This window comes from Agelaius phoeniceus, chromosome 5, assembly GCF_051311805.1.
Source record: "Agelaius phoeniceus isolate bAgePho1 chromosome 5, bAgePho1.hap1, whole genome shotgun sequence".
Lineage (NCBI taxonomy): Eukaryota > Metazoa > Chordata > Aves > Passeriformes > Icteridae > Agelaius > Agelaius phoeniceus.
In genome coordinates this window covers 24848121-24912264 of record NC_135269.1, presented here as the reverse complement: position 1 = coordinate 24912264, position 64144 = coordinate 24848121, and the positions used below count along the sequence as shown (strand labels likewise).

General features: G+C 48.6%; 5 protein-coding genes across 5 annotated transcripts in view; 3 read left to right on the top strand and 2 right to left on the bottom strand.

The window, feature by feature from the left end:
- PMM1 (phosphomannomutase 1) overlaps window positions 1-9727 on the top strand; it is a 9753-nt gene extending 26 nt beyond the window's left edge. Inside the window, exons 1-8 of the mRNA XM_054631369.2 lie at window positions 1-152; window positions 248-365; window positions 1271-1347; window positions 1515-1606; window positions 3777-3876; window positions 4677-4752; window positions 7485-7600; window positions 8358-9727. The exon at window positions 1-152 is cut by the window's left edge and continues 26 nt beyond it. Of these exons, the coding sequence (XP_054487344.2) occupies window positions 84-152; window positions 248-365; window positions 1271-1347; window positions 1515-1606; window positions 3777-3876; window positions 4677-4752; window positions 7485-7600; window positions 8358-8480 (771 nt within the window). The 5' untranslated portion in view covers window positions 1-83 and the 3' untranslated portion in view covers window positions 8481-9727. The remainder of the gene's footprint in view (window positions 153-247; window positions 366-1270; window positions 1348-1514; window positions 1607-3776; window positions 3877-4676; window positions 4753-7484; window positions 7601-8357) is intronic.
- Window positions 9728-11631: 1904 nt separating this feature from the next.
- CSDC2 (cold shock domain containing C2) lies at window positions 11632-20771 on the bottom strand. Its single transcript, XM_054631827.2, has 4 exons — window positions 20561-20771; window positions 14128-14393; window positions 13768-13890; window positions 11632-13499 (listed from the first exon to the last, which is right to left on the bottom strand). Exons 2-4 carry the CDS (start codon window positions 14301-14303, stop codon window positions 13337-13339), a joined length of 462 nt encoding a protein of 153 aa, XP_054487802.1. The 5' UTR covers window positions 14304-14393; window positions 20561-20771; the 3' UTR covers window positions 11632-13336.
- A 5488-nt stretch (window positions 20772-26259) lies between these two features.
- On the top strand, window positions 26260-32852 carry POLR3H (RNA polymerase III subunit H). Its single transcript, XM_054631967.2, has 6 exons — window positions 26260-26597; window positions 27863-27959; window positions 29545-29631; window positions 30606-30669; window positions 31284-31491; window positions 31976-32852. Exons 1-6 carry the CDS (start codon window positions 26487-26489, stop codon window positions 32027-32029), a joined length of 621 nt encoding a protein of 206 aa, XP_054487942.1. The 5' UTR covers window positions 26260-26486; the 3' UTR covers window positions 32030-32852.
- A 1136-nt stretch (window positions 32853-33988) lies between these two features.
- Window positions 33989-56179, bottom strand: ACO2 (aconitase 2). Its single transcript, XM_054631696.2, has 18 exons — window positions 56060-56179; window positions 50284-50426; window positions 48971-49229; window positions 46728-46820; window positions 44639-44797; window positions 44301-44451; window positions 42988-43092; window positions 42643-42734; window positions 42255-42360; window positions 41008-41165; window positions 39882-39955; window positions 39087-39198; window positions 38788-38910; window positions 38430-38585; window positions 36285-36476; window positions 35325-35457; window positions 34893-35014; window positions 33989-34487 (listed from the first exon to the last, which is right to left on the bottom strand). The coding sequence occupies exons 1-18, from the start codon at window positions 56093-56095 to the stop codon at window positions 34344-34346; spliced, it is 2358 nt and encodes a 785-aa protein (XP_054487671.1). The 5' UTR covers window positions 56096-56179; the 3' UTR covers window positions 33989-34343.
- A 73-nt stretch (window positions 56180-56252) lies between these two features.
- On the top strand, window positions 56253-62946 carry PHF5A (PHD finger protein 5A). The gene is made up of 4 exons (XM_054631387.2): window positions 56253-56490; window positions 57639-57662; window positions 59082-59248; window positions 62257-62946. Exons 1-4 carry the CDS (start codon window positions 56439-56441, stop codon window positions 62344-62346), a joined length of 333 nt encoding a protein of 110 aa, XP_054487362.1. The 5' UTR covers window positions 56253-56438; the 3' UTR covers window positions 62347-62946.
- Window positions 62947-64144: the final 1198 nt, after the last annotated feature.

Genomic DNA, 64144 nt, shown 5'->3' with positions numbered 1-64144 from the left:
CCCGCCCGTGCGGCCCCGGAGGGCGGGCGGCCGCCATCAGCTCCGCGGTCCCGCCCCCCGCCATCCCGCAGAGCCCGGCCGGGATGGCGGCGGCGCGGGGCCGGGTGCTCTGTCTCTTCGACGTGGACGGGACCCTGACGCCGGCCCGGCAGGTAGCGAGGCGCGGGGGCTCGGGGCTCTGGGGGGCTGGCCGGCGAGGCGGAGCTCGTCCCGCCGGCTGCGGCCTCACCCGCTGCTTCCCCGCCAGAAAATCGAGCCGGAGGTGGACGCGTTCCTGCGGGAGCTGCGGGAGAGGGTGCACATCGGCGTGGTGGGAGGCTCCGACTATGCCAAGATAGCCGAGCAGCTGGGGGAAGGGGACGAAGGTGAGCGCGGCGGACGAGGTCTCCCAGGGGGCACCTGTGCCCTAAATGCAGCCCCAAGGCTGCCTTTGGAGTGGCCGGCCGTGCCCAGGCGGGAGCTGCTGCCTGGCTCCCTCTGCCCGAGTGGATGCTCCGATCCATGCTGCCGGCTCCAATCCAGGGCTGCCGGCTCGATTTGTACGAGCTACCTCAGAGCTCTGACAGCTTCACGCCCTGCTGGCAATTTTCGCCTCCCTGCTGCTCCATGGTAGGGTCCCCTCAGGCTCCTCCTCAGGTTCCCCTCAGGGTCCCCCTTATGCTCCTCACGTTCCGATGGGGGCATGGGGTAGAGTAAGGAGTGGGAGGGCAAGGGGGCAGCGCCTGCCTCCTCCACCGTGTTCTCCTTCTCCGGCATGGATGACAAGCGCCACTGGGCTCCAAGCTCTGCCTCCCACTCCGTTAGTGCAGGGAGGCCGAGAAATTCCCGGCTGAGGCTGATTGCTGAGTCGCCAGTGCTGTGTGTCTGGGTAGCAGGGGGGGCTGGAGTTAGATAACCAGTAACCACATCACCCCAGCAGCCTGGCAGTGGGGAGGGCACAGCAGAGAGCAGAGTAGCACGTATGTAGTTGAAAGCCAAACATTTGTGAGCCTTTATCTTCGTCCTGCAACTGATTCAGCCCGTGACCTCAGTCAGGTCGTTTCCCCCTGCATGCGTCACCTCCCCACCCGTGAGCAGAAGATAATCTCCTCATCCACTCTGCGGAAAGCAAAGAGCGTAGGATGGCCAGTGACCCTTTGCAGAGCACAGGAGCTGTGGAAAGCACAGTACTAAGGAAGCAAGAAGATGGCTCACTCAGTCCTGATCCCAGTCCTTTTTGCCCCTTTGCCCCAGGATAGTAATGTTTCCTCTTTTTTTCCTCCCCTCTCAGTCATTGATAAATTTGACTACGTCTTCGCAGAGAACGGCACAGTGCAATACAAGAATGGGCAGCTGGTCTCCAAGCAGGTGAGTCCAGCTCCCTTTGCAGCCATGGCTCCCCTGCCCTGTGCACCATGGGGAGCAGCACCTGCCCGGCCCAGGCAGATGGGCAGCCTCTTCTCCCCAGTTGCTGCCTCTTCCATGTGGGCTTCATGGGAAGTCAAGCATGGTCACTTGCCCTTCTCTTTCTGCAGGCCATTCAGGACCACTTGGGGGAGGAGCTGCTGCAGGATCTGATCAACTTCTGTCTCAACTACATGGCACTGCTGAAGCTGCCCAAGAAACGGTAACAGCTCAAGTGTACACGAGTGGAAGTCATGATACTGATTTCTATGGAGCTGAGCTCCAGATCTCTCCTAAACAGAGCTGATCTACAGAGCTTGTCTTGCTCCAGGTTTTATCTTAGCGTCCAGAGGCATTGTGTAGGATCACTGTCCCCCTGAGCTGGGCACCTTGGGCAAATAATGGAGGAAGTGTGTTTGTTCTGAAGAGTCTGCACTATGTTTTAGCATAGTGCCTGCTCTTTTGCCCCTTGGATTTTCCTCCCTGGGAAGCAGGGTGCAGCCACTGTGTGTATCTCATTTAGGACAATGGTACCAGCTTGTTACTGGTCAGAACATCAGGCATCACTGGTAGTATATGTTTCCAACCAGGCAAACAATGGATCTTAAGATGGGAAGTCCAGCCCCTGAGCACACGTTTTCACACTGTTTCTAACCCAGTGTTGCTGGCTGACCCTGCTCTGCTCTCTACCCTGTGTTGCTCACTGCTCTTCCCCTTAAGACCCAGCAGCCAGAGGGTGAACTGGGTTGGTACACCTCTGCTGAAGGAAAACCAGGTCACTACCAGGACAAGAAAGGGCTGTCTTCCATTGGATCAGCTCGCTCTGTTAGCACAGAAAGAGAGAGAGAGAGAATTGATGGCATGAAGGTGGAAGGGGGAGCAGGAGTTAAACCAGCCTGGTTGCAGGGTCAAACCTCACCTCAGACCACAGTTTCAAGTACACGTGAGCCACCCAGGGCTGTTGAGAACAGCAGCTCTGCCCTCCCCTTGCCATTTTTTTCCTGCTCTCCCCCTGTGTTTGTACAGTGAACACAAGCAGGTGAAATTATTCTGGTAGAAGTTGCTAAACTGTGATCCAGATAGTTGTTTATTATGAGTCACCACGTGGCAGTACAAGGACCAGTGAGGGGGGTCAGGACTGCTGGCAGAACAAGGCCCCCGAAAAGCACAGGCTGGGACCCAGAGCCTCAAGGCTGTTTGGTTGCCTCATTGCTGTCTGGTTACCCAACAGCCTTGGTGGAGTTTCAGCTCCCAAGTAGAGCTCTGTGGATTTAGCTTTATGGGATTTCTAGCAAAGCAAGGACTTTAACCCACATCTCCTGAGTCCTGGCCTGGGGTGTGAGCCACCAAACCCTCAGTGCCACAGAGATGCTGCTCCTGGGCTGTAGGCATGGCTGCCTGTGTGTCCATGCCATGATATTCCTCACTGTGTCAGGAAATGGGAGGGGGAGAGCTTTCCCTCCAGACTCAGGGTGGTAAGCACTTTATCACAGAGAAACAGCAGGCAGGACTGGGAGGGACAATAAGCTCAAGGGTCCTCAGCTGGACAGGGGAGGGGATCTCCTCTCCAGCACAAGAATTTCACACTGACAGGGCTGCCATCCCCTGTTGCTTCTGCCCCACCAGTGCTGGCACAGCTGACCCTTTGATAAGCAGAAGTAGCTGGGTTTTTACCAGAGATGAAAGAAGGGAGCAGTTTTCTGCCAGCTCAGTGCTTTCAACCACCCCACTGAGGAAGCGGCCAAGAAGTGACCCCAGCACAAGGTGAGGGTGGCAAGCAGGAACTGGATCCTGTCTGTGCAGGCTTAGATAAGAGCTGCAGTCAAAGGTGCAGGGGTCAAGAGGGAGATACAAAGACTCTGATTTGTCCCTTGAGGAGGCACTGATTGCTCCTCTGCCTGCTGCCGGACATCAACAGCGAGTTACACTGACCTGGGCCATCCCAGTGCCCCAAGGTACTGCCAGCTTCACCCAGCTCACACGGCATTTCCTAAGAGCCTCTTAGGGGTAGAGGTGCCACAGCCTCATCAGGCAGCTGGTCCAGGCCAGTCAATAGCTGTCCTTGCAGTTATCACAACATTAGAAAATGTTATCTGTCATCTCCCCTAAGCTCATTGCTTCCAACCTATCCCCAGGGCATGGAGAGACTGTTTATTTCTCTTCTCTCACAGTCTCTTTTTATAACAACTTTGAGCTCCCTTAAGCTCCCTTTGAGCTACCTTAAGCAGCTGTTGGTGCCTGATCCGTGCCTGTTGTGAAGCACTGAGGAGTGGGCATGGCTTCTCTCCTCCTGCATGTTCTTGCAGAGCCTCACTAAGCAGCCATTCTCCTGGAAAGGGGAATGTTGTTTTTCTCCCCTGCCCCAGTGACCTTGTGCCCTTGCCCACCCGCAGAGGAACCTTCATTGAGTTTCGCAATGGGATGTTGAACATCTCCCCCATCGGTCGCAGCTGCACCCCGGAGGAGCGAATCGAGTTCTCCGAGCTGGACAAGGTACAAGGGCCACCCCTGGGCCCAGCCTCCCCTTGGCTGGTTTGGCACCACCCCAGATCTCAGGTCTTACGTGCTCCCCCCCTTCCCAAGGAGAAGGGAGGTTCAGCTTCAAGCTGTGCATATGCAACAAGGGGGAGACAGGACTGGGAGACAGGAAACCCAAGGGAAGACACAGATGGATGGAAGAAACTTGATTTTATTAGGGACCACCAATGCAAGGGGGTGGCCAGCAGGATTCCCTGTGCTGTGGGAGAGCCCCAGGGAACAAGGCAGTTATTTAACAGCATGTTTCCTCATTTACAGTACCCAGAGATGGCCCAGCAGCTGTATTCTCTCTCCCACTTCCCAGCCCAAAAGAGCTGGAACTAATGGGCTTTCCAAACTGGGAGGGCCATGGCAGATCTGCTGGACTGATCTCTCTAGAAGTTTTGGCTCATGCTCATACCAGTTTCTGCCTGGGGAGGCTTTCTTGGGGTTGAGGGATCAGCTGGTCTTGGCAAGACTTTTTAAGCAAAGCTGGAGGGTTTGGGTTATGAACTGGGCTGTGGGAAACTGAAGCAGTTGCATTTTATTGCCCGGGAAGATCTGGGATGCGCTCCTCCCGGTGGAGTGAGCTGGTGGCCTGCTTGGACACTGGGCAGGACTGGTGGAAGCTGGCTAAATGGCATGGCAGTGGGGCCCAGTGCAGGTGGGGAGGGAGCAGAATTGCCCAGCAGACAGGTTATGGTGGTTTCTGGGAGACTGTCAACATGTAATTATTCAAACCCTCTTCTCTTCCCTTTCGTCCTTATCCTCCACAGAAGGAGCGGATTCGGGAGAAGTTCGTGGCAGCCCTGCAGAGGGAATTTGCTGGCAAAGGCCTGCGCTTCTCTCGAGGTGAGCAGGGAGGGCTTCCTTGGCTTTGCCTTTATCATGTTTCCCATAAAATTCTGTGAAAGGGAGCAGGAATCCCAACTGTTCTCTCTGAGTGTCTGGAAACCCTGGGAAGAGCAGAAGGAGATTTTAGTCCTGGAGAGCTGCCACAGGGGAGTCACGTTTGCATCCATGACGTCTGCATCTATGCAGAGAGAAAGCTATGCTGCAGGCTTCCCTCCCTGGGAATTAGCCAGACAGACAGGTTTCCATCCTGTGGCATTATCCCTGCCTTAATGTCAGCCAGTGGAGCCCACTGCTGCCCAGGGGATCTGTTCTGGCTCAAGCATCAGCAGCGGGGCAGCCAGCAGAGCCCCAGGCACATGCACTCTTCTCTAGAAATGGAACAGGAGACTAATGCAAGTGTTGGCTCTGGGGTTTTTTGGGACAGTTAGCTGCAAGGGAAACATCTTTCTTCCTGGAGGGAGAGCTGACAAGGAGTAAGGAGATTGCAGCTCCCTACCATGGGCTTTTGTAGGGCCGCTTCTTGGGCTGCTTCTGACAGCCAGCTTACCAAAGGTGCAGAGCTGAAGGAGGGGCTTGAGCAATCCTGGGTGTCTGGCCAGGATAAGGAGAAAAATGAGGGTGTGTAAGTTGTGGGGGTGCTGCTGGAAGAGGATTCTCTGCAGGGGTGTGAGATAGGAAGGTTCCATGTGGCACCCAGCCAAAGGGCAAGGGGAGGTGAGGCTGAGGCAGTGGGTGACACTCCAGGCCCTCTGATCCTCCAAGAGCTTTTCTCTGAGAGCTTTCACTTGCCTTCAGCACCCTGCCAGGGGCATCCTGTGCTGCCCACAGCACTGGCACACACCATTTGTCAGAGCAGAGAAAGACAAGGTCCCTGCTGCTGTGTGCCCTCAGGCACAGGGTGTGAGGTGGACAATGGGCCTTTCTCCTTGGGCTTTGGGAAGCTGCCACAAAGAGCCCAGGCCTGTTGTACAAAAACACGAAGGGGAGCTGTGGGGCCCCTGCTCCTCCACAAAGAAAATGTGGGGTGTCTCAGGTCAGGCATCTGAAAAAAGGGCATGCAGAAATGTAGCTGTTCTGCAGGCTGGCTCCATGTGCCTTCTGGCTGTGGAGGATTCAAGGCCCAAGTGGGAGGTGTCCCTGCAGCCCCCCAGGCCCCTGCTCTCCCTAGGGGAACCAACCAGTGCTGGCTGGTTCACACCACCTCTTCACTCTTTGATTTCTTACCTGCTCCAGCTGGCATCAGGAGCCCCTTCCTGCTGCCCAGCTCTGTTTAGAGGACTAGAAAGCAGCGAAAGGCAGTGGTTTTTACAGGTAAATGGCTCTGGATGCAAAAAAAGAGGATGTCACCAAGTTTAGCTTGTGCTCTGATGCTGGATCCTGCTGCAAGCCTCCCCTGAGCTCATAGGGCACTTGCTCCCATCCTTATCACACTGCCCTGTCCAGTTTCTCTGCTGCAAGGTGGTTGTATAGGCTCCATCCCCATCTTCTCAGGCTCCAAGGAGGCTTGGTTCAGGATCCCCAAACCAACAGGGACACTCCAAACAGCCAGGAAGGGGAGGTGCATGGCATCAGGGCTTGCATGTTTGAGCAACCTGGGGTGTCAGTGCCTCTTCTTCAGCAGGAACTGACCCTGTGATTATCTGTCCTCACCCTGTTCCTTAGAGAGGTAGGATTATCATTTAAGAAGGAGGGTGTGAAACTCCAGGATTTCTCATGGATACTCCAGCAGGTTGCCTGGAGAAGACAAGCTGACTGGAAGGAGGTCACACACTCCAGCTCAAATGCCTGTTCCTCTGGCTCTGAGTGAGACCTAAGCATGCATGTGCCCTAAGTTGCAGGTTTTATTTTGGGAAGAGCTTGTCTCCTGTCTTGCTGCTGGGACAAGGGGCTCTCTGCAGCCTGTGGACACAGTGGGGAACTTGAGAGGATGGGGAAGGTGCTGCCTCCAAGCATCCCTAAAAAGCAGCAAAGTGCTGGGGTAAACTCTGCTTGATCTAAGAGCAAGGGCTGGGAAGTTTGTTAACCCTTGGTGGCTGTGGGTGTCCACATATATGTTCTCTGGGAAAGCTCCCTTGCCACTCTGTGTTGGTCACATGTGACTTGGTGCCTCTCCAGATGCTGGCACCCCTCACTAAGCTCTTGTGTCAAGAGGTCACAGGTCAGGGTCGTGCCCTGAGTATGTCAATGGGTAGGTGGTACCTCCATGGTGGTACCTCCACAGCAAGGTCCTTGGTCAGTGAGCAGAGACAGCCTGCAGGAGACCCCAGTCCCTGCACAGTTAAGGAGCATCAGAAGAGTGGTTTTAGAAGGGCCAGTGATGTCTAGCAGGAGCCTAGGAGAGAGTTTGGTGCCAATCTCCAAGGTCATTGTCCCCTGTTAGGACACAGAATGTGCTGGTGCTATCTGCAAGGCATGAGCCAAAATCTTCCCCCCACCCCCCCCAAAGATGCCTCTCTTGGGAAGAACCCTCTGGTTCCTGCTTGCCTGCAGGGAAGCAGTGCTAATGTCACCCCAGCCATGCTGATGTCCCTGCAGCCTGTTGTCATAGGAACAGCCTCTGCCACTGTCCCAGCCGTGTGCCAAGAGGAACACCAAGGCAGAGCTGCTGTTTGGGGTGGGGGCTCCCCCCAGACATTCTGCCCCTTCCCATCATCCTGCCCATCCCCGGGTGGGGGGACACTCTGCCAGCTCCCAGCCATGTTGCCTGATGCCCTCCCTTCCCCTGGCAGGTGGCATGATCAGCTTTGATGTGTTCCCAGAGGGCTGGGACAAACGCTACTGCCTCAATGTGCTCGATGATGAGAGATTTGACACCATCCACTTCTTTGGGAACGAGACAACCCCTGTGAGTATGCCCCACTCGCTCCACACATGGCTGCTTTCTCTCCTGCTGCTCCATCATGGGTCCTGTGGGTCCCATGGTCCCACTGGTGACAACACAGACCATTAGTGGTGTGAGGGGGGAAGATGCTGCCCTGTGCTGTGGGGTGCTCTCATGATGGCTCTGCTGGCTCATGGGGAAATCACTTGGATTCACTGTGCTGGGAATCAATTCCACCTCAGCATTGCTTTCCTTGCCCCAGCACCCTAGGGAGAGCAGCAGCCACTGCTGTGGCCTGCATGACCCAGAACACAAGCTCCCAGCACTTAGGAGAGGACTCCTCAACAGTAGGAACAGCTTCACCTTCCCTTCAGAGCAGTGGAGGATGATGCTTCCTAACTGCTGTAGATCAGCTTGGTCATCCACTCGGCTCTTCCCAGATGCTGGCAGCCTCTGCTCCCCAGATGTGCCCATCCTACCTAGCCCCTCCACAGGCAGGGCAGGGGTTAACTCAGGCTCCTGGACCTTCCCCATCTTTTCTATGCTCCTCCCCTGGCACTGAAGAGGGAGGCAGGAGGGAGGGAGCAGAGCTCCCAGCCCAGCCTCTTCTGCCCCCCTGGGTCAGCAAAGCCCTGCCTGCCCCTGCCCACCAAGCCCCTTCCTGCCCAGCCTCTGGCTCCCAGCCCAGCTTCCCAGGGGACAGAGCAAAATGTGGATTCATGGATGAGGTTGTTCTGGCCAGACCCTGCTAATGCTGTCCCTATTTTCTATTCCCCTGCAGGGAGGGAACGATTATGAAATCTATGACGATCCCCGCACTGTAGGACACAGTGTCCAGTCCCCCCAGGACACGGTGCAGCGATGCCGCGAAATCTTCTTTCCAGAAAGAGCCAATGAGTGCTGACTGCCCGCTCCCTGCAGCCCTGCCCCAGTCCCACCCTCTTCCCCCACCAGGAAAAGCACCTTCATTTGAGGAATCTGCTCAGGGTAGACCAAACAACCACTTGGCAGAGCTGGTCAGGATGTAGCACGTGAGTGTGGGTGGGTGGCAGGAGGGGCCTTGGCTGAGCAGCCCCTCAGCGTTCCCCGTGTGTGGCTGGGGGTCATGGCACCAGGCCCTCCTCGCCTCCAGAGAAACTCCTCTCTTGACAGTTCAGCTGTGCTGGGCGGTGATGCAGATGCTTTTGTGGTCAGAAAGCATTTGAAAGGGCCAAAGAGTGAGTGTGTGTCTGTCCTGCACTCCCTCTCCTCTTCCCTCCTTTTCAACTCACTTTCTTGTAACATTTGTGCATGAGGGAACACGTGGCTCACCTTTCTGTCCCCCTTGGACCTTGGCCAGAGAGGCTGGGGCTGCTGAGGCTCAAGGCATTCACCAGAACTGCTCTGAGGCAGGAAGCCAGGAAGGCTGTTTGCTCCAAGCCTGTGGTAGGAAGGAGTAGCTGGGATCCCAGCTTGTTGTACTGTTGGGCTTTCTGATGGACAGGTCACCGTGTCCTTCCCCTCAATGCCACAGTGTGCCAGTCCCTCCCTGGAGATGACCTGGGAATGATGGCTTTAACATGGCTGGGCTGCTGCTCTGAGCTTTGCTCGGGTGCATAAAGACACCAATTCTTCTCTTTAGCTTACAGAAAACACCCAGGGGTTATTATCTATATTATTCTATATTTTCAAGTCAGACCTTGTCTGGCACAGCTGGAGGATCCTGGCACTTCATGCTATGGAACAGTTTGGGGTAGAAGGATTTCCAGTGGTCTTCCCACTCCTGTATCCATTGGGCATCACAGAATCACAGAATTGTTAAGTTGCAAGGGACCTCTGGAAATCATAGTCCAACCCTCCTGCCAAGGCAGGGTCACCTTGAGGAGGTGACAGGAATGTGTCCAGGTGGGTTTTGAATGTCTCCAGAAGGGGAGACTCCCCAGTCTCCCTGGGCAGCCTGTTCCAGTGCTCTGCCACCCTCAGTGTAAAGAAGTTCTTCCTCATGTTGAAGTGGAGCCTCATGTTTTAGTTTATGGCCATTGCTCATCATCCTCTTGGTGAGCACCACCAAAGAGAATCTGGCACCATGCTCTTGGCATCTGCCTTTGAGAGGTTTATATGCATTAATGAGATCCTCTCTCAGTCCTCTCTTCCCTGGACTAAACAGGCCCAGCTCCCACAGTCTCTTCTCATAAGAGAGATGTGTCCTTATAAAACCTTACCCAGGTCATTCATAGCAGACCAAGTCCCCTTCCCTCCCCAGTTCTCAGCTTTCCATCCTGCTGCCAGAGGCATTTCCAGCAGGGCCCAGCACCAGCCATACCTGGTTCACAGAGCTGCTGGAGGTCCCTGCTCAGCAGTGCCCTCCAAGCTTGCTCTTCCCCCATCTCATCCCACAGACACAGTTTACAGGCTCACCTTTAGGGAGACAGGATGTCCAGTGCAATTGTCCTATGTCCTCTTCCTCTCCCTGCATCTTTGTGGGTTGCAAACCCACATCTTTCCTTCAGCCTTTGACCTTCTCCCTCACGTTGTCCTTTTATTCCTGGCAGTTGCATTGTGGTGTGTGGCCACAATGGTGACACTTGTCACAACTTGGTGCTCAAAAGGAGCTCAGGGATCCCCTCCAGGGAGATGTCCTGCTTGGAGCTCCCCAAGGTACACAGATCTGGTGTTTGTGGACCTGGAGAATGTTGGAGGTTTCTGCAAACCCTCCCCCATTGTTTCCCAGGAGCCTTTCTTACCCCATCCCTGCTGGTTATGGTACTGCCCCCTCTCTTGGTCTGTTTTCTCCCCCTTTTCTTCTGTTCCCAGTTCCCTCATCATGGCTCTCCATTTTGCACTGGCAGCTGGACTGCAGAGAGGAGTTTCTCAGCTGGCTACTGCCACCTACCAAAGGCACCACCATCCTCCTCAGGAGAGAGACACTGGTGCTTCTAGACCAGGGCAGGGCTGGGTCCCTACATTGCCATGGGCAGAGTCTCTGGTGGCCCTTGGCACTGCTGCCTGGCCACAGGAGCAGGGATACTGCATGACCAGTGCTGGTGGGGTGCTGTCTCCTCCACCTGACTGCACCTCCTAACTACAACACATCAGATCTCTGATGCAGCACATTTGCATGAGCACAGCGGTCTGCCAGCATCCAGAAATCCCCAGCAAATCCACAAACTCCTCTTTCTACCCAGGGAAGATTTCTGTGTGGGAGAAGAGGATCTGTTGGAGAAGCTTGTATGCAGGATACCCTTTTCACAGGTCATCTGTTCTGGCCCTCCACTGCAACCTTCATGGAGGAATTGTGTTTTGTGATTCCTTCCTCTCTGTTTCACTGTGGATCAGGTTATGTGTGAGTCTTGGGGAGTTTATTTTTCCTGTGAGTCTATTGATAGCCAGCAGGACCTGTAGTGAGCTTAGTGATGAGTGAAGAGTGGGGTCTGGCCCTGACAGCGTGGGACACTCTGGTGGCCTTGGGGGCTGAGGTGACTTGCACCTTAGAAGTGAAAGGCATTTCATGCCTGTCCCTGAGGCCCCTTTGCCATGGTGCTCCTCTCCTGCTGGGTGCCCACAGCCTCAGTGGGGGTTTCTCCCCATGGATGTGAGCAAGCAGACATGGCAGGCCCCACGCCTGGGACTGTCTTGGTGTGTGGATCCATATCAGTGTGAGATGGGCAGCTCCTGTCTGGCTGATGACAACTGTTAAATGAGAAATATATTTAAATACATAGATATCTATATTAAAAAATTAAAATCAACCCTATTAAAGCCACAACACTCAGCAGCTGGAGGCAGTGTGTGCTTTGTGCTGGGCTGTGCTGGGTGAAGGGCAGCCACACAACACGCAAGACACACTTCAAAGTCCCCACTGCAATGGGGGCCAGCCCCACTCCTGGTCACCCCTCAGGTGAGCAGCAGCCTCCTGTCCCAGGCCCACAGTGTGGAGCATCTCCAGCCCCCTCGGGGACACACTGTGGGGGAGTCCTTTCTGATGTCTGGATCAATTCCTGGGTGCTCCAGGTACTTTACCTGGGAGAGTCACTGTGACACATGCACACAGCACAAAGAGCCAGGATGGGCAGGGCTCATGGGAAAGTCACTTTTAATGGTTTATTGCCAATGTTACAAAGGTTGACACATGGTCAGACAGGCGGGAACCACACCAGAGTTGTAAAAACACCAACAAGTCTAGGGTTTTAGTTTATTTCAAAAAAAAAAATCCAACAGTTTGCCTTGGCCAAGCTGACTGCATGTCCTGGGGATGCCTGGAGCCTGAGCCACAGTTGCCACAGCCCCTTGGAGAGCCAGGCTTTGGGTTGGCAGTGAGATGGGCCGGAGGATCCTGGGGCAATCCCCGCACCAGCATGGTCCTCCTGAATCCACAGGGCCCGGCTGTCCTGCGTGGCACCAGCCTTGCTCTGCTCCTCTCCCCACTTCGCCCTGTTGGCAACAGCAGCAGCAAGAAAGGTAGCAAACACCCCTCTCCATCCATGCTGAGCACCAGCAGTGCCAGCAGCTCCTGCTGACATGGTGCTCTGGGAGCTGCCTATCCCCTCCTGCCCTGCTTGGGAGAACCTGCACCTGCTGGGACCCCACTGTTCCCAGCCCTGCTGTGAACCCCTTAAGATGCTGGTAATTCCTGGAGCATCAGCACTGTTTCCCTGGGGTGAGCTCAAGACCAGCCCAGTGCACGTTGTCCCTGTCCCAGTGCCCTCTGCCCTGTCACTCCCTGGGGCTGTGGGAGCCCACCTGGCCAGGGTATGGCAGAAAAGACCAAAACCAAAGTTTGTGCTTTGTATACAAGACCCTGCCTACACCGAGGGGCTGGGGAGGAGGTGGCTGTGCTCGCCCCATGGCCGAGGCTGCTCAGACCCCTCAGCCCCTCACCGCCCCAGCAAGCTACAGACATGCACACACACACACACGCATGGGAAGGGGGTCCCCAGGGGGCTGGGGGGCAAGAGAAGGGGGAGAAAGTGTCTGTCTCCCCAAAACCATGTCAGCACTGAGCCAAGAAAAGTGCATTACTGCTCAGCAGCAGCAGGGAGCACAGAGGTGCCAAGTGCCCCTGCCCTGTGCCCAGGTGCAGCCCCCCAGGCATGGCACCGAGCGCCCTGGGTGCCCTGCCAGCAGCTGTCTGCCTCTTAAAACCAAATTTTTACTTTCTGTAAACCAGTCTCCTCCCTGTGGCACCGCTAACCTGAGATCTTGTGATGGAGGGATGTGGCTCAGGTGGGTGCTGTGAGCTGCCAGCAATGGGGATGGGTCTCAGCCACCCAGGCCCCGCACAGTGATATGCCACCCCACAGCACCCTGTTTTGTCCCTGCTCCAGGGCATCTCCCACTGCTGCTGTCCCACTGTGGACTGAGTGGGGTGCCCATCTTGCCAGAGTGGAGTTCAGGAGGGTGAGCTGAGCCACCCAGCCTCTCCCCACCCCTTTCTGCTCTCAGCACCTGCTTCAGCCCAGTAGAGCTGGAGGGCTGGGGCTGGGACTGGCTCCTCTATTCCCCATGGCCTCAGGAGCAAGGAATGGAACATGGGGCTCGGTGCTGCCCCCGGAGCTGGGGGACAGTCAGGGAGGGCTCTGCTTCCCCTGTCCCCCTCGACAGACACTTACAAACACACACAGAGAAAGGAAACTGTAACCTTATAAAAGACACTGAACGCAAACGCCTGCACGTTTGGGGGCAGCCCCGGCCCCGCCACCGCCTCGGCTCCCCCCACGCCCCTTGGGAGCGGCTGGGCAGGCTCGCTCCATGGGGCTGAGCGGCTGGCGGCCCCCCGGGCGCCTAGGAGCCGATGATCTGGCCAGACCATGTCTCGTGCTTCGTGTGGGGCGCCAGGTTGGTGAGGACCACCTCCACTGCCTGGAACTTCTGGTTCTTGGGAGGGATGGGGCACACCTTGTACGTCACCTCGTCCCCCTCCACTGGGACGTACTCTCCCTCGATGCTGCAGGAGAGGAAAGGAGAGGTGGTGGTGGTGGTGCCCCAGCCAAGAGAGGAACTCCTGCCCCAGACCACCCAGAATGAAGGAATGCAACTGACCCACCAGTTGTGCCTTGGAAAAGAAAACCCATTGATGATGGAGGGTACAGGACAAGCAGAGACCCATGTCCACCCCATGGAGACATCCACACCCCAGCCCACAAGTCTCCAGCTCCATGCTGATGGCATGGCTTCCCTGGGGTCTTCCAGCACCGCACAGCCATGGGACTTACTCAGACACATGCACGAAAATGTCCTCAGTGCCATTCTCTGGGGTGATAAACCCGTGGCCCTGGGAGCGAGAGAACTGCTTGCAGACACCCTTGAAGATGGGGCCAGCAGAGGCACGCGCCGTGCTGCAGGAGGAAAGGGAAGATTTTTCACTGGTGGCCCTTGCCCAGGTGGAGAACGGGGAGAGATTTGTGCTATGAACATGACAGTTCCAGGCCGAGTGCATGGCACCCACCCACAGCACTCTGGGCAGGGCTGTGCAGCAATGTTGGGCACCAGGTGACAAAGTGCTCCAGGTGCAGAGGGTCCTGCAGGCACTGCAGGTGACCAACTGGACAGTCCCAAACCCGCCAGGTACTTACGCCGAGTAGGTCCTGGTCCTCTTGGTGGGGAGGGGGCTGGGCAGGTCCCGTAGCAGGAGGTTGCCCCGCTCCCAGATGCGGCTGCCCTCCCTCTGGAAGGGGAAGGTGGGCCACACCGGCGACTTGGGGGAGTGCAGGGGTGGCACTGCCGGCGGGGCGCTGGGCTCCGATGACATGGCGGGGTCGCTGGGCTCCTCCGTCTTGGGATCGGACAGGTGGGCAGCAGGAGAAAGGATGCCCAGGCGTGTGGGCCTACTGCTGGTGACCTGGGGAGCAAAAGGGGCTGAGGGTTACAGGGCCTTCTGTGAAGTTTTTGGCACAATTTGCTGTCAGGAATTGTTCCTCAGCTCCCAGGCATTTGTGGGAGCAGGGAGCTCCCACATGCTGCCAGCCCTCAGCGTTGGACACCAACCTCCAGCACTGGGAATTGCCCCAGGAAGCCTGTCCCAGCTTGGAGTCACCTGGGATGTTCCAGAAAATCAATCCCAAGGGAAGAACCTGGTTTGTTCAACCTTTCAATTGACAGGATAATCCCACATATTTGAGATGAAGTCACTAATAAGCACACCCTGGTAAAAGGAGCAGTGGAGCCTGAGCTGCCACAGGCAGGGACCATTTTGGGAAGGAACCCCATGCAGTGCCAGCATGCCTGGGCCTCCAGTCCCAGGCTCTGAGAACGTCCCCCATCCTGAGATTGCTGATTAAAAAAGTGAAGAAAAGAGGCTGAGACAATAGGTCAGTATGTCAAGGTCAGGGTTCTGAGGTCTTCTCAGCACAGGAGGTTGCTTTCAGCCCCACAGGATTTAGGGGACAACCCCAATCCCAGCCAGCAGCTGCTGCCCATCCAGACACATTCCTACAGAAAGAAGGAACACCAGGAGACTGTGGTGAGGCTGCCAGCAGCCCTCATGCCCCTCAGGCACCCCAGCCCAGCCACTACACAAGCACAACCTCCTGCTGCTGCCATCATCAGGCTCCAGTTTCTGAAGGCATCATGCCATTTGCAAGGAGTTAAAACCCTAAGGGGCAGAAACCCTGCAGACAGAGCAATCACAATTGTGGGCACTCTTGTCCTTACTGAAGCACCCCAGCATGAAATTGGAGGGGCTGTGCATTTTTCAGTCTCCCAGATGCTCTGATGTGTGATCAGCACTGCAGCTGCTTGCTGAGAAAAGCCTTGCTCCGTTGATTTTCATTCCAATCAGTTGCTGCATCTGACGCTGGCGCCTCTGTCCCAGGGTGCCCCACGCCAGGGGTTGCTTGAGGGCACCTCTCTTTGGGTGCACTGGGTGGGGGCTCACCCATTTCCACTGCTCCTCAGGAGTTTCCATCACTTGGAGCTGAGGACCCCAATATCCCATGGATCCCATCCTCTTCCCCAGCACCCCTATCAGCCCTTTTCCACCCCACTGGGGCATGCAGCTTCTTTTAGGACAACACCTGCACACACCAGGAAACACAGAGAATATTTAATTTCTTTTCTGACTCACTGTGGCCTTTTGAGACACAAAGGCCCTGGGGGGATGCACAAAAGGGGGTCACCTCCACTCTGAAATTAGCAGGCACCAAGGACATGGGAAAAGATTTCTAGAGCAGCCCAAGTGTCAAGGAGGGACCAGGCAATTCCTGTTCCACTCACCCACCTCCACCTTCTTCCTCTGCCAGGGGCGGTGCCTGCCAGTGGGCCCCCACGGCTGCCAGTCCAGCTTGGATTGCCCCCATTTGGGCAGCCCTCAGCCAGCCTCCTGACAGCTACCCCCTCTCAGCCCTGCAGAGCTTCACCCCCTGGCCCAGGCAGTAAAGACCACACCAGAGTCCTACTCCAAGGCAGAAGCCACCACGTTCCTCCTGCCCTCTGAGACAACTTCCAGTTATGGCTGCAAACCCCTCCAAACTGTCTTTCCCTTTGCTGGCTCCCCACCCACCCCCACACCAAACCCTTCCTGTGCTTCGGTAGCTCCTCTCCTCCATGCAGTAACTGGCGCATGCACATCTGCCTTTGCTTCCATCCCACCCTACACAGGGGCTGCTCAGCTCCTGCTTCCATGCCCAGGTTCAGCATCTACTTCCACCAAACCCTGGCTCAGCATCTCCTTGTTCCATTCTCAGGCTCAGGCTCACATCTCCTTCCTCCATGCCTAAGGAGCCCAGCAAGGCTCAGGGAGCACCCAAGTGAGACACCCTAAAGCCAGGCCAAACCCCAAACTGCTTCACAGCTCCCATCTGTGCCCCCATTTGACCACCCTGCCTGTGCTGGTGAGCAGCCTGGCCACTTTAGAGCACTTTAGAAGTGATGTGATTCCCATGCATTTCTGCAGGGTTTGTCACCTTCCCAGGAGGTGTCAGGATTAGAGGAGTGGGATGATTTGAGGGAAATAGCCCTCAGTTCTCTGCCACACCATGAAGCTGTACTCTGAAAATGGCCTCACCAGGGTGGTGCACCTCCTCTGTATGGCTTTCTCTGACACAGGAGGCCTTTCTGTTCCCCCATCAGTTTAGGGACAATGGAGGGTATTTAACCTGAATAAGGATGCTTGGAGCAAACTATTAGTATGCTGAGGGAGTTGGTTGGCATCCACAAGGGGCTGGAAAGATGGAAGTTTCCCAGAGGCAAAATTAAAATAAGAGGCAAGGAGGGGGAGCTTGCAGGGACAAAATGGTGTGCTCTGATGAAGTGGCAACCAAGAAGGGGTTTACTCCAGGTTCACCTGTGGGACCAGCCCAGGCCCAGGTGCCCTGGAAGGCTCCCTGTTTTGGGGGACGAGTGGTGAAGAACAGGAGCACTGCTGAGGAGGCAGACAGTCTGCTCCTGAGAGCTGAGGGCAGCAGCTCAGGGTGCCCTCCTGGGCTGCTCTTTGCCCCCAGGAGCTGAGCTTGCTCCTAGTGGGAGAGCAAGCAAGGTGCAATCCCCCACAGGCACTCTGAGGGCTCTCTGGATGGCCCAGGGGGATGTTGGGTGGCAGCTCACTGGGATAAACATGGGCACGGGCCACAGCAAGGCTGTAGGATCCCCATCCTTAGTGGATGCACTGCCTGGACATGTCACAGAGCTGCCTGCTCTATCTCCTGCTTGGAACAGGGGCTGGAGCAGAGATCCCTGTCCTGGAGCCGGGCTGAGGCTGTCTCACTCAGCCAGCAGCACTCAGCCCCTCTTCAGCACCAGGATCAAGCATCCCAGATTAGTTGGTCAGCCTTGGTGCCCAGCAGCTGAATTCCTGGCTTTGGTGGTGCTGGTGAAGCTGAGGCTGCGTAGGAGCTTGGCACATGGGGGTCTCCAGGGCTGTATCCTACGTTCCACTTCATTTAAATCCCTGCTGCAAACAAAGGGACCGAGGAAATTAAACTCAGGACAAAAGCAAGCCTGCTTGCTGAAAGAAGAGTGGGGACACGAGCATATCCTCACCAGTGTCTCCTCCCCTCCCAGCCCAGACACAGACCAGGGAAAACCTCTGCTGTCCTCCTTCCCTCCCTGCTCTGCACCCCACCATCCTCTCCCCAACCATTTCTTCACAATGCAGCCCCAGGAGGGGACAAGGAGGGAGTACCTCGGCACAAGAGGCATTTTCACCCTCTCCTCAATCTCCTGTGGTCACAGTAATCTCTGCTGAGGATGAGAGCATCTCTCCCCACCTCAGGTCTCTCCCGGCCTGGCTGACACCACCCCACGACACTCTGTCCACCCCACGCACGTATACAGTGCAGGGACGGAATCCGGGTCACTTGAGGAAGCAAGCGGAGAGACTGCAGCAGCCCGGCTCTGCCGCGGGGCACGGGAAGCCTTTCCAGAGTAACCACCCTCCCCTGCCACTGCTGGACTCCACCTCGCTCCTCCCTGTCTCCTCCTGGTGGCTTTGCTCCGAGGGTCTCCCGGGGTGACAGTCCTCCGAGCCAAGGAGGAAAGTGGCTGCAAGCCCAGGGCTTCCTGAAAGGATGCTCTTTATAAAAAACATCACCTTCCCTGTCCACCTCCTCTCCTCCCCCCCAAAAAACCCATCTCAAAGACAAACCCCAGAGCCCTCTGGTGACAGGGTCTTCTTTGGCAGCAGAAGGCAGCTTTGCTTTTATATTTTTGGGAGGGCAGACTCCTGAGCAAGCGGAGCTGACAGTCAGGAGCCCCTTGCAGGCGGAGGCAGGAAACCCAGGCCAATTAAGGCAGACAGGCAGTAGACACATCAGCTTTTATCTCGAGATCCAAGTACCCCATTCATCAGCAGCGACTGAAGGGTCTTCGGTTTATCAAATAAAATCACTGTCTCTCTCCCCTTCTTTAAAGCCAAACACATTGTCTTGGGTGCTGGCTGTGACCTTGTTTAACTAAACAGCCTTTCAAGGCCCGCTAGAAGGGGGGAAAGAGCCTTTTGAAGAGGCAGCAGCCTCTGTCTGCCACTCCCCGTTCATTAGTGGCAGCGAAAAAAGCCCCCTTACGCTGCCTCGCCCGGGCGGGGGAATACATATTTAATTAGCTTCATCGCCCTGGTGAGCCAGCCCTCCCGGGCGGCGTTTCTTTGTGCTCCTTCCCGTCCGCTGGCACCCCCGGCATGCCCGGGATGATGGACTGGCGGATGGGTGGCCGCTTGCCTGGCGGCCCTCACGCTCCGGCTCTGGACGTGACCCTTCGGCGGCCACACCGTCGCCTGTATGGGTAGCTCCTTTTCACGGCGCCGCTTCTCTTTGTGAATCCCCAGCTCGGATGCTGCCTGCATCTTTGTGAATCCCCAGCTCGGATGCTGCCGGTCACCACACTCGGCTCTCCCCGAGTGCCACTGCTCCCCCTGCCCCAGCCAAGGAGCTGCAGGTTATTTTCCCTCTGCTGCCTTTTGCAGCAATCTCCTGCACGGGCTCTCCCATGCCACTCTCCATCACGTTTTCTCCATCCCTTGCGACTGCCAGTGGCCTCAGTTCAGGAGTCAGGTTTACTACCCCTCTAAACCCCCCCCCCCCCCCCAAGTAGAAAAAAGCTCTCTGTATGTCAAAGAGACACCCCATCTCCACAGCCAGCTGCCAGCAGCCATCTCCTCACCCCATGGAGCACAGAAAGCAATGCTCTGGCCCGCTGCCATTCTCAGGGAGGCTGATGCCCCCCCAGACAGACTCAGCTTGTCTAGACACAGGCTGAAACTGAGAAGAGCTACACCCCTCCAGACGCATGAACACGTCCCCAGAGCTCAATGCAAGAACAAAAATCCTATTTTTCCACTGCTGGTCATATTCACCTGCCGAGGGACGCAACAACAACACGGTGGCCAGCAGAGATCCCAGGGGGGCTGCCATGAAGGGCAGGAACCAGCTGAGGAACCACGATGGCTCCAGGCAGGGTTTCTGTGAGCAGGGCCACTGCAACACTGGCTGGGCCATGTTTCTCCATCCTTCCTTCCTCGGAGAAGGCTCACAGCCTTGGTGTCTGGCAGATTTTTATAAATGCTGTCTCTGTCTGATGCTAATGAAAACCTCTCAGCTCCCCCCTTCCCGTTTTTGGTCACCAGATCATGTTAAGAGTTAAATACCAAGCAAAGCCATTTTCTCACCTACCCTGCCTATTACAAACCCCTTTGAAGAGACAAATTACTGTAGGAAAAATAAAATTAGGCGGTTTTTGGGCAATGCACACTGACAGCATCCCCTCCCCAGCTAAGCCAATCACACTCCCAACTCCAGAGATCTTTGCTGAGATAGTCTCGCCTACGATACAGCCTGCTTAGCGCTAAAATATGAATGTCACCTTTATGGATTGATTATGAAAAGCTCCCTTAGTCAGTGCTGGGCTGCCCAGTTCTCAGAGAGGCCATGAGGGAAAGCAAGCAGGCTGACAAACGCAAAGGAGAAGCAAAGGGAGAAACCATCATGGAGGCTTGATTTACCTTTAAAGCATGTATGCATAACCATCATTCCCCAATACCAAATTTTTGAGATTTATATACATTCTTGTGATGGTTTTTATTTTTTTAATTAGCATAGTATCTGTTCAAAGACATGGCACAGACATCTTCGTCTGTGTCCTTCCTTCCTCCTTTGTGGATCTAACTTGCCATCGGGCAGGAATAGTGCAGCCAGTCCAAAGAAATTCCAGTTCCAGCCCCCATCACTATCAGCCTACTTTAATAAGTCAGATTTTTCACAAATTGCCTCCCGCTCACCCGGCAATCCGAGAGCCGGATCCCAGCTGAGCTCAGCCCTCCGTGGCAAAACCCTGGATTATTTGCCCCCAAGCCAAAGCAGACGTGCAACATTGCCGCCGCCACCCCAGGGGAGTTATTGTTCCTGAGGCTGGTGGGGAATAACCAAACCGGAGGAGGGAAGTCACGCTTCATCCTCGCACCTCTCCACCGTCAAAAGGAAAGAGCAGGTTTCAAAGAAAAAGGTGGTCCGTGAAGTTTAATCTCCAGCTACAATAGCCCTGGCGCGCTGCATGGCCATTGTGCCTGCCCTTACCCACCTCCTTAGCAGCGACGGGCTCCCTGGAGCTGCGCTCTGCAGAGCATCGGGGCTCGGAGGGGCCGGACGCTGCTCCGCTACCGTGCGAGGAGCAGCGGTGTCGCCTGCAGCCCGGCTCCGGGGGCTGTCTCGGCTGCCTGCCTGCCGGCTGATGGATCTGCGCTGTCTGATGTGGGGATGGATGATGTGCGCCTCGAACACACACGCATCCGCACGCCTTCCCCTGACGTCAGGGCCGGGCCAGGGGGAGCGGGCAGGTGGGAGGGATCAGCCCGGTCAATTCTGAGCTAGCTGGGCTTAAAGGAGAAAGTCTGTGTGGGGGGCCGGAGGTGACGAGGGTCGGCCCCGGGGGGCTGCATCGCTCCGGTTGCGCAAAGTGACGCACGCCGGTGGCACAGCCGGATGCAGTGGGGCAGCCCCACGGGCTGTAGGGACAGCAGGATGGGGTGTGCGCTGCAGGCAGGGATGCAGACAATGTCCCTCACAATGGGTGAAACCTCTCCCCTGTCACCCCAATCCCACTCGTGCCCTGGAGCCGCTCTTCCCGCCTGCCCAAGCACCCCTGGGTACTACAGTAGGAGAGAACAGGAGGCACATGCCACAAACCGCTCTTACTGCCCCATTCCCTCCGGGCTCACAGTCAGCCATCACAAACCCACGTGCTTTCCAAGGGTCTCGTTTCTATCAGTGCACTGTGCCAAAAGATCTTTCCTTTCTGTTCTCCCCCGTGCTTGTGTGACCGTGCTTAGGGGAGCCACCTCTGCGGGCAGAGACCATGCCCTGAATTGGCCTGAGAGTTTCTCTAGTCGGGGTGTAGGGCAGTGGGACGAGGGCAGAATCGTTTGCTGAGTCCAAGGGCGAGGAGTAATGGGGTTTAAATTACAAAGAGCAAGATTGATGTTAGACATTAGAAAACACTTTCTAACAGAACAGACAGTTAATTACTCAAGTAGATTGCCTGGCCAAGCACCAGGGTCTCCATCACTGCAGGCTGCTAAGAACAGGCTGGGCAGGCATAACTCAGGGGCGATTTAGATGATATCAGCCTCATTTTGGAGTAGAAAGGTAGTCGATATCAGCACTTTACCAAGCAAGTCCCTGTGATCCTGGAATAAAATTTACAACAACCTGGAACAACCATGGTGCAGTGTCAGTGCTGCAGGGAGCTGTTATGGGCATCCTGTGACGTGGGGTGGTTGTGGGTTGCTTTTGTTTCCTTAAACTCTTTCCTTGATACATTCTAAGTAGCTGAACATGGTGATGAACAACATCACCATGAACAACACTGACAGCCAAACTTGTGTTCCACAAACACCCTCAGGGCTGCAGGGCAGCACACAAATTGTGTGGGAACCACGAGGCATGGCACAGAGTCAGGAGTGAGGGTTACAACTGCTCCACCTGGTTGTATCCATCCATCCATCCATCCATCCATCCATCCATCCATCCATCCATCCATCCATCCATCCATCCCCGTACTGGGTGTTGATATGGGGCTGTCCCAAGGGCTTTTACAGAGGGATGAGATCACAAAGCACTTGTCTCTCTCCTGTCAATGAATTATAATGCAGAAAAAAGCTCCACAGGCAGAAGAGAACAGCCCATGGCAAGGGCACCAAGAAGCACTGAAACTCCAAGTGCCAGTGAGTTCTGCCATTGCCCATCACGCTGTTTGTGGCTTTTCAAGGAGTATTCCAGGACAGAACAGGAGCTCCATTCATGCCCTACAGACACCACAAGTCTTATCTCTCCAGTCTACTCTTCAGAACTTTGCAAAAGAAGGGGAGGAGGCTCCAGCCAGCTCTCAGTCTTCACTCTGAGTTTATCCTGAGATGGCTTCTCCTTTCTTGGGGGACAGCTTTGGCTCTCCCACATAAAGGCTCTTGATGGAAAATGCACAGGAACTTGAAGTATGTTTGGCTGGAAGGTGACTCTGGGCATGTGCTGCAGCGGAGGAGGCAGAGAGTCTATAGCAGGCATGCTTTAAAAATGATAAAAGGAGAAGAGGGGAAGCTTTGATCAAACAGAGAGTGGGAGTGGGGGTGCCAGAGATGCCTGCAGAGATGGAAGCACAGGCAGGAGCGGGGAGGACTTTTTATGTGAGAAGATACATAATTCCTTTGGAGTCAATCAAAGGAGGGCCAGAACTGTTGAGATGCAAATTACCACTCACCTCCCCTAGCATTCCTGAGCCAGTTTTCTCCAAGAGCCATGGGCATGTGGGGACAGAGGAAATCTTAAACCAAGTAATTTGGGGCCCCTTTCATTTTCCTCAAAGGTTCCAATCCTTCAGGTAACTTCAAATATTATTTTCCAGTTTTCCTGTACAATCAAGAGAATGATAAATGTCTGGTATTTTCTCTGAGGGACAGAAAAACTCTTCTGCAACCCCTGGATTCCAGCAGCTAAAGCTTAAAAAAAACCCAACCAACCCAGCAACTGAGAATCATGCTCTGAAATACTGGAAAAGCTCCAGTACTGCTGAGAGAGACTCTAGAGACTTTATGGTTATGTGTAAAAAAGTATGTACAGGCACTGTGGATTTCTGGGTATTCACCATGTCAGTGTTGCTGGGAGGAGACAACTCAGCAAAACCAAGATGTTTTCACATCATCTCAACAGCAAGACACTTCAGCAGCAGCAATAAATATAGTGCAACTCTGAGCACTACCATTAGCTGAGGCAACACCCATATTCTACAGAGCATAATTTGGCTTTTGTTTATATTTTTACATTGAAGACAGATATTTATGAAATATGGAATTCCTCCAGGGAGAAAACCTAGGTGGGAACAGAGCAACATCAGTCATGCATAGACAGCCCAGGCATGCACCACTTGGGATTGGGGAGGAGCTACCTGTAGAAAGTGAGACTGGAAACAATTTCCCACAGCCCGGGATATTACTGGTGGAGGCTAAAACACTGACAGCCAGACTCAGCTCTGGGGTGACTGTAGCCTGGTACCAGAGGCAGAGAAGCTCATCCGACACTACCCTCACCAGCTTTCTCTGCACACATTTCAATTCAGTTTCCCCAGCATGAAATCGAAGTACCTGCAAGTTTCAGCAAAACACACAGCTGCAGAGAGAAGAGGAATCTTATTGTCCTTACTGAGGAATGGCCCACAGCATTCAATCCTTGCTGGCAATCACAGAGCTGAAACAGGAGAGAGTTTCTGCGCATCTTGCTTGGTCTGCACTTTACAGCACACGAAAGACCTCACTCATAGGACCCAAGACAGTGTGAAGCAAGGCCCTGTAGATCTCACACAGCTGGTTTTGGGAGCTGTGGATAAGGCTGAAGGAAGATGTGTCTGCTTTGTATTGGGCACCCAAAAGCCCCCGATGGGGCATGGGTATTGAAAGTGTGGAAAATGTTAGCTCAAGAATGGGCTAGAAATGGAAGTATGATATGACTCTGTCCAAATTCACTTCTTTCCATTTCCCATGTTCTCCCAGGTATTTCAGTCTACTATTCCCTGAGCACATGCCCCTATTTAACCCTACAGTTCTTATATATAAGCACCCAGAGTGATTACCTTGCCAAAACCACCAGTGCCTAAATTCTCTTTGCTTGTGTGATACCAAAGCTATTTCTTCCCCTGCCATGAGGACAGGGTTGAGAACAATTCGGTCTCCTGAAGCAGCTACAGACACCTGCAAAAGCTGCACTTGATAAAGGTCAAACTTTGCACTGCCAGACCTGCATGAGGCCAGGACAGAGCAGCAAGGGATGTGGCATGTGTGCCAGCAAAGCTGTGCAGTGCCGAGATTAGCACAGCCCTGAGTGGAGTGCAGGAGAAAGGAGCCTTTGTAAGACTCCCTGAAGTAGGACAAGAGCAGCAAGAAACGCTGGGGATTTGGGTTGAGGTGTTCTGATAGAGTGTGTCTGCTGTGCTGGCAGCAGAGCTCCTTGCTGAGACAGTAGATGCTGCTGCAAGGAAAATGCTGCTCTTCCCAGGTGACAGGGGAAATCTTGTTTCTGGGACCCTATTTAATACTAACATGCCAAACATGGGCAAACCAGCCACGTTAATTTAAAACAAAAACAACAACAACCCCACAACCTAATAGACCCTGATGAAACAGAGAATTGAGAAGAAAACAACACCTCCTTGTCCAAGACAGGTACCTTCTTAATGAGGCCTAACCAGGGTATTTCCAACCTTGTTTCCCCCTCCCTTTCCCAGACAGTTCAGCATTTAATGATTTCTTACCTAAACTGCTCGTTACTGTCCCACCACACGCTGCTGGGGAGCGTGGGGGATGACACACTTAGCCTTAGCATCAAAGCCATGATGCTGACAGTGCAGTTTTCACTGTCAGCCAGGGATGTTTGGTTTTCCTGGCAGATCTTTTTTTAAGCACACTTCAAACAACCTCCTTTCATTTCCCTGACAAACCTCAGATGTTAGCACACCCCCTTGTTTTTATGCCATCCCTCATGCTGCTTCTCCCTCACACTGATTCCCTCACTGCAGAACGCACCGAGGCCTCAAAAATTATCCAAGGGGGGTTGGTTTCTATTTTGGCAATTAACACTCAAATTATTCCAGCTCTGTATGGTGGCAGTTTGTCCCTGAAAAGAACCTTGACCTAAGCACTGGGCAGACACAGTGAGGGACTTCCAGGTGCAAAGAGGATTATAAACCCACTCAGGTTTGCTGGAGATGTGGGCAAACAGCTGAAGAATTGGCAGAGACTTTCATCTTTGGGCTCCTGAGCACAAGAGAGACATGGAGCTCCTGCAGCAGGTCCAGCAGAGGGCAACAAGGATAATCAGGGGACTGGAGTTCGGCTCTTTTGAGGAAAGGCTGAAGGAGCTGGGCCTGTTCAGGCTCGGGAACACTGAGAGGGGACCTCATCAATGTGTATCAGTACAGGAAGGGTGCCAGGAGGCTGGAGCCAGGCTCTTCCCAGTGGTGCCAAGCAATAGGACAACAGGCAATGGGGCAGAAACTGGTGCACAGGAAGTTCCACCTGACCATGAAGAACTTTTTTTACTGTGCAGGTGCCCGGCCACTGGAACAGATTGGAACAGATTGCCCAGAGAGGCTGTGGAGTCCTCCTCACTGCAGAGGGAACACAGGAATTCTCTGGATGCAATTCCTGTGCCATGTGCTTTGGGATAACCACGATACCAAAATGGCTGGAAAGCAAACTTTCTAACACAATCTGAAGCATTAGAAAGCAGGCATTCTTTATCTACGTAGGATACACAGAAGACTATCTCTGAAAATTTCTATTCTCTGTTATTTATCAACCCTGCTTGAGCAGGGAGGTTGGACCAAATACCCCACCGTACTCCCTTCCTATCTGACCTGTTCCGCGCTGTTGTGATCTTTGCTGCCCTATACGGATTAAAGTTTACGAAAATGATAAATTAAATCGGAATAACTGCAGTCGGGAATTGTTCTAGCTGTGGCACGGGGGAAAGTGCCCGGAGGTGGAGGGGAGGGAACTACACAGCATCCCTACAAAGGACGCCCGGGCACTGAGCCCCTCTCCACTTTTATATCAGCCAAAACCGGTCCCCGGGCCTCCCCGGATCCTGCCCCGCTCCGGGGTCAGCAGGGGCCGAGCCCGGCCCGGCCCCGCCCTGCCTGAGGACGGACAAAATGGCGGCGGCGGGGCCCCGCCCCGTGTCAATCAGGGCGCGCGACCCGCCCGCCGAGCGCGATTGGTTGCCGCGGCGCCGGAAGTGGCGCGAGGCCGGGGCGCGCGGTGCGGCTCCGCGTGCGGCGGGCGGGTGAGGGGCGCTCCCGGCACCTCGCGGCGCATCCCGGGCGCTCCCGGGCCTGTTTCCTTCGGGACAGCCGGGACACCGCCCCAACGGGCTCCGAGCCACACGTTCGGCTGCCTTCCTAGCCCATTGCTCCAAGCCCTCCCATTCCCGAGGCTGTTGGCGTCTCCTCGCCCCCCGGCACCATGTTTGTCCTGGTGGAGATGACTGACACTGTGAGAATTCCTCCCTGGCAGTTTGAAAGGAAACTGAACGAGTCCATTGCTGAGGAGCTAAACAAGAAATTGGCCAATAAGGTAAAGCGTGGGTCACGTATAGGTTGATGAAGGCATCCCAACATCCCCGAGCGTTCCTTCCTTGTGTTTGTGCCTACTGAGGTGCGTGGGTGAGGTGTCAGATGGGTTTAGATGTGAAGGCCATCCCCTACCTCTGTAAACAAAGAGACAGCCACGTATCATCTCAAAGAGGACATTTTTCTAATGGCTGATGTTGTAATGGGAAGATACTGAAACACCAGATGGGGCAGAGGAGCATGGAAGAGAAGTGAGAGCAGCTGCTGCTTTGTGTTAAAAGGAGCAATCCAAAATGCGGTCTGAAAAACAAATGAAAAATAATCCATGCAGTGGGGAATTTAAAGACAAAAACCCTATGTAAACACATGTAGAACAGTAATACTGGAAAAGGAATGAAGCTGTTAATAGCTGATTTGGTCCGTGCTTAGTAATTGGAATACCTGGTGGCATTAAGAAAGTGGTCTTTGGTGCAGGATATAAAAAGTGTTTTCTGGTGGACCTGGAGGTCAGAGTTTCCCTGTGCAGCCCCATGACTGTGATTAGTGTATGGCTGTCAACATGGGGAAGGTGCAAAACTCAAAATGCAGCTGTAAATGTGAAAGGAGCTCAAAAGAGCAAGCTGAAGGGGTCGAGGGTTGTGAATAGCAGATTATACAGGCAGGTTATGAAGAGCAAAAGTCTTCCTTCTTCCACTGATGACTGGTAGATGCCTCAAATTTTGTAGGCAGTGAAGCTGTCTCAGAAGTAGCAGAGAAAACAAGAGTTTGCCTCGTGTCTCCCCAGAGCTAATATAATATAATACAAAGTGTTATAATATTATTATACTGATATAGTATAATATAATATAATTAATATAATATAATATAATGGCAAGCCTAGAGGCTTCTGAGAGTGTAACTCTAGCAAAAAACTTGTGTAGCGTTGGGACAAGCTGTGAGGCTGGTGAATGATGGGCAGCTGTTTACTGTCTTGGCAGCTCAGGTTCTCTCACCACTGACAATTTCCCCAAGGGTTTCTCTTTGTAGCAGTGGTCTTTCCAGTTCTTTCCAGTGACAGTGAAAATGTGCTCCCACAACATCTGGATTGGGGTTCCTCTATGCTGCTGGTGGTGTTGGAGGCAGTGTTCCAAAACAGACTCCATCCCATCTTGCCACCCTTCTGTTTCTGCCTTTTGAAAAGGTGTGCATAACATATAAATTCCATAGTTTGCTTGATTTTACCTGGTGGGTTGCTTGATTTACTGCTCTTGATTTTTTTTCTTTTGTTAGGTTGTGTACAATGTTGGGCTCTGCATCTGTCTTTATGATATCACAAAGCTGGAGGATTCATACATATTTCCTGGGGATGGTGCATCACATACCAAAGGTAAGTGCTTTTCCTCAGTTATATTGTGTTGTAGAAGGTTAATTAATGATCTGGAAATGTAAGCTGAGTTACTTTGTTAGGGACAGTAGCCTTAACTGTGTTCCTGTCAGGAGGGCAAGAAGAACATGGTGAAAGTCTCTTATTTTCTTTTGGGTACAAATACAGCTTTAAATAGCCAGTCCTTCTTACCTTCTGCAGCAGCTCATCTCTGTTCTACAGTTAGAGCCATTAGAGTGTGGGGTAAGGGAAGGGTTAATTTAGTTGAAAATTTTTGAAAGTCTGCCCACAGAAAATAAGTTGTAATAATTGGTCTGCATTTCTCTGATATTTTTTCTTTTTGAAGCTTACTTTCCCTAGCTAGGATATGAAACCTGTTTCTACATATAGCATTTACACAGCATTTTATGCTCTTGTACTAGCTGGAAGTTTTATGACACTTTTGTTGAAACTTAGACAGATCTGGTTCATCACACATTTCTAGTGATTTTTTTTTTAATAAGAAATGACTAATTTCTCTACTTTGACTCTTGGCAAATCTGAGTAAAAACTGGAAGTAAGTGCATAAAAGTAAATTTCATTTTTTAAAGTTAAAATAAAGGTTTAAACTGGTAAGAGATGCATTTTTCTAGTTTCAGTTTACAATGTGTAATCCTAGGTTGAGCACATGAAATATCTCCTGTTAGAAGGGAACTGCACTGGCTATATGTGCCTTCCCTTGTCTAAATTTTAACTCCAGTGGAACTCATTTCCTGCAAATAAAAGCTTCTCTAATACTGAAGGAGGATGTCAGGCTTTCCTGCTTGCTTTAATCTCCATCCAGCTCCTCAACTTAGAATTACTCCTTGAACTGAAAGAAGAGAACTTTTCTCTCTGAGCTCAGGAGAAAAGTCTGCTTTCAGAATCTGGGGTAGCACTTAAATAAATTCTGCTGTGTCTGGTAATAACTCCTTTATAATGCACTGCCTAGCTTTATGTAAAAGAGGAGCACTGAGGAGGTACAGCTGCAATGATGTTAAATTTGTCAGAAGCATCCTTTGGCTGATTGTCTTGGTGTAGCATTCTTGTAATAACAAATGCTATGTACTTAGTTAGAAACATTTTATGTAGCTTGGAGGAAAAGTCCAGTTATGTTAGAGAACCTTGTTTAATCTGATAATACTTGATTTAGAAGATTTCATTTAATGAAAATACAGCATTGCAGACAAAGATAAAAGGCAGAAGTATTACAAGAAATTATAAGTTCAGCTGATACTCTTGACTATGAGCATTGTGCTTCCATCATAACTTAATCAGAGGCCATGCTCCATGTTTATCACTTTCTTTCTGTGAACTTCTTGCAAAACTGGGGAGCTGGGAACAGGACACTGCTGATCAGCTGCTGCCAGAATTTGTACAATCCAGTTAGGAATCAGAACTCTTATTCCCATTTTTCTATCTAATCAGTGCCTGTAAAGAAGTTGTAAAAGAAACTGGGTGTTTTAGAGGGCATATAGGATGTGGGATTTTGTTTTAATGGCTGCCTCCCTGTGGGAGGACTGTAGTTTACTAACATGGACATAACATTAATGATGTGTTTTCTTTTAAGTGCATTTCCGCTACGTGGTTTTCCATCCCTTCCTGGATGAGATTCTGATTGGACAGATTAAAAGCTGCAGTCAGGATGGCGTCCACGGTAAGCTGCAACTTCTGACATTAGGGACACATGAGCTGCAGAGTCCTTGGGGCTGTTGAGACACTGATTTTGGCTGGAGTAATGCTCTCTGTGGGCTGGTTAATGGCTATTACTGGCCTCTAGTGCTGCCCTGATCTGAGGGTGATTGGTAGTTTGAGCCTGGCAGCTTCTCCTGACCTTAATGGTTTTGTCCACACTCCCTTTTGCCCAAGAATAATAGGCAAACCCATCTGGAGCGTGGACTGGTTTCTTTCTTTGCTTCAGTTAACAGAATTTGTTTTTTTCAAAGTGGAACTATTGGCTTGTGTTGGCCTGATGTATTTTTCTTACAGTGCTGTGCAAATTTGTGTTCATTTCCTGTACCTGAAAACGTGTCAGGGAAATGTCTTTGTGAGCACACAGTGCTGCCAGAGTCATGGAATATATAATTGATGAGTTGCTTTCCTTTCCTCTCGGAGTCTTCCATACAAGGGAGCTCTGCTGCTCAGTTGTTAAATTAGGACAATAAGGTTACCTTGGCTGCTTTTGTCGCTGAATTTGGGCATGGTCCATTCCCTGATAAAATTCAACATAATGAAATCTTAAGAGGGATGTGCGGGCTGTTCTAACTTTGTATCAGTCTTTATTTAAAATACTACATCTGTGATTTCTAAGCTCTTTTTTGTCACCGACCTCTATAGCATCTGACTCATTTCTTGGAACGCTTTCATTTCCATTCCTGCTCCAAACAACCTTTTCCTTTCCCAGCAGGCACGAAGACTGTGCCCTCTGTTGCTGTATGTACTTTCAGCTGGGTGGTTGCTTTGCGGCCAACTGAAATTGAGCATTGTGGCTCAGAGAATAATTCCTGCATAATCTCACCGTCCTTCCTGAGAGAGGAAGGAAAATGAGCCTAGAAATGCATTTTAGGAATTGCTGTGGAACGTCATTTGCAAAGAATTGTTTCAGTCTTAACCAAATTATTTTCTCCACAGTTTCTCTTGGATTCTTTGATGATATTGTCATCCCACCAGAATCCCTGCAGCAGCCAGCTAAGTTGTATCCTTTGATCACCTTTGATAACTTCACTACTTCATTTCAAAAGATTGTGCAGTGCTGGCCCAACAGGCATTCACCACTGCAACAATGAAGGTGCTCAGCAGCAGAAGCTAAGCCCTTCTGTCGGGCAAGGCCCACAGACTGTTATCACAGCTAGACAGGCCCTCACGCTCATTAGGTTTTGCAGGATCATTGTGCCTGCTGATGGAAATGAATGGCAGTGTCCCCTGCCCAGTTGTAATCCCTGCCTTCAGTCTTGGCTGCTGCTGAAGATAGAGTGCAGGTTTTACCACATCATGTAATGTCTACATACGTGTGTATCTAATGTACACCAGTGTGGTAGGCGAGGTTGTCTTGGGTCTGAGGAGTTTTGCTTGTCTGGGGGTCTTTTCTGCTGCTAGGTGTTTTTGGGGAATGTGTAGACAAGCAGCATACAGCTTGATGCAGGAAAATCAGAAAGATGGGGGTCCTGGGCTGTGCAGACAATGACCTGGGACGGCACATTGCGGTTTGGAAAATAACTGTGAAAAGGCTTTGAATGGAGCCTATTCTCAGAACTGCCAGAAAGTGATCTGTCAGGCAGAATGCTGTTCCCCTCCTTAATCCTTGGCCAGTGATGAAGCAGAGCAGGTGTGGGTGTGGGAATATGAGACAGAAGAAGGGGCCCATGACCTTTACATGGACATTGGGGAAGAGATCCGCTTCCGAGTCGTGGATGAGACGTTTGTTGATACGTCACCGACCGGTCCAAGCTCTGCTGAGGCTTCCACTTCAAATGCTGCAGAAGAAGTCCAGAAGAAAGAGGCACCCTACACTCTTGTGGTAACTATGTGCATTAGTTCTTACAGCTTTGTGAGTGTTGTGGTTTATTCAGTGTCTAAAATAGCTCCCCTTTCCCAAGGAACTGATTGCTTTAAGCTGACCATGAAGCAGAGTCACCAAATGGAAGGAGTGGAAAAGGGGGAAATGAGGTTGTTCTTGTGGGTGCTCTGTTTTCTGAGTGTTTTCACTGGAACACTTTGTGATTGTTGGTGGTTCTCCCCGAGAGGCTGATTTAAAGCAAACTGTGTGTGCATGAAGAGCACAGAGCTGGGAGCAACACATCAAGGTCTATGTGGCAACTGAATAGTCTTTCCTTGCAGTGTTCTGGCATAAAACCTGAGTACAGTGCATGAGGAAGGTGGATCTGAACCAGTGGCAGCTGTGTTCTGTAACCTAGACAGGAAAGATGATGTATTTTTAGGCATTTTCCTCTGTTCTCTATGCAGTTTACAATTGCATGCTCTGCTCTCCTCTCTGTGAACAGGGATCAATCAGCGAGCCAGGCCTGGGCCTCCTGTCGTGGTGGACAAACAGTTAGCTGCCAGCGGAGCCTGCTCCACAGAAAGTCTTTCCGGTGGATGTTTGGGGGACAATGGGACCCTGCTGGTGCTCATTGCTCCTCTGAAGCTGAATAAGAAATTAGATCTGCCATTCTGTTTTCCCTTCAGCTTCCAAACTGCCAGAGACAGACAGTTGCTTTCAAGAAGCGTCTTCACTGATGTGCAGAAGTGAATTTACAAGCACAAAAAGCCTTGAGCACAGCAGCTACGAACTCAGCTGGAGCTTTGGTCTCTTGCCTCAGAGGGAAAATTGTGGAGGTCTTTGCTTGCCTGAATCAAGTAAAGAGTTGACTTTAGTGAGTAAAGGCAGAAGAGAATACCTATCGAGAAGTATCACTCCTTAGGCTGAGAGCTGGATCTCAGAGGAGTAGAAACCTGCTCTTCTCTTGACAGGAAATGAAGAAGATATGGCAAAAGGCTTGAGTTAGTAGAGGTGTGGTACTCTGGAGACCTGGAAAATGCTGTTGCTGAGAGAGCAGGGGAGAGGTGTTGGTGATGTTCTGCTAATGGGAACTTCAGCCATGGACCGAGTCAGCCAGAGGGAATAGGAATAAGTTTACCCAAAAGTAACTCAGGCTTAGTGAAGATGACCACTGTGGAAAACTACAGGCTGCTTATTGTGCTGAAGGGAATGACTTTTTTGAGTGGGCTCTATTTATGCAGAATGAACAAAACTTTGCAGGAGCTTGACTGAAAATATGAAATTAAGAGCTGAAATGGACCAAGGCTGCTTTGAGCAACAAGCTAAATCCTTGTTTGTGGGGGTTTTGATACCGTAAGTGGAATAAATAGTAAAAACCACACAGCCTGCCTTCCTGTACAATTTGTGGGGAAACTATTAGCTTCCTGCCTGGCAGGAAGAAAACACTTGCCTCCTGCAGTTTAGCTACTTGGATTTCAAGGCAGACAGAGTTGAGACCAACGCTTTGCTCTATGCTAACAGCCAATGACAAACAATTGCCATCACCCTGCCTGACAGCAGTACAAGGAAAGGAGGGAACAAAACAGTGAGTAAAATCCATGCAGGGCCCATTGCCAAGAGAGTGATGTTGCACATAATTACAAGGCCAGCCACGTTTGGCACGAAGGAGCTGTAATTCCCTGGGATAGTGGGTCTGCTTAACCTCCAACTGTGAAAACAAAGCCTGAGTCATCAGCGCCCTCCCTGCAGCATCGTTAGAACCCCTTAATTCTCAACTGTTATTCCTGGTGCAATGCCCTAATTAAAAGGGAGCCTAGAATTCTTTAGGTTCACATAGTAACTGAGGTCCATCTGTGCACACAATAAGCTTACTGAATGCCACCTACAGAGCAGCAGTGCTCACACATGCAGCCATCTAGCTGTGATGGAAATAACTGTTTGCAGAAACCCCCCAGCTGTTTGTGTAGGTGGAAATTTGGGTGAAACAAGTGAGGAGCTTCCACACAGGCTGTTCTGGGGTAGTGCCAGGGCAAGGGGAAGAAGTCCAGCTACTCCAGGTAGTGGTTTTGCTCAGCTCCTTTTGGACAGGGTCAGGGCTCCTAGGAGTAAATGAAGTGGTAGTGATGTGGTTTTGCATGCTGTTCTCATGAGAGACTCCTCAACATCCATCTCCTGCGGTAAGTTGTGCTTTAGGAAACTAAGTGTGCAGTGCTGGGAAATCAGATACAGCAGGTGTTCTTTGCAAGTTTGTCATTGCTGCAATAGTGGCAGTGTTGCCCTAGAAAGGAATGTAGGGGGGAGGGTGGTCATAATCACAAGTGTAGCCTGCAGTAGGTTAATGTCAAGAGCTAAACAGTCCAGGACAGCTGTGAGGGCTTTTTTTTTACTACACTGAGTTACTGTTCAATTTGGGTTTTTTCTCCATATAGCAGTGATTTAGAAGAAGTTCTTTCCCACCCTCCCAAAAACAATGAGGGGGATTAGGATGATGAATACAATAACACATGACAGAAGAGACGGTCACATTCTTTATTTTCATTTTAAGTCTTTAGCCATCAGTAAAGTGAATGGGCAGAAAACAACCAACTGAGCAGACAAACCCACCTTTGCTGGTTATTTCCAAATATAAATAACTGTGTGAGAACTGAAATTGAGCCAAAATAGAAAAAGGAAGCCGGGGAATTTAAAAGACAAAAGTAAGCCTAGCTGCACTCCCTTTTCATAGTGTCAGTGAAGAGGAAGTACCATAACAAAAAGGAAGCTATGGTTACATTTGATCAGACATTTATTCCAACAGTAGGCATGGAATTGCACTTTCATGAAAATGCCAAAGCTGAATCGAGTCCAGTGCACTGGGGCATTGTGCGCACTTAGCTTGATTTCTGCTGCAGCTCCTTCATTCTGTTCAGGGCACTGCCAGCCTGAAACCACTCGATCTGCGACTCATTGAAGGTGTGGTTCAGCATGATTGTTTCTTGGCTCCCATTGGGATGCTTGATGATGCATTTCAGAGGCTAAAGGAAGAAGACAGTTTTATTTTCCCTTCTCTTTCAAGGGACAAGGTTATCTGAAGCTTCTTGCAGGAAAATTTCTATATGGTTTTAAAGGGCTGAAAAGGGAAAATTCCAGCTCAGGGTGGATCTTAAAATAAAAGGTTGCAGTTCCTTCTAGGGAACACTCGTGGCTTAAGTCAACATGTCCAGGAATTCAGAGTACTGTACAAAGGTTTCTCTTAACTGTTCAGAACACTACTGATTCTGACCCGCCCTGTGTGTCCCAGCCCACTGTGTCTCACCAGGCTGGCAGGCTGCACTGCTCATCAGTGCCACTGCTGCCTCACGAGCACACAACTCACCACTGATCCCCATCAGTGGCGTGTCCCTGCCCCCAAGTGCATGACAAGTCACCCAGACAGTTACCTTTCCAGGTGCAAAGTCTTTCAACCCCACAATGCTCAGCTTATCCACAGGATGAATCTTGTTATAGTCTGCTGGATCAGCAAAAGTGAGAGGCAGTAGACCTTGCTTCTTCAGATTGGTTTCTGTAGAGAACAAACCACCAATCATACTTGTAACATCCCATCCCAGGGAAGCATGATTACCTTCTGCCTGCTCACACTACTATTCCAATGACGATTAGATTACTATCTTTGTAGCAAAATCAGCATATCCGTTGTTTGTGGCATATGCAACCAGGTATGTAACAGGAGTCCTGACAGGAGGGACCTTGCCATCTGTCAGCAGGGAGGGTTCATGCCTGGAGCTGTTGAGCCCTGGGCAAGGTATAAACACCACTTCCACTCAAACTGAACACATCCTGTTTACAAACACCATAGGGGAAGCCTGACTCACCGTGGATCCTGGCAAAGCTCTTGGTGATGATGACCCTTCCTCCCAAGTGACGTGGCTCCAATGCTGCATGCTCCCGGCTTGATCCCTCACCATAGTTTTCATCCCCAACAACTGCCCATTTGATACCCATTTTCTGTGACAAAAGACACAGATTTACATTTGTGCAGCCACTCAAGTGAGGAATTGGCAATAAATACCCACCCACACATCTAATTTCAGCATTTTTCTGACATTGCTATGCTATGACACCTCCCAGAAGACTCCCTTGGGTTCTGAGAAAGGAGAGAAATAAAGTTTAGTGCTTCACAGTAGTTATGCACTGCCATCCTTGCTGACAAGGGCTGAGGAGGATTGCTCTTGGGATCCAGAGCAAATATTTTCCTTCCGTTTCCTGCCACCTCTCCTTCCATCATGCTATGCCAGACCAGTGTTGGCACAAGCCATGACCTCTGCTCTACTTCTGGAAGGGACATGGAAATTTTTAACTTCTCTCTACTGAAAGAGCCAATCGGAAACAAATGCCAAGTTGTCCAGAGGGTAAAAGGACATTTCTTGAGATTTGAAGCCTAGTGTTAAAGAATAAATAGGATAAGACTATAATTTATTTAAACATTAGACTGGTCAGAGGTGAAGCATTCCAGGAGCCAAGATTTAGTTTGTCTGATGACACCCATGCCTTGTAAGGTGTGCAAAGCCTAAAGGTGTTCTTCCTCTTTCGTATATGATCTCTGGTCCCCTCTGAGTCACGAGATCTTCCTCCCTCTTCCCCATAGCAGGTAGGGACAGAATCTCCTACAGGAACTGCAATCATTAGAGAAAGTACCAAGAAAATGCCTCAATGCTGAATGAATTTGCAGCTGCTGTTACTTGAGAGCAGGACGGTGAGATCCTTCTATTTGGCACAGACTGCCCAAAGTGTAAACATCCTCTTAAAATAGACGTGTCAGGGGAAGGTCTCACCTTGTAGTACCGGGCTGTGTCTGGGACTGGGCCAAACTCCTGGGTTAATGCGTTGCGCACAGAGTTGGCTTTGCCGTTTTCGATGTTGATGGCGCCAATGAGCAGGTTGTTGGAGATGTTGTCCAGATGGCCACGGAACTTGAGCCACGGTCCAGCTGCAGAAATGTGATCAGTGGTGCATTTCCCTTTTACCTAAAGCGTAGTAGAAGAGAAGAATGTCTCAGGATGGACTAATGTACTTGACTCTTCCTCAACTCTTGTAACTGTGAAGCATTAACTGGGATGAGTGGTCGATACTCCAGAGGGCTCTGCAGCCCTTCAGAAAGACCTCAACAGGTTAGAGAGGTGGGCAGAGAACTGTCTGAAATTCAGCAAGGGCCGGTTCAGGGTCCTGCACCTCAGAAAGAGTAATTCCATGCACAAGCTGCTGGAAAGCAGCTCTGCAGAGAAAGACCTGGGGGTCCTGGTGGACAACAAGCAGTCCATGAGCCAGCAGTGTGCCCATGTGGCCAAGAAAGCCAATGGTATTCTGGGGTGAATTAGGAAGAGCATTGCCAGCAGGTCAAGACAAGTGATCCTGTCCCTCTAGTTAGCCCTCTGGAGTGCTGTGTTCAGTTCTGGGCTCCCCAGTACAAGAGAGACATGGAGCCCCTAGAGCAGGTACAGGGGAGGGCGACAAAGGTGATTAAGGGACTGAACCATCTCCTGTTCAGCCTCCAGAAGAGACAAATGAGAGGGGACCTTTCATTTACAATATCTGTAAGTATCTGAAGGGAGGGTGTCAAGAGTGTGGAGCCTCTGCTCAGTGGTGCCAAACAATAGGACAAGAGGCAATGGAGCAGAAACTGAGGCACAGGAAGTTCCACCTGAACATGAGGAAGAACTTCATTACTGTGCAGTGACCACATTGGAACAGATTGCTCAGAAAGGCTGTGGAGTCCCCCTTACTGGAGATATTCAAGAACCATCTGGACACCATCCTATGCCATATGCTCTGGGATGACCCTGCTTGAGCAGGGAGGTTGGACCAGATGACCCACTGTGGTCCCTTTCAAAAGAGATATGATGTGATCATCATATCTCTTTTTAAAGGCATAAACCCCAGAAAAGCACATCAGTTACAGAAACAAGGCACTCTAAAGCAGAACACAGTGGTCATTCTGCATGCATTGGGTAAGAAGAACATCCCTTTTCCAAAGGGTAAATTACAAAAATTAGCTTAGCCATGACATCTCCTGCTGTGTTCTCACTTCCCTCAGCAGTAGGTTGTTCAGGTACAAAAAGCAATTAAGCCCTTCCTGATACAGCCCAGCCTCCCTGCTGGGGAACTTCAACAAGATGCCAAGTGTTACCCTCTCAGTTTCCAAACTGCACATAAGCCTTCTCAGCTTGTAAGAACAGAATTCCCAACCAGAGATAATGGCCTTCCAACTGGTAAGTTCTAAAGTGCTTATAAAGGAATTGCCTGTGTCAAAAACTTTTGCACAGCAGTGTGGCCCTTGGGAGTACATCCAACTCTGTCAGTGAGAATCAGGAATGTTCCCAAAGGTCACTTCATAAGGGATTGCATTTCAGAACCTCTCACCATATCAACTGAAGTTTCCATCTGTTAACTCACCTCAGGCAGTGAGGAGAAACCCATGTCTCCATTGAAACAGCAAATTGCAATGTTTAACAAGTGTGAAGTAATTTCTCTTTCTATAAAGTGGGAACAGAACATGCATACTGATGTATGAGAAGTTCCCAATGACCTCATTTCAGACAAAATACATCTTAGAACAGTCAGTATTAGAGATGCTAATTAAAGAACCCATCCACCTTTTCATTGTAGGTTGTAACTGGGACAAATTCTGCAGACTGCATGGTTTGGACAGGATCATATTACATGCTATAACAAGCCTGCTTTTGCATGGTATTAGCAAACCACTAGCCCAAAGGAGAAGAGTCACTTAGTTATAACAGAAAGAAGTATCAGAAAGAAACACCTGGAAGAAAGGAAGACCCCTTGCTTCCCTTTCTGTAACATGGTTGTAGGGGAGGGAATCAGATATCCCAAAGGCACGTCCAAAGCCTCTAGCAGTTGCTGTGCAAACCCCTGTTCAAGCAGACTTGTCATAGCTGATGCTCCCCCACTTTGTTCCTGACCTTGATGAGGATCAGCATGTCTTCTAGATCCTTGCCATCCCACTTATCAAAGGGCTCAAGGAGCTGGAGCCGCTGGCTGGTGGGGCTCACATCCACGCGCTGCCCACTGCCATCCTTGGGAGGGTACTGGTAGGTGTCCTGGCCTGGGTCAAACTCCTTCCAAAGAAGAAAGGAAAATCATCAGCCTCAGCCATCCCCAACAGCACATGAAGAGCAAGCCAATACAGCCAACTGCACCCATTCTGGCTCTACCATCATGTGTCAAGAAAGAGGTCACTGCCTGTAAGTTCCCTCAGTATAAAGAAAACACTGCTAGTGTCAGGTCTTCCCTCCCTCTGCCCCCAGACAGAGCAGTTACCAGTTTGGGCAGCTCATCTGCATCAGGTGCCTCTAGTTTAAACTTCTTCCCATCTGCTCCTGTCAGGTAATCTGTCTCAGGGTTAAATTTTAGAGTGCCAGCGATGGACAGGGCTGTGACAATCTGAAAGAAAAAACAAAGACAAATTTAAAGGCATATTCTATGTCCCATCGCTTCACCTGGAAGTCCTACATCTAAGTCTCAAAGCCACCAGCCAAAAGCTACTAAACAAGGCACACTGGGCCTCTTCTGCAGGTGCCCTGAACTATTCCACAGCCCCACCTCTGGCTGTTTCTTACCTCTGGAGAAGTCACAAATGCGTGAGTCTCTGGATTGGCATCATTGCGACCCGTGAAATTCCGGTTGTAGGATGTAACTATTGTATTTTTCTCTCCTTTCTTGATGTCCTTCCTGTAAAAGAAGCAAACATTCTCATCAGATCCAAATGGAATATTGCTTCTAGATGTCTTACTGCCAGAATCCCCCAGCTTGGTTTAGGCAGCAATCACTATCTTAGAAACAGGAGCTGTTGCCTGTACATGTTTTCCCCCCTTAAGCACAGACCCAAAATGAATGAATGCAAACCCAAGTCAAACACTGATTCTTGCAGTAGTTTTCACAGCCCATGTTGTTCACTGTTGAACAATAATCAACTAAGCACATTGTCTTTGGATATTCCATGGTCAGCCGTGATGAAGCAACATAAAAATGTGCCTCCCATCCCTTCTATTGGGAATTATTCTCCCTGCCACTCCAATGACTGAAGCTGGACCAATTCAATTTTTCTATTTTAAAAGGCCCATACAAACTTCAGTCCACCCTCTCATAGATAACAAATCTTTCCCCCCATTCTTTGCCTTCTACAAAAAGCCTCCAGAATGTGTGTCCATTCTGCAGCTTTATTCACCTAAAGGCTCAATATAAATCTGTAGTCCTTCTTTTTGCCTCCTCCCGTACATACCAGACAGCTATGGCTAGCTGGTTTTTAAACATTTAATTACCAGTGTGTTGTATTTACAATCAAATCAGGCTTCACAGAGCATTCTGGAAGCTAAAAGACACAGAGCTAGAGTGAGGTCCAACTGTCATTTTACCTGTCCCACTGGCCGATGCATGGCCCACAAGCATTAGCAAGAACCAGCCCTCCAACTTCTCGCAGGATTTTTGCCTGGGGGCAGAAAATAACTTTGTTACCATAGAATGCCTGGAATGAGTTTCTGGGGTTGCTCTTTCAGGGGAAGAAGACACTAACAGGAAGCACTGAGCCTGAGAAAATTCCCTTCCTTGTTTCAGTTTTGAGCCACTTTTATAAATACATGGGGTTTGACCCCAGTAAGACTGTAAGTTAAGACTGGGGCAGAGCACAGGATGACTTGCCATGATGTTCCCATTCTCCACCTGCTTCAACTTGAGCAATCCAGCTACTTACAGACATCTGACTGAAGTGCAGTGTCTGGTCTGATTAATATTCTATAGACTTCCTGTCCATGTAAGGAGAGAACTGGCAACAGTGCAGGCAAGTATGTGTGCCTGCTCAGTCTACTCAGCAAACAACTCAATGAAAGGGGCAGCTGGTAAGGAAAGGTATGACTTGAAAGGTAGGAGTTGGTTAGAAGAGCCATCAAACATTGGCTGGACATATCCATATGTAAAGATTTGGTCCTCACACTATGACAGCATCAAAAATTTACTAAATAGTAAAACTAATTAAAACAACATTTTATGCACAGAAAGTAGGTAACAGTTCCTCAACAGACACATTCCTTTTAAAGCCAGTATGAGTTTTGCCATAAATTTGGTCGAAATTGGGAACCACCTTCCAACAAAAGAGCATGCTCTCTTTATATGTTGGGATAAAAGTAGATTGCAGCCTTTTGTCAGCCATGGCCATCTACAGAATCCTAGGAGCATGAGGTATCCCTTGCTATGCTTTTCTCTCCTCAGAGCCCCAGTTCCTGACAACTGCCTCAGCCTTGTTCAGTTCTAATCCTGTTTTTACATGCCCAGGTAGTAAAGATATCAGGTCAAAACACTGTCAAGATTATGGCAGGACCCACAGGCACAATAGCACAGGACCAGCTACTACATCAGTAATTGCACCTCCAGCAGTAAGTGAAGACAAAGTTCAGGAGGTTTCCATTAGTTAACTTGGCCCCCTGAGTACTGTCCTGAAGAATTTAACCCTTTCTGTTTGGAAGTGCAAAGAGCAGCCATACTCACATAACCGTCCCTTTCAATGGTGGCACGGATCTGCTCTGAGCCTGGTGTGATGGTGAACTTGGATTTGCACTTCAATCCATGTGCAAGTGCCTGTTTTGCCACCGCTGCAGAGCGTCCCATGTCCTCATAGCTGGAGTTGGTGCAGCTGCCAATCAAGCCTGTGGTGTTTGACAGAAACAGGGGGGTGGTTACTGCAGCCCTGGTACTTGGAAGATTCTCCCTGACCCATCTCCCAGAAGAACAAACAAGGGATAACCACCTTGTCCGTTGATAAGGAAACTGAGAGGGTTTCAGGTACCAACACTGCCAAGCCTCCCAGTGATATAGTGTGGTCACAAGCAGTCCCTTGTCCAGCTCTGGAGGTTGCACAGTCAGAACACACTACTCAGTCACTAGTCTAATCTGACTAGGTTACTGTTTTACAACACCTGAGTGTCACCTACTTGCACTTTGGTTAAGCAAATAACCAAAGAGAGGTATTGTTCCACAAAGACAAGAAAAAGCTTTAAATCAAGATGGCAAGAAATGGAGAAAAAGAAAACATCTTCAGTATAGTATGAAGACCACACAAGGACATGCTGTACCATCCTGACAGCATTCTGGTGCTAAGCAGCAAAATAAAAATTCTCTCTCAGTTACAGCTACTGTAACTGTATCCTATTTGTAACACTTCCCACCTGGGACATGACTTTACAATGTATTTCCATTCTTTTCATTCCTTCCTCTACTCCATGAGCAACAGTTGAGAAGTCAGCCCACAAACTACCATCCCAAAAGCAAGTACATAAATTTACAAGCCTGCTTTTTAGGACAGCAAGCACTAACTTTACTAGGTCCCAAGAGTTCAACAGCCAACTGCTGGGAGTGCTGACAATCATGCTCCAGACAACTCTCTGCAACAGGTAAATCCATACCACAGACTTTTAATAAAAATGATCTTCAATGGGTAACATTCCTGTCAGTCCAAACATTCAAGCGTTTCAAAAATGGAAGAAACCTGGTGTACCTTTTGAGGTTAAAATCCCTCCTACTATCCTGGATCTCATCCTACACACTTGGCCCATGTGGTCACTACTTTTCCCAGAAAATTTATATGGCCATGAACAGATGACACTTCACCAAAGTCAAAGGACATAGAGAAGCAGTGAAAAAACTGGATCCCAAGCTATATGACCAACAGCTTATCCCAAGACAACAATGTTTATGCCACAAGTACGAAGGCAGAGGAAAGAGCAAATGCTACCCACCAACTCTGATATCAACAGGCCAGCCCTCCTTTTCTGCCACAGCACCAATATCTGACACAGGGTGCGCCAGGTCTGGTGTGAAAGGTCCATTGATATGCGGTTTCAGCTTTAAGAAACAGTGACAAAGTCAGAAATCACAGCAGCAAAGAATAACCCCAAAACACAGCAGCAAATCGATTCCTTTCACAGCTCTATCTGGAAGTTGTTTAACTAAGATTCTCCTACATGAAAACTGGAGCACAAGCTGTAGGTGAAGCAGACCTGAATGTATTTTACGCATTCTAGCACGGCACCAGGGGTGTTGCATCAAACTCCCAGCTTGGTCTTCAGTCACACAAAGCAGAGTCACATCACAGCATTCAAAAAGGCAGAAGAAATGAAGCCTTACCTCACTGAGGTTGATTTCTATCACCTGGTCATAGTGACAACCAGAATCTGGTACCAAGTGTTGCTTGAATTCATCTGCTAGTGCAGCTATATCTGGAATAAGAAAGAAGGAAGATCTAAAAAGTGCAGCAAATATGAGGGAGAAAAAGAAGTCTAGAATAACTAAACACAGGGGGGTCAACTGTGTAATTCCCCAGCCACTTCATCTACAGACTCCCTGCTTGTAGCAGATGAACTACAGGACCACACAAGGTCAAAAATCTCATCAGACAACACCATAGGAGAATACTGCTCCCAGAATTCACCTTCACATGAAACCCATACTTCTACCCCCAAATCCTCTTACCAGCTCTCCCAGTCTTGCCCAAGTATTTCTTCATGCGTTCATTGTAAGGGAAGATCGACGTGGTAGCTCCAATTTCAGCCCCCATATTGCAGATTGTTGCCATTCCTAGAGAAGTGGGAGAAGAGACCACGGGGTCAAATGAGAAAGTCCAAGGCCACTCAATTCTCCAAAAGTCAGTATATGCAAAAGACAGCAAAGCTAGAAGAAATCAGCGCATCAGCCACAGAAACCTAAAGCCACAGCTGAGAGGACACTGACAATATAATGGCTGGATCAGCCCCCTATGCTTCTGATCAATACAGTGCCTGTGACCAGACTCTTGTGGAAGGAATGAGCCAAAAGTTACACTGATACATGCAGATACTGATATAACAAGGAACTCCTGTTTGCACGGAGTATCAAATAATTTACAGCAGTGAGCAGTGTCTCTGCTACCTTCAATGAGTGTTCTGTCCCTCCCTACCATCTCATTTGTTTTAACTGGAGGAGCCAGATATTTGTGAGAAATTTAATGGGCTGAATAAAATGCTTCCAGTGACAGAACATAGCACATCTCTTTCAAGGGCACAGCAATGAAGCTGTAGAAGCTCCTGTTTTATATTTAACAAGCTAGAAGCAGATATAAAATTCCTCTGATTTCATAGAAGAAAAATCCCAAATTGCTCTCAGTTTGTAAACTAAGTATTCTAAGTTGTTGCCAAGTCATGCAAATTGAGAGAAGTCCAGCTTGAAGGCTGCACATCAAGCTAAAGGAAGACATTTCTTGGAGTTTAGTCCTAACTAGCATATTACAGAGAACTACAATTTTTGCTAGTTCAAATTCAGCACCCAAAATCCACAATTAGCTAGTATAAACTGTGTGTTACAAACTGCCTTCTAGTCTCAGAACCTCTGCTCTTTGTTTAGCAGCTGTCACACATATATTCCCATTAACCTGTTTCTTTTTTCTATTCACAGCCTATTTTAGGCTGAAATGAATACATCATTCCTTTATTGCTGACATCTCCACCCTCTAAGTTTACACTGGAATACATCCACCCTTATTCTTATCCTGACACACCATCTTACAGGATTCTTCACAATTAACCATTCCACGTTCTCAAAATCACAAGAAGATTTATTGGAGAGAGGTCACTGAGAGGGAGTGCTATCTTGTTACACCACTCTTCCAGTTTGCCATGTACAAACTGCTGGGCCAGGCTAAGGGAAAACATTTGGTACTTCTTGTTTGGTTCCCTTCCCAGCCTCCACAGATAGCTCAACACCCAGCTCCACCAACAATCCACTCAGATAAGAGATCTGTGTTGACTTACCTGTGCAGGAGATTGAATCCACACCCGGCCCATGGTATTCAATGATGGCGCCCGTTCCACCCTTGACAGTAAGGATGCCAGCCACTTTCAGGATCACATCTTTAGGAGAAGTCCAGCCTGAGAGCTTGCCAGTCAGTTTTACACCAATAACCTGAGCAACATCAATGAGGGAAAAAAAAATACTGGCATCACTTCCTGTCAGAAAGGTAACAGTATATAGTTCTGCTGTGGGGTGTATTCCTGTCACACTTATATACACAGTGCTTGAAAATCAATGCTCCTTACACATCATGCATCTCACCCTTGGCATCAAAGCTTCATATTCCTTCTGCTCCTACCTTTGGGCATTTGAGCTCCCAAGGGATTCCTGCCATGACATCCACAGCATCAGCTCCACCCACACCAATGCAGATTCCGCCCAGGCCACCTCCGTTGGGGGTGTGCGAGTCTGTGCCGATCAGCATAACCCCGGGGTAGGAGTAGTTCTCCAGAATGATCTGAAAATAAAAATGGATTGTTTGCTTGCTTGTTTTGTGGGAAAGAAGGGGGAAGACAGCAGAAAGAAAACAAAAACAAGAGTTTAGATCAGTTTGTATTTGCAGATTTCAATAGCAAGAAAATAACTGAATTTGGGCTGGATTGGAAATTTTGATCTCTTTTGTTTCAAACTCCTTGTGGAGGACGTAATGACAAAACAAGGTACCAAGTCTCAGCCCCAGGATCCTTGCTCATCGCAGAATAATAAAAAAATTAGAAAACAATCTCCTCTTTTTCCTTCCAGTTTAGGCTTTTGCTAAGGTGCTACCTTTGTTAGGCCTCAAGAGTCTGTTCCATAATCTCCATACCCTTAGTTAACAGCTGAGCAAGTCAGTTCACTTATCCAATGCACTTATCCTTCCACAGCCTTTGTGCTCCATAGCAGTAGAATACCAACAGGCTCCTCCAATCCATGCTGCCAGCCAAAACTCAATTACACAGAGAAACTTCTCACCAAGACACTGCCCTTCCCTTACTGATGCTACCAGTTCCATGAAAGACTTTTCAACTATTAACAAAACCACAAAACCATACTCAATGAAAAAATGAGATTTCTGTGGTAGCAACACTGTAGAGAACTCAAGCTAATGAACGTCCCCCTGCATATGTGCCACACCAACACTAGGAACAGCCTTTCTGGGAAGCACAGAACTCACAGCACATGCGTCACAGAACAGCTTGAAGAGAACTAAGGCAGTTCTTTACCAAAAAGACAAAGGCTTTGCTTTCAGAACTTTCAGCTTTATATTCTTGTAGCCACATCAACATATTTGTGTGAGAAGAGTCACTCTCAAGGCCTCACTTTGGCACAGTTGTACCTGAAGCTATACAACAGGACCAGTTTCCTCCAGCCAGAGAAAGTCAGCCACAAGAAGACTAGTAACCTCAGCACAGAGCTATGTTGCCACATGACAGATGTTACGAGTGGCTTTGGAACACAAATGACCCGAGGTGTTCCCATAACCTTTTGAAGAGTTCATCCGTTGCGTCACATTAAGTTAAGGTAACCTTAGTAACTCATTTTGTAGCTAGGAAAACATAGCAGAGAGCTCTTGACTGCACCTGGTCACAAGTTCCCTGCTGACAGGAGGCTTACCAGTCATCCATTCTCCTCTCTACTCCTTTTGCTTCATGCTGCTCTTCAACTTTTGCTGCCTGAGACTCAGAGGAACAATGAAAAATGACTACTGGACCCTCAAAGCAAACCAACCGCAAGCAAGTTAGGGACATCCTGACAGAGGTGTTTGCTTTAAAAAACCAAAAAGCCTCATCAAGTGGTAAATTATTTTGGGACTGTCATATTCTATTTTAGATCCAAGTGTAATAACAAGAGAATCTCAGACTTGGAAACTGTTTTGCATTTTATTCAAATTCACCTAGCAACTCCTTATGTGTTGCCACTCCTGAGTACTTGAAGTACGCTGCTCTGTTGTGTCCTCATATACTCTTCTGGGTTTTACAGAACTAAATGCATACATAATAATCCCAAAAAAAGTATGTTCCCAAGGCTGCTTTCCTTACCACCAAAAGCAATTCACATTAACCCTATGTAGCCAGCTTCATGGCCTCACCTTACAGTCTTAATTGTACAAGGAGGAGCCAGCCCACAAGCAGTTAAGGTATTTCAAGCTTCTGTAATTCACATGGCATGCTGTTGGCACTACCTAATGATACATCAGGTTACAGTTTGACCAAAATAACCTTTAAAAAAAACTGCACTGTGGTCAAGATAACTGAGAGAGCAAGTAAGAAACCTCGCCTGCCTCGAGCAAAGCAAGTTGTTTCCCTAAACCAGTGAAATTCTCTAAAGATTTGCACTTGAGCTCTCTCTCCACCCTAAGGTGAAAGACCCACTCATGTTCAAAGACTGCAAAGACACACACACTTTACCTGGTGAATAATTCCTGACCCAGGTTTCCAGAATCCCACTCCATACTTGGCACCAGCCGTTGACAGAAAGTTGTACACCTCCTGGTTTATGTCCTATTCACACAGGGAAGCACAGAGCATTAGTACCACATTTTGTTCTTCCATACAGCAAAAGCTTGTTCAAACACATTCCTTTCTTTCACATGCCTGCCTGTAGTTTGCTTCCCAGTTTTGCAGCAGCTGGAAGGAGTTGCACATAATTTTTAAAACCAAAAGGTTAAGATTAAGACTGTTTGACAGACAGCTGTAACAGACCATTTAATTGCATCCCACTTGTAGCTCTACTAAAAGTTTTTTAGTTTCTAATTCCAAACAGCACAATTTAAGGAAAACCCTGCCAATAAGACATTTAAAAATGCTGTGCTCACTTTCCCTATTCTCAGGGGGTTTTTTTAACCTGTTTCCCTCACTCATTCTAGCCCCTCCTTCCTTCTCTACCGGGTGTTCTTTTTCCTATGCAGATGCTTTGGAGACATTTCAAATCCCTTAGATAAATATTCTGGCTTTATTTTTACAGATTAAGAAATGGAACTCAAAGTGATCACTGCCAGGGGAGTTGGTGAGTGTCATTTGTCATTCTAGCAAGTCCCCTCTTTAAGACTCACACAATGCTGTCTTTCTTGCTGCACTGTCACCATTGTTGGTGGAGGTCACACCGTGAAAATTGCTTGTGAGAAAAACCATGGTTGCCAAGGAAGTATGACACTATTATATCCTAACAGTTCTTGGCAGAAGAGTGCTGGAGTAGATAAGATAAGCACTAGAAGGAGAGAATTTCTTAAAGACTGTTCTCATGCAGCTAAGCTTCAGAATAAAGGGAAAGGGGAAATGAGATAATTGAAGAATTGTCTCAGCACACATTTGCTGAAGTTTCCCAAGAGGCTGCAACAGCTCTTTAAGCCTTGTTTTCCACTGGGAGTTGGGCCACTCCACTCTGTTTGTGCATCCCTCCCCCAGTAAACCCAAACCACCCTCTGGCCTGCCAGCATTCATTGTGTGCCAGCTGGCAGCAGCAGAAGCCAGTCAGAAGAAGGCAGGACCTTTACTTGCTTTGCTCAGAGTGGATGGCAAAGAAGGGACTCAGCTCAATTCAGGGCTGCAGCAAATATAATTGCACTATGGAGAATAAATGCAGGAATAGGGGAAAGGGGAAAACAGGAGGTGAACAGGAGAAAAGAAATTGTCTGATTTAGTTAAGTCTCAAACTGTTAATTGCACAACTTAGGACTGAGACAAGCAGAGCAAGAACTCGCCAAATCACTCCTGAGTGGTGCAAGTTGCTTTATTGTGGCCCACTGAAGAAAGCCAAAAGCAGATACTTCAACACCACAAGTGCTGTGTGAGAGTAGATATGGACTAAAATCTTAAAATGCAGCTGACTCCTGTTTACTGTTGGTAAATTCTGGTATCAACATTCCAGGTGCAATTCCTCCTGGCTCTGACAGTGGACTTTGGCTAAGCCCACTCAGAGTAACAAGATTTCCTTGGCAGATGCATTGTGGTATGTTGGTCAGAGATAAATGTGTCTATAGATTACAGAAGCTCATTTGGGGAGGAATAAGCAGTAAAACAGTTGAATAGAAAATTTTAAAATGGCACTGTATCAGCAGTCGGACAAACAACACTTTGAAATTACCACATAAAACCCAACATCCTCCATACTTTTACACACTTTTATACTATACCCATAAGCCATGAAAGCTGCACATGATTCAGTTATTGCTCTTCAGATAATCAGTAGCAAATGGTTTGGGAAAGTAACTACTTGCCTCCCCCTCACAGTGGGGGACCAGTGCAATGCAGGCATATGTTCATTAGGTTTTTCCCACTGCCATACTGCAACATAGAGTAATCTGACTTCCTTTTTTTTCTCTTGGAAATTATTTTTTCTCTTCTTTAGCTGAAATATCTTCTCTAGAACACAAATGACCTGGGCTTCCATCACTAACAACTTAAGACTAGCTCTTCCCACATTCATGGTCCTTTAAACCATGTAATGGGTGAATCTGAGGTGAAAAACTCCCAAAAATCCATTTAGTCTGTTTCTTCATTGCATCTGACCTACAGAGCTGACCACCACAGGCAATCTGTTATCATATCTGATCCCTGGCTGTCCTTATGGGGAAAAATTTTAAAATGAGCTCATCCTTCAACTGGAAGGACATTTTCAAACAGACAGAAGTTAACGCCTCTGCAATAGTGACCTTGGCTCTCTGAAGATCCTTTTCACCGCCTGCCTGGGCCTCGATGAGGTGATCACAGTGGATGGTGGAAGGCACAGCCACTTTTGGCAGCCCACTGCTGATGAACTGAAGCATTGCCATCTGAGCTGTGGCATCCTGCATGGCCACGCGGTCGGGCCGTAAGCGCAGATAGGTCTTGCCGCGCTCGATCTCCTGCTTTGCTGGGTCATCCAGGTGTCCATATACAATCTTCTCAGACAAGGTCAGGGGGCGGTCAAGCCTGGGGAGAATAATTTTAGTATCTGCATCTTGTGTACTTCAACATTTGCCATTTTAAGCATGTAATAGAATGCTTCCCTCTATTGCTCAGACTGTTAAGACCTATTAGGACAGAGAAACCTCCATGCTCTTCTTACAGCACTAAAATATCAACTGGCACATGGTTAAACAAGGGTTCAGTTCATAAAGTTCAAAAACATAGAAATTGATGTAATTTTATGCTTTCTTTTCTAATCTTCCTATACTGTAAAAGAAACATTGAGTGTTCACTTCTTGAGTCATACTTCAAGACAGCAAATGTAGAGGTGAGACAGAGGTCAGATTCAATTCACAAGTACCAGATCCCACAGCAAATACAACTAAGTGGAGCTTCATGACCTCAGACCTTTCATTCTGCAGCTGTATCAGCTGAGGAATCTATTTATGTATGTAGCAAGATCTTCTGAGAAGTAACTAAATCAACACAACAACTTGAAATGAGAACTACCACATTTAACAAGGGACACAAAGACTGAAGGACAAGTCATACAAACCATTGCCACAGTAAGTGGAGCAGGAATGACAAATTAGCAGGCACACAAGCCTCTATCAGCAGATTAAGGTCACTATGTTTACATATGCTATGAATTCCTAGCCCTTTGTTCCATGCCTAACACCTAGAGCAGAACACAGCATAAAGAAGCATTAGCCTCTAACAACCCTGACCCACACGCTGCTGCCCCAGAAAGAAGCAAGGGCCAATGTGAAGACTCCTCAATAAGGGTATTAAACAAAGAGGATGGAGCCCTTTCTAGCACCTCCTCTGCACTGGCCTGGTTCTCTGCACGTTGCACTGCTTCATCATATCCTTCAACCCTTCCCACAGTGCCCCACCACTATAAGGAGACACTACAACTCATGCTTCACTGTATTTACAACTGCCACTGTTCAGTGCTGCTTTCCCTGGTAAACATTCCTTGTGCCAGGGCCCCGCAACAATTTTTTCTTCCTCTCCTGTCACTGCAGAGCTCAATTCAATATCCTGACCCTTCCTTTCTTCCCTTCTCCACTCTTACCTCTTACGGACAATGTTGATGTTCTTCTCCAATTTTTCATAATTGATGTATTCATTAGGTTCAAAGTGGCTCATGGCCACCTTGGCCCGCTGGCACAGGACAGGAGCAACATGGTAGCGTCGTACCCCACTGTTCAAGGCATGCTGAAAAAAAGGAGAGTATTAAAACTGGAGCCCTGCAGAGTGAATTTCTGTAACATATCAATTGAAAATGTTTTTCAGATTTTGTTACTGGAATTTTACAGACTGAGGAATGCAAAGGCACTCAAATATATTTCATTATACAATACTCCATATTATCTTAAACAGTCAAAGTACCCAGAGACACCAAAGTACCCAGGACAGGTAACATTTAATAAATTATTCCACATTTTTCTTTGTTGTACCAGAAGCCTTACACTTTCAAATGAGAAATCTGCTTTCAGGCAATGATGAGCCAATTCTCAAGAAAGCACCAGTCTGCCATGCTCCTGACACATCAGGGTCATGGTGAAGAACCAATGCTGCTTCTAAAGCAAACTATCCCTAGTATTTGCTTGCTGGCATTGAGTTGACATTGAAATTGACATTGGCAGGTGATACAGCGCCACTCTGACTGGACACACCTCTGTTCCACCATCACATACTAAGTTTCCTAGGCAGGATCCCTCCATACTGCTACGAAACATATTAAATTCCACAAGGAGACTTTGGTGTACAGGCCTGGTCTACAATGTAACACAGAGCAGGAGAAGCAAAATGTGGAAAAAAACTCACCAGCTCCACCAGCCTGGCTGGTGCTCTTTTCCACACTCTCACAAAGGCACCCTCACCTTTTGCCTCTGAAAAACGTTGCACTTACCCTACAGGTGAGTTAGCTGCATGACAGGTGGACTATACTGTGAGCTGAATGCATCAGCAGAAAGTGCCAGGGGAAAAAAAAAAGCCCAAATTTACTTGGCAGCCTCTACAGTGAGACAGTTTCCTGGAACACAGGAGAAGGGCAGGCTATGGCGAGGCACCTTTACAGCATCTGACCTGAAAGAGACGGGTCAGTGCCCAGGGCTAAAAGCTCTCACGCAGCTTTGAAAACTGAGTCAGAGAGCAACCTCCAGAAAAACTTCCAAGGATTTGGCACACACATTTCTTACATGCTTTCAAAGTCTCACTCATCAGCATCAGAAGTCTGGAAACAGACTGAAGAAAAGAGTTCAGAACTCTTTCTCCTCCAGTACTACACCTTAATCTCAATCCCGCTTTTTCTATTCATCTGCTATTTCAGAGTTACAAAGTTTTGATAAATACAGGTTAATAAATGTAGCAGTGTTACACTAAACACCCCTTTTGCATGTGTGATTGTAAATATTCCTTGTTCAGAACACAATTATTGTACCCACCACTGGGTTTTTTTTTACCACTGTCAAAAAAGCCTAGTTAATTCTTTAAACCTGTTCAAGCATTTTAATGTTTCTGTGTGAGTATTTTTTCCAACTTTCTTGATACCAGCATTGAAAAGACTGCCTGAAATAATCACAATCAAAGAGACATCACCAATTTTTATCAAAATCTCTTGCTTTATTGTCCTTTTGATAACACTTTTTAGTATCTTTTGCAACAAAAATTTGGGGAAAGCTAGGCAAGATCACACTACTCAGCGCACTAGCAAGAAGGGTGCAGTTTGCATTTTTACCAAGCTATCCTCAGCCATTATAGAAAGAGCTTTTGGTAGAAGCAGGAAAGACTTACAGCAGTTGTACACCACCATTATGGAAAGAGTATCTGAGGGAAGTGAACCTGGTGATACAAAGAGGGCACTGCTCCTCCATGAGTGCATGGGAAGCCCAGTAATCAAATTTCACTGTGCTGCACTTTAATCCTAGAACTTCCAGAACTTATCACAGGTGTCAGACTTAGACCTTTCCTTCCTCCACCAGCAAAAAAAAAAAACCAAAAACAACCCCCCCCCCGCCTAGAACAACCACCCACACCAATACAAACATCACCCAGCTTCTCATTGTTTAACATACAAACTAGGCAAAGCTGCTCTTTACCTAGTAGCCACATAACTTTTATGTTTGCTTTGTTCTAGCCTTTTATTTTTTTTAACATCACAAGATATTCAGTCTTGTGAAAGTCTCCAACTGCTGGAGTGGCTGGAAAAAAACCACTGAGCTATTTAATCACTGTTCATGGAAAAACAATCTCTTTCCCAGGCCAGGAAATGTATTGTGGTTTAATGCAATAATTTCTTCTGAATTCATCATAGAGAAGAACAGATATGCAAATAAAAGTAATAGCACAGGCTTCATAGCATCTTAGTCTTGCCTGGGATCAGAGCTGATTAAAATAGAAATCTGAAGCAGGGCACTCCAAAAAGAGGTACAACAAAACTTTTCAAACAAAATTCAGGTAAAATCTTTTCTGTTTGAACATACATGTCTATGGGTCTTTTCACTTCATGAAACGGCACAAGGAAATGTAACATTTTTTCTAATACTGTCAGTGTTCAGCTGGTAATCAAGATCAGCAATACAAAGTAGTTGAATCCTGCTGATCACAGCTTCAGACCATCAAAAGCAGGAAGAGAGTGTGTTTAAGGTGAAGGATTCTGTCTGGACCTGGAGAAGTCTGGAAAAGTGAAGGTCAGTTTCTGTAATGGCCAATATGACCCAGGGAAAATAACTGCCTAAACCAATCAGCTTCAGCAGACTAGACAAGCATTTTTCTCTATATAAGAATTTCAAAAGGCACCTATTTAAAAAGTGCCATCTGCGTTTTACCAGGATACAAATCCTGTATTTCTGCTGGGAATTAATTTGATTCAATATGGTTCTGCTCATGCTGGCACCCAGCAAGTCTAAGGATCCACCACCACCAAGCAACAAGTATAAACTGCCTGGTTTAAAAGTCTGATCTCTCCTCACAAAGAATTTACACTTTATCACTCATCACATCTGTCTCTTCTCCCTGCTTGTTCTTCTCCTACTGCATCCTCAGAAACAGGGTGGGAGAACTGCAAGATTAAGGAAAAGTCACAAGCCTGACAGTTCCCAGTTTGACTCCCGCTCACTCTTCTCTGAGAGGGAGCGTACTAGCGCTTTGTGGGGGCTTCCATGGTGTTTTTTTAGTCAGCAGTGAGAAGTGCCTCAAGCCCAAGAGCCAAGGGAAGCAGGCAATCTATAAATCTATAAATTTTCCCTTTTATCCAGGAACTGTTTATTTCCAGGCTGACCAAACAGCTGCCCAGTGACCTCCTCTCACCTGGCAATGAATCCCTTATTCCAGTTTGCAGTGTCCTTGTTCAAATTCCAGTAAAAGGAATGGCAGTAATCATTACAGGGCTCCTAAGCCTACTGGTGTTTCACAAGGTGAAAAGCTTCCTTCAAAGACAGAAGAAAGCCAGTCTAATAAATGGGTCATTATTTCTGAAATCTCTGTAAGGAAGCTAACACTGCTCTTTACAAATTTTAAGGTAGCTATCATGCATTTAGCTCTCACTATAGTGAATGTTCCAGGTGCAAGGGGAGTCTGAATTCAGAAAATAACTTGCATTTTGGCAGCCGGTAAGGCAGAATGAGCCCAGTGAGCAAAAGCTCATGTTCAAAAGAGTAGCAACTGTTACGTGCACTTCTGTCTGGGAAATCTGTCCTAGAAATCCCAGCTGAAACCCAAAATACCATCTTTCCTCATCTTCCCTGAGCTAAGAACACTGGCCAAGTTTCCAACATTCACCATGATTCAGCCTTAAAAAAAAAAAAAAAAAAAAAAAAAAAAAAGCCAGCATGGTATAATCAAATTGTAAATGCAGGCTCATTTTCTAGACCCACCTCAAAAGAGCAACCAAAATTATGGTTCTGAAGATCAGTTTAGCCCTGCCCAACATTTCTGCCAGACAGACAAAGCTGCCCACGCATAATTTCAGTACTTACCCACAATGCCTTCAATAAACCTGATATTTCAGGCAGTTTAGAGCGTTACCGTCCTCCCTCTCAGTCAATCTTCAGGCAATGTAGCTTGAAAAATGGAATGCCACTAAAGGCATTATTTTAGGTAGGCAGAAAAGAGATCTTGACCCTTTGAGGCTATTAGAACTTTAAATAGGACAGTCAGTTCAAATCAGGTTAATTCCAATTTATTTCCCTCAGAGGCAAGCTTTCTCTGCAGTTCCAGCTCCAAAACAGTTCCAGGATGGGAGGCAAACAGAACCAATAGTAGCAATGTGTGCCATGGTCAATGCTGGCACTATCACAGTGATTGACAAGATGATGCTCATATTCATTAATCTCTAGGCTGCTACACAGGGGCAAAAATCCCCTGGCTCCTAAAGACATCACCTAGAGGCATGTGTGATTAGAATCACAGATTTAGTACTTCACAGGGGAGAAAGAAATATGCACCCCTTGCCTGATAATAGACAACAACCTTCTGGAATGCTGATTTCCCCATATCAACTGTGCCAGCACAGCCTTTGTTTTGCATCATACAATATTCATTATAGCAAATGATTGCTTGTTCTCATGCAATGTCACAGCATAAAACAAGAACCAATTCATTACCCTAATAAAAGATTTGCCTTCATTTTATGAGTAGTCATTTCTGTTCAAAGTACTAACTAAAAACTATTTAACAAGTAAGAACAAGTAAGAACAAGCATGCCAACCTAACCAAAATGGTGCTATTCTGTAACTTTCGTTTAAATTTAAAAACTACTACACTTTCCTAAAGCATCTACCTCTGAAGTAGGATAGTAATTACCAAACTGGAATTAAGATTCACAAAAGACTTTTAGACTACTAAAAGCCAACCAAATTTTTACTTCAGTTCCCTAAGCAAGGGGAACACATTGGCCAAGGTCACAGTGGGAAACTGAGAAGTTACACTGCCTGCCTTTATCACAAGAGAGCAAAGGCTTCCTTATCCCTTAGAAGCCCTAAACAGAAAATTGCACCTGATATTTGCCTTATAGGCCTTAAAAGATATGAAAACTTTATTACTGACTAGACACTAAACACAACCAGGTCTTAAGGAAGGCAATCTCTGTGACAAGATCATATTACTGGTGAAGGTGAGTTTTAGAGGTCATGACAAACAAGACTACGAGAGCCTCTATCACAGCCCCAGGAAAAAAGGTAATTTATGTGCCTGACCCGCCTGCTTCTTCAGCCGTCCTAGGTCCCCACACAGAGAGGCTGGCATCTTTGTCACCCAAGGGCCTCTGTTTGTACTAAAAGGAGGATTTTGGAAGCAAAGTAGCCAAAGACACAACAAGGAGTCACCTTGTGCTGCCGCACGCACATAAAGGGAAGCAATAAAAGATGAGGGAAAGAAAAATGCCTGCCCCAGGGAAAGACCTTTTATTTCAGCGTTCGGGCCCGCGCCCTCGGGCTCTCTGCCCTGTTAGGCCCGGGGCTCTGACAGCGACTCCAGCCCACCGCAGCGGGGTCCGGGCAGACGGGCGAGGCGGCGGCGCCAGGCCGCGTCCCCGCCGCCCCGTTCACCTTGCACTCACCTTGACGGCCGGCCGGGCCCGGTGGCGGGAGACGTCCTGCCCTAGGGACCGAGCAGCGGCCACGCCGCCGCCACCAAAGCCGCGGCCGCCCCACCATCGCCATGGAAACAGGGCGTGGGGCCGCAGCGGGGACACGCTGACCTACACGCGGAGGCGGGGACGGCCCGACCCCGAGGCTGCGGGGGAGCGGCCGCCCTCGTGGCTGCCTAGCGGGCAGCGATCTTGTCCCTGCCGCAATCCCCGCCGCCCGTCCCGCCCGCTGCCTGCCCCGCCCGCCGCCGCCGCTCACCCTCAGCCGAGCCGCCAGCACGCAGTACGGCGCCATTTTGTTCACTGACAAAGATGGAGTCGCGCGGCGATGGCGTCACGCGGCCCCTTTGACATCTCCGGCGCGCGCGCAGGGGCGTGGCCGCGCGGGTCCTGGCAGGGAGACACCCGCGACAGGAGAGGGTCGTGGGCTGCCACTAGGGGCTCCTCTGGGCGGGGGAAGGCTATAGAAGGGGTGGCTTTAGGGGGAGAGCTTCTCTCGGCATCCCTCGGCGTTTTCCCGCTCGGGGCAGGCTCTTTGGCAGGCGCTGCTCTCACCCCGGCCAGGACCCGGGGGGGCGGTGCGGCGGTGAGGGCTCCGCGGGGCCGCAGCAGCAGCACGGGGCGGGTGTCGCCTCGCCATGGCCAAGCACCACCCGGACCTCATCTTCTGCCGCAAGCAGGCGGGTGTCGGTGGGTGCCCGGGGAAGAGGATGAGGGTTCCCTTCGCCCCTTTTCCCGCCGAGGGGCGGGCGGGAGGCGCGCGCGCGCGGTACCGGCCGTGGGGCCCGCGCGCGGCCCTTGGGCCCGGCCGAGGCGCGGGAGCGGCGGCGCGCGCCACCCGCTCCTTCCTCCCTCCCTTCCTCTTTTGTTTTCTTTCTTTCTTTTTTTTTTTTTTTTTTTTTTTCCCCGTGCGTTTTGGATCCAGCAGCATTTGGAAGCATCTTTGTGGCTGCGAGGCAAAAGTTATCTTCCGGGTTATTCCTGTAATACAGATAACGGGATTTACCCCTGTCGCATCTGAGTCAGAGTTTGGGTCAGGGTTCAGAGAACTCTTAGACAAGATTAGAAGTTGAGGTATCCCTTCCAGGTTTTTGTCACTCCTTGGAAAAGCAAATTTAACGAGCAGCTCTCTGTAATATCCATAAAGGCAAAGCAGTCAACTGCACTGTCCACAGTAAATCTCCTTTCAGAATAATCAGTGCTTCTAACCATCTGTCTGTGTTGAAAAGTCGTGTCCTGACAAATCTCTTCTCTCTCAGGCTTCAGACAAATCAATATTTAGTCTTTGTGGATGTGCACATCTAGTCTTTAGAAGTCAATATTTATTAAATTTATCCAAGTTCCTAACATCATTGTTGTGAATGTCCCAGAGAAGTGACAAAACTTCTAAGACACATTTAACTACCTTCATGTTCTAAAGCAAAGAAGGTATTTGGACTGCTTTAAACAAACACTTGATTCTGGCTTTTTCCCCCCACTAAAACCAGTGTAAAAGCTGTGCCAAGACTCACCTACAACATTTCCTTCAGTCAGACACACTGGCTCTGTTTGAAATGGAATGATGAATGTAGGTGTTCTTACTGCAAAGGGGTGTTATTTTAGTGCATTTAGTCATTTAGGGATGCATTCATAGTACATCTTTGGTCCTGGTAAATCTCTCCAGGAGGATATATATTGTTTATCATAAATGTTTGTATTTATGTTCAAACTGTTTCTGTAATTTAACCTTTAATTTTTTAAGGACTGCTCATTGCAGAAGATAATTATTTGACATTCAAGCTTGTACTTACTTGGATTTTCTCCTGCCTCAAATATTTTTTTCTTTTTTTTTTCCCCAGCAATCGGAAGACTCTGTGAAAAATGTAAGTAGTGTCCACATTTAGTGGCTTGAGAGTGAGGTGTTGTGGTTAGAGCATGCAGTTTGGATTTAAGGCTGCAATCTATTTTTGCTTTGACCCCAAACTTAATGGCACTCTTTGAGAAGGAAGCAATTACCTTAACGTTGCAAGTGTAGCTCAAGGAATACTTAAAAAGTTGCAAGCTCAAACAGACTCTCACACAAACGCAAACGTCCCAGAGTACCTGCTGACAGCATTTCTAGTGGCTGAGGCTACAGTGCCTGCTTCACTGGATCCTTGTAATCTGCAATACCAAAATATCATCCTTATCATTTTAAAGCAGGGGAAAAATGCATTTTTGGTTTTTGGCTTCATCATACTGCAAGAAAGGTTCCCATTAGCATCTGGGAGAAGAAGAAATGGAGGGCAAACATCTAAAGTTAGAGCAGGAAAAACACCCATGGAATCGAATTATTAGCTGTGAAAGGGGAGAAAGAGTGTGATCTGTTGTTAGATCCTCGTGTTCTGTTGTTAAAACATGTAGGGGAACAGAACAAACCGGTGAGTAGTTTGTGACTCAAAAACAGCGTGAGAATAAGTAAAGTGGGAGAAGGACAGTCTGAAGCAAGAAGATCGTTTTCAAGAGCACCTGACAGTGAAACAGATTCCCATTGGTAGTAGCTGAGGGCTGTCACACCAGAGATTTAAGAGCAGGTTAGGCAAGCTGTTGTGGGAGTCAGGATTAGATACCTTGGGAACTGGTAATAGGATATGAAGCCTTTTATCCGTAGGTCAGTGTTTTGGTTAAGGTCCAGCTCAGCAGAAACTGTCCCTGACATCTGATGGCTCCTTGCCTGTGTGATATCAGTACTTGAATTTCACTCAGTTCCTTGTGAGAGCACAAGAGCAACTTTCATGAAATGGCTGCTTATGCCAGTTTGCCCTTCCTTTGGCCTTGTCACAGATGAAGGATTAAAGGGACCATGAGTACAATCTCTTTGAGCATAGTAACTTCAGACTTTTGTTGATGTGGCATTTAGGAGAAGCTTACAGTGCTGCTTCTGTGTAGGTAAGGACTCTAGTCCTCTCAGCGTGGCTTTTTTTCTTTTGCAAATGAATAAGTCTGGAAAAGTTCTAGAGTAAAAGTAGTGCTACAATCTAAGCAAGTCTTGGCTAATCACAGAGTAATTTTGTGTTTCTTCTCTGACTGTGAATGAATGACTAAATTAAAAAAAAAACCTCAAACATTGCAGGCCACAGCTCTTGTTCCTATCAAGTCTGTGTGAAATACAAAGTTGTGCCCTGTGCCTGCAAGGCACGTTTCTGCAGTTCAGCTGTATTGTCTTTGAGAGTACAGGGAAGTTATTTGACCAGGAAGCTTTTCCTGTGATGTGGGGTGGCAGAAAGGACATTCTGTGAGCAGAGGCTGTGCTGTTCTCACAGGTGATGGCAAGTGTGTGATCTGTGACTCCTACGTGCGTCCCTGCACCCTGGTGCGCATCTGTGACGAGTGCAACTACGGCTCCTACCAGGGCCGCTGCGTCATCTGCGGGGGGCCCGGCGTGTCCGACGCCTACTACTGCAAGGAGTGCACCATCCAGGAAAAGGATGTAAGTTGCCATCCCTGCTGCATTGTAGTTGTGCTTACCTTTGAGGGGCTTGGAGCTGCTGAAATTAGTGCTGGGACGATTAGCTCTTGTTTGTCTGAAACCTTTATTCCCCTGTTGATTGGTCTCTGTGTTAGCAAAGCATTTTGAGGTATTGTAACTCTTCATTCTAAGGATCTCTGACTGTTTTGCACACTCACAGTTCATTTCCTCCACACACTGCTTGTTACCACTTCAGGTTGTTATCTTAGTACAGCTCCAGCCTAGGTTTCACCAGGGTCAGAAATATTGCAGACACTGCAAGGCAGTGGCAGAAGCAGCTCCTCCCTAAAGTCCATTATGAGCCACTGATTAAGAGTACATATGGTACTATAAGGCCTGTGGAATCAAAACCTTTGTTTTCCTTTGAATAACAAGGTAAAGTTGGTCCTTAGTGTGGTAATTGTGTTTCACAAGTTTGATGCTTCTTGTATAATTTCAGTGGGATACAATTTATATTTTCTTACTCTTTTCTGGATTTGTCTGTATTGTAGATATTTCTCTTTCTGCTAATGCTTTTTGGTATAATGGTCCCTTTTGTCTATAGCCAGAGCTATCATCTTTTTACAATATTGTGCTGAAAGCCATTGCATGTGGGAAATGAGGCAGCTGTTCACCCCTTGTAAGGCTTTTGTTAATAATCCAACACAATGAGTGCAGAACATGAAGTGCAACAAAGCATTAGAAAGACCTTACAGGAGAACAAGAACATGATGCTTACAGTTCTGCTATCCTAGAATATAGGCCTGGTAGCTGTGAGAGTGTCTGTTAAAAGTTGTTTGTGCTCTGCAAATGTCATTTCCTACACACCCTAATGACTGTGAAGAACGTGCTGAGAGAGTGGTTCAGAGTGATTTACAGGAGTGTCCTCAGCTGAGTGAGTTGCTGCTTTAACTCTCTCTAGTGCCTGTTTTCTCTAGAGGCCTGCAGCCAAATCCAGAACAGGAGCAGGTCCTCCTTTCAGTTTAGTCATTAGATCTAACAGGACCATAATCTTTCTCTGGATCCAAATATGGATATAAGTGCTTTGATGGGGGTGCTGCCTCCTACTTTATAAATGCTGTGAGAAACAGTAATTTTGTTCACTTACCTTTGGAATGAAGATGCCTGGCTTTATAAGTCATGAGCAAAATAGGCTTGGTTTTAGTTTTATCGATTCATAGGGATTCCCAACATGTGTTTTTCATAACCTAAGATTACCTGTATCTTATGTTTGGTTCAGGTGTGAAATAACCAGCTGCTCTGTCAAGGAGGACTGTAGAAAACATAGAGCTAGAGAAGAATAACAGGTCTGGAGTTAGAAAAGAATAACAGGTCTGGGGTGACCTGGGTGAATGCTGCTGTGAGTGAAGAAAGTTTCTCTGTAGCAGAAAACTCAGATGTTATATATTATTGCATATGTGAAGTTGCAGATCTGAAACAGCAGATTTGACATGATTTGTTGCAGGATTGAAGAATGCTTGCACAAGCATAGGGAGCCCAGAAGGAGAAAATATTAAGTGTGCTGCTGCCTGTCACAATTATGGTATCTGGTACTGATGTGAATAAGAAAACCAGATAGGCAGAGCTCTATACCTGAAGCTTTAACAGTCCAAGGCTTCAGCTACAGCATTTTCATCATCCTCAGAGAAAGACTGGAAAAAATAGTGAAGCAAGAAAGCAAATAAAATGGATGGCAGAGACAGACTGCTATTGGGCACAAAGCAAAGGACCTGGTTACTCTTGGCTCATTTGTTCTGGTGGAGGAAGGAATGAAGTATTGTTTCAGCCCACTTTGATCTGTGGGTAAAGGCCTGAATCCCACCTTGTCACCCAGGACATCAGTGAGTTGCAAATAGTAATCTTTTCTTGGAGAAAGGAGTGTGCTCACGAGCTGTGTCCTTAGGAGGAGGTGGAAGAATGAACAGAGCCCTGCAATAAGGCTGTCAAGATTTGAACAGACTCCATGGATTGTGGGAGGAAGTCTTGAAAGAGTCCTACTATTGAGGTTCAAAATGAAATAAGGAGACAGTAGCTAGAAATGGGTCGTGGCAGGTGTATGGGGGAGGGATGATTTCTGTTCCCCACCTCTCCTGTGATTCCCATCATGCAGATCCTCCCCACCAGATTGCATCTCTGGCAGGGGAGCCAGGCAGCTTGGGTGCAGATTCTACAGCATCTGACATCTGCCCAGGGGCTTTCTAAATCTAAAGCACTCAGGCTTGCACTTCAGCCTAGGACATGTCTTCCTCTGCCTGCTGGGTCCCTCACAACTGCTGTGGCCAACCATAATGTTTTGCCCTAAAGAATTATGCAGGTGCTGGGCTCAGGTGGCCCACGGGCAAATTTTCCCAGGTATACGAAATATGAAGAGGGCATTTCTGATTTGGTTTTGCAACCACACCTCTCAGGAGGGTCTCCCCTACTCCCCTTGCTTTTCTCAAGGCTTTTTTCTCACCATCTGCTGGAATTCAGGTACAAGAACTTACATATGTAGCTGCTGTGGGTAGTTAACCCTACAGCCTCTGCAGTAATCAATCCAGGATACAAGAAATCTGAGATTCAGTTCTGCTGTCACTGCTGAGGGGTTCCTAAACACAAGAATGGTTTGGTGACATCTAGAACAGCAAGATTCTTCTTTGCTAAGGAGGGGAAAGGTTATTCCTCTGGGTCCTAGAAGTCCTGCATATCCTGATTTAGAAAAAATTCAGTCTCGTGGCACAGCACATCCTTTTCATTAAATGGCTGATGTTATATGAGCTGTTTTCCATTTTGGCCCTGAGGGAAACCATGTCCTGCAGTAATGCTGAAGAAACGTCCATGCTCTTCTCTGTTCCACTATCTTACTGGTAACCATCACTGGAGAGCAATTTGTACAGGTGTTTGAAATGTGTTGAGGACAGGGCAATGAGTGTGGGAACTGAGAATCTGCTACAGCTATGATGTTGTTCTGTGTTTGCTCATTTCCTAACTTGCATTTTCTTTTCTTACAGAGAGATGGTTGCCCTAAGATCGTCAACCTAGGCAGTTCCAAGACAGATCTTTTCTATGAAAGGAAAAAGTATGGCTTCAAGAAGAGGTGATCCTATTCGTACATGGCTACCTCCTGTTGGGTTGGCAAGAGGGTCTTGGAACATCTCTGGACTTTATTCTTATTGAAAACTCATTGATTATTTTTTTCTAAAGCAATACAAATTCAGTAATATACTTAGAGTTGAAGAAATAACAGACTGAGTGGGGACTGAAACCTGATGAGAACCAATGATGAGAGAGGGCAAATGAAGATTACTGTCTCTTGCCTTTGCAGGAGCTCTGCTAGTAGTTGCCCCAGCTCTGTCCAAAGCAGAGTGGGCAAGCACTTAAAAGGAGCCATGTAAAAATGGAAAGTGCTGTTTTTAGTGTGGAGAAACACCTTGAGGTTGTTCTTACTGGGCCTCCTCTCAATTTTTTGAAATTGCCCCATCCATCAGTGTTGAAGAACAAAACACCAATCCGCTCCCCTCCTTCCTTCCTCCAGTATATTTCCATGCTGCCCTGTTTTGTAAGGAATCTGCTCATGTCTGGTACCTTCCTAGGGAGAGCACAGCTGTTCCATGTTTTCTTTGACAGATAAATCCAAGGCCATTTCTTGTAACCATTCCTGTAGGATGCATACCAATAAAGCTTTTCCTTTTGGGTTTTTATTTTTGGTACAACAAGGATTTCTATTTGGTTCATTCTGTGCCTAGCCTCTCTGGAGCTTGCTGGGAACACAGAGGATTAGCCCAGCTAGCACTTCACAATGGGTTATCTGGTTTCTGCTTATGGCCACGTGACCTTGCCACAAGGAGCTTCAGGGAACGGCTGGTGCTTTTGTCTGCCTGTGATCCCAGCCACTGATCATTTTGTCCTGTAGCATGAGGATCGCTGAGCTTGTAACCCTTATCCCGGCTAATACGGCCGTGGATGTTGTTTCACCATGCAAACATCCAATCCCTTTCTAAACCTACTAAGCTATTTGACTGGCTATCCTGTTCCTGTGAATAAGTTAAAGCCTTCCCTGCTGTAAGGGGAAACCAACCATTGTGTTCTGGGCTATTGGCCGTGTGCGTGCTGGAAACCAGAGGCTGCTTGTTAGTCAAATACCAGGAGAGGCTAAAAGCAGTCTGTTGGCTCAGCAAAGATCTGGGAACAGGGCCTTTGTGCAGAGGCGGAACTGAGTTCCCCACGGGTGTGTACTCCTCAGATGGTTAAAGCAGGATCCTGGCTCAGTGTGCCCTGCAGTCCTTCAAGCACTTGCAGTCTGAGCAGAGCATGTGCCATACTAACACAGTTGTTTTGTGAAGTTTTGGGGTGCAGAGCCCCAAAAACTTTTTTTGTTTTAGTGCCCCTTCCAGGATTTCAGCTATTCCCTTGAGGCTAGTACCAATTCCTCTAACTACTTCTTGGCTTAAATACCTCTTGTACCTGCTCCAACCATTTGGATAAAAGTGAAAAGCATACAAGTTGTTATTATCCTCTCCTCAAAAATAATTTTTCCCTGCTGCAGCTGGCTGTAGCTGTCACTGGCCCTGCAGCTATCTCAGCTGCTCCTCCCTCTCCTGCCCCCAGCTATTAATTCTGTCAGTTTTCTCTTCCAAGCTTTTTGTAGTTCTGAGAGTATCAGTATGTCTTTTTCCCTACACAGTTTCTGATGGATGCCATTTGCCATGATGTTCAGAGCAATCTAGCTCATTGGTTACAGCAAAACTATTCTCCCAAAGCATATGGGAATAAGCAACTGCCTCTGCAGACCAGGAAGCCCATGTCAGACCTGTTATTGGCCATTTTAAATTCTGTGTTTCTTTAAAAGCTGGCCATGACATGCAGATTTGTTGTACTTGGAACTTTATCACTTCAACC

Excerpts from the sequence above, each read along its gene's own strand:
- CSDC2 (XM_054631827.2), bottom strand. The coding sequence starts at position 14,303 with ATGTCATCGGAGCCCAGCGCCCCGCCGGCAGTGCCACCCCTGCACTCC. Across the intron at positions 13,891-14,127 it reads AGGACCAGGACCTACTCGGC|CACGGCGCGTGCCTCTGCTG; the intron begins GTAAGTACCTGG and ends TTCCTCCTGCAG. Across the intron at positions 13,500-13,767 it reads ATTTTCGTGCATGTGTCTGA|CATCGAGGGAGAGTACGTCC; the intron begins GTAAGTCCCATG and ends CCTCTCCTGCAG.
- POLR3H (XM_054631967.2), top strand. The coding sequence starts at position 26,487 with ATGTTTGTCCTGGTGGAGATGACTGACACTGTGAGAATTCCTCCCTGG. Across the intron at positions 29,632-30,605 it reads CAGTCAGGATGGCGTCCACG|TTTCTCTTGGATTCTTTGAT; the intron begins GTAAGCTGCAAC and ends TTTTCTCCACAG. Across the intron at positions 30,670-31,283 it reads CTGCAGCAGCCAGCTAAGTT|TGATGAAGCAGAGCAGGTGT; the intron begins GTATCCTTTGAT and ends ATCCTTGGCCAG.
- ACO2 (XM_054631696.2), bottom strand. The coding sequence starts at position 56,095 with ATGGCGCCGTACTGCGTGCTGGCGGCTCGGCTGAGG. Across the intron at positions 39,956-41,007 it reads CCATTGAAAGGGACGGTTAT|GCAAAAATCCTGCGAGAAGT; the intron begins GTGAGTATGGCT and ends TTCTGCCCCCAG. Across the intron at positions 36,477-38,429 it reads ACATGCTGATCCTCATCAAG|GTAAAAGGGAAATGCACCAC; the intron begins GTCAGGAACAAA and ends ACTACGCTTTAG.
- PHF5A (XM_054631387.2), top strand. The coding sequence starts at position 56,439 with ATGGCCAAGCACCACCCGGACCTCATCTTCTGCCGCAAGCAGGCGGGT. Across the intron at positions 57,663-59,081 it reads CGGAAGACTCTGTGAAAAAT|GTGATGGCAAGTGTGTGATC; the intron begins GTAAGTAGTGTC and ends CTGTTCTCACAG. Across the intron at positions 59,249-62,256 it reads GCACCATCCAGGAAAAGGAT|AGAGATGGTTGCCCTAAGAT; the intron begins GTAAGTTGCCAT and ends CTTTTCTTACAG.